The sequence below is a fragment of the Camelus ferus genome, chromosome 1 (assembly GCF_009834535.1).
Source record: "Camelus ferus isolate YT-003-E chromosome 1, BCGSAC_Cfer_1.0, whole genome shotgun sequence".
NCBI lineage: Eukaryota > Metazoa > Chordata > Mammalia > Artiodactyla > Camelidae > Camelus > Camelus ferus.
The window spans coordinates 90,286,302-90,347,144 of NC_045696.1; the positions used below are offsets into that span (position 1 = coordinate 90,286,302).

Genomic DNA, 60,843 nt, shown 5'->3' on the forward strand with positions numbered 1-60,843 from the left:
CCATATATATATATATATACATATATATATATATACACATATACATATACATATATATAAAATGTGTATATATATATGCTGCATCTTTATTATCTATTCAACTATTGATGTGCACTTAGGATGCTTCCATATCTTGGCAATTATAAATAATTCTGCTGTTAATAGCAGGGTGTATGTATCTTTTTGAGTTAATTCTTATTTTGTGGTTGGCTTTATTCCTTTGATAACTATGTAAATTTAAAAAGCTAAAGCTCTAAACATTCTTAGAAACAATGAACAGTACATATATGTAAATTAAAAAATGTATGTGCAGTAAAAAAAAATATCTATCAAGCCATGAAAGACATAGAAGAAACTTAAAAAAACATATTACTAAATGAAAGAAGCCAGTCTGAAAAGGCTACAAACTGTACGATTCCAACCAAATGACATTCTGGAAAAGGCACAGCTACAGAAACAATAAAAAGATCGTGGTTTCCAGGGGTCTAGGGAGAAGGAGGTGGGGAGGAATGAACAGATGGAGCACAAGGGATTTTTAGGGCAATGAAATTATTCCGTATGATACTATAGTGGTAGCTACATGTCATTATGCATTTGTCAAAACCCATAGAATGCACAACATCAAGAGTGAACCCTAGTGTAAACTATGGGCTTTGCTTGATAATAATGTGCCCAGGTTGGTTCATCGATTGTACCAAATATATCACACTGATGAGGGGTGTTGAGGGTAGGGGAGTATATATGTGTGGGTGGGGAGGGCTATGTGGGAACTCAGTATTTTCTGCTCAATTCTGCTGTAAACCTGAAACTGTTCTAAAAAAATTAAGTCTATTAAAAAGAAAAAAAAATTTTTTATGCCTACTTTGTGCTAGGCACTATCAACACGGTCGTTATTAACATAACAGACACAGCCCCTGCCCTCAGGGAGCTTATAAAGGAAGCAATAGATACCCCATCAAATTCTTCAGTAAAAGCTGAGGTAAGGTAAGAAGGAAAAGTGCAGGGTTGTTCAAAGACCACAGGAATTTTAGAAGAACCTGATATAGCCTGAAGGGTCTGCAAGAGTTTCCACAGGAAGAAGGGTTCCGAGCTGGGGCTAAAGTTTTCTGTTGTAAATCCTGGGAAACCAGGTTGTAGAGAATCCTGGATAAAATATTCTAAGCAGAGGGAGCAGCATGGACAAAGCCCCTCGGAAGGGAAGGAGCATGACCAATTTGAAGAAATGTAAACAGCTGGCACACAGAGGCCTGGAGCTGAGGCCCAGGGGTAGTGGAAAGAGTGAGGCAGTGGCCAGACCACGAAAGCAGCAGCAGACTTGTCCCAGCTGGGAAGGCCAATTTTCAATAGCCATGAGCCAGGACCATCACATGGCAGTCAAGGCCTAAGGAACTAACAACTGAGTAACAACACAATAAACCAAAAATCAGAAAAATGGATGTAAATAAACTTACCCTGAATAAGGAATTCACTCTCAAGCTGGTCTAGAGCTTTAAAGCATACAATCTTATGCCATGTACTTCAAACAATAAAATCAGCTAAATACATTAAACAGTAGTTGTCTAAACTACCTGCATGTCCACAGAAAGCAAAACACATAAAATATTCCTTGACTTTAATATGCAATATGACAAGACTAAGTCAACTAAAGTGTTTGTCAGAAATTTCATATCCGTATTTTATTTAATGCAAGAAACATAAATGTTACTTAAAGTCCTGCTCTGAAGAAAAAACTACTCCCATAATTCTTCAATGATTGTAACTAGGCAAATTTTCTTTATTACAACTTAGATTTTCTTATAGAGAAAACTTTCCACATAAATAAGAATTAAAATCAGTGTTTTAACATGTTTTTTGAAATCAAAAGTTAAAGGACATCCTGTATTCCTTTTGCAGCATTTTTATTTATCCTTGTAGATATGCAATTATCATAATTTACAGGACACTTTTTAGTAATTAATTGGACTATAAGAAAAACTGTACAGAAAGTTTGTACCACAAAATCATGTCCCCAAGGGGTCCAGGTCCTCAGTAACAGAGAGAAAAAGAAGGGTCACTGCTCGGCAACCTCTCCTAAGTGGAGAGGTCAGAACTCCATCTGCCATTTGTGCAACTGAGACTTCATAAAAATATCTTTCAAGTATTCCCTATTACAATAGGGAGTGATTATTAAAATGCCATTGTTTATTCTATATAAAACATTCCTTCTACCCACTCAAAAGCCTTTTTTTTTTTCCTTTAAGATAAATAAAAGGCATAGCCCTAAAGTACACTTTGTGAAAATTATCTCAATACAAGATCCAAAGATTTCCATCATTTATTGTCCTTACTCAAAATCACCTGCATGTTAACAGGTGCAATTTTCTAAACTTCATCATTGATTAGCCTATTCCAAAGCAGAATTCTTCAGCAATACAAGAGACACAGGCTAAAATAGGCCTCACAATTCTACTTTAAAATAGGTATATTCAAAATATAAATATAGTAACTCTTCAGATCATTATTCTTCCTAACATCTAAACTCTAAATTTAAAAAAAAAAAAAAATGGAGGTTTTCAAACCAATGATGTGTGCAGCCCATTCTCATGTCACAGTCATTTAAACTTCTCATCTGCAAAACACAATACAATAAATTATCCAAAAAGGGAGAGGAAAAAACACAAAACCCCACCATCACAGAATGGAAACCATAACCACTATAAAACATGCAGTGCCAAATACTAAGTAACACATTTTGCTGGATAATCTTTTCACTCCTCTTCATTATAAAAGTAATACAGGATCGATGCAGAAAACTTGGAAAACACTAAAAAGCCAAGAAAAAAAATAAACTCTTCTAACCCTGCCATTCAAATGGATTTGTTAGTATTTGGAGATTTCTCTTTCAGTATTTTTTCTATTATACACAGGTAATGGATTTAAGAAACACACATGCCTGCATACATTTTCTTGAATAAAATTAGGATATTATATTTGCATTTTTTATCTTTTGTTTACTTAACATACAGCATGTTGAATATCTCTGACTTTAATAATCCTTCTAAAACATGATTTTAACAACAAGTGATATGGACATGTCATAATATGTTTCAGCATTTCCCTAGTGGGGACATATATGTTGTTTCAGTTTTTTTGATACAATTAACAAGACACTCATAAAGATATCTAAAACTTGCAACACATCAGATTATTTTCTAAAGATGTATTTCTAGGAGAATTACTATGTTAAAGGGAATTTGAGATGGCCAAGGATCAGCCCCCTGAAAACACAGCCTTGTTCTACCTGATTTTAATCTATTCAAAATTCACAAAACTTACAGTCATATGGTATATATTAACAAATAAATTTTTTAAATCATAAAAAATTCAACGTCTAAAAAGTTAGAAATAACAAGAAATAGAATCACTACTATGTTTTAGCACACAGTCATGGAAAAATTAATTTAACTTAAACCTCACACTTACATAAATGAGTCAGATTACACAGAATAGCATGTTAGTACCAGGAGAAGATAAGATTATCTCAACCAGTTAAGAAAAAGAAAATATGAGAAAGAATGGAAGGGTGAACCCAGCACAGGAAGTCAGGACAAAGATCTCTCCTCCAATAAAATACAAATACTTCAGGTCTCTCTCTTCTCTCTGAAGACAATTTAAAGCCTAATTTGTTCTTTACCCCCTTCCTTTTAACCTTTGATATCCCTTTTAACATTTTCTAACACAAACAAGAATTTTGCTATAATAGTTCTAGAGGTAATCATTAGCTCTCAAAACTCAAGAAAAAGACTAATTTCTTCAAAGTCTAAACCCAGTCTCTTGAAATAAAATGCTAATGTTCTAAGATTTTCAAAATAAAGACAACTTTTCTCTCCTTTAATACTTACTCTGCATGAGAAAGTTTTATTTCTTCCCTTTGTTTTGCAGAATAATTTAGGTTGCCACCTAAAACACAAATAAGCACAGGATCTTTTCAATATAACTATCATGAGTAAAATTCAAGCATGCACACATACACACACGCCTTTAAGTAATGTAAAAGGCTATGGAAGGTGAGAAATAGTTTATCTCCTAGAAACTTCCCAAGGGGGAAAAACTGTTTTTTAAGAATCCTTATATGATACAAATAATCACTCCTCAATTTTAGCTTTTTAAAAGAAAATATGGACCAATGTATTGCTTGAGGTTTTGCTCATTGGGACCCTGCATCAGTATTCAATAGTAGTGAAAATTAGGAGACATTAAAGGAAATGACCTAAAATTATTTAAACAGCATCATTCTTCCAAGTGCATGACAATCCTTAGGAGGGAGCCAGTTTAGAAAAATTAATAACGGTGATATCAAAATCTTATAAAGAGCAAAAAAAAAAAAGAAAAAAGAAAGAAACACAAATGTATATACTAGATATTAGCAAATGAAAAGATCTGCAGTTTCTCATTCTATATCAAACACTTTAAACCTTAAAATGCAAATTACAGCTACGAATGTATTTACTTCTCACTTTTTTAAACTATAAGACAGTAACACAAGAAGGGCTTTAGGTTACTTTTTTAAAAAACATACTTCTTTATGCTAGTATAAAAAGAGCATCTAAAACTTTATATTACAAAGCTTAAATTGAACTGTCCAGGAAGAATATGACAACAATTTTAATAAATATGAACATAATGATGTTTCACAATGGAATGTGTTTCCATCACTATGAATGAAATGCTATTACATGAACTAAAGCACTGGCCTCGCCAGAGGCCTGGGGACAGTCCAGGGACCCCACAAGATGATCCACTGTGGTTTAAGAAAGAAAATATCTGAACTTCTACTTACCTTGGGCACGATTCACCAAGTAGAGTAAGACCACAGATAAGAGTGACACTGGAAGTGAAAAAACATACGGCCCTAAAAACATGTACTTCTTCCCAGTGATTCCTATGTCATCATAATTACAAAGAAAAGCTTAGAAAATCAAATCTTTACTAATAAGCATTTAAAAATAAAAACACTGTTCACATCATTTTCCAAAAAGTACTAAAAATAAGTTACACACCATTTCCTCCATGAGAAATATATTTTTAAAACCTGAGCCAAGGGATGGCAGGGACAGAAAAAGAGAAACTGAGACACCCGACCCTAGAAGAAGAGGCCAAGCCACCTCCTTCCTCTCTCTCTGGAACTGCTGGTCGTTCCCAGCACTTCTTCACAACTCCTGCCAGCCATTAGGCTGTTTAATTTCTACAGAGCCAAGTAGAAGTACTCCTTTGGGGGTTTTAAATCTGAAAACACCATGTTCATTTTATAAACTAATCAAACGTTAAAACGTGGTCATTAAGCTCCCAGAAACCCAGAACCAGTGAAGGTCTCAGAAAGTCAGGTACATGGCTTTTTACTGTAACAAGTGTGGCACACTGAATTTATTTTAAATTAATACATCAACAGAAATATTTTTAAATAGCATGGTGTTTGGTTTGAGAGCCAAATTTATATGGAACCACTGACTGAAATTAAACCACATGTTGCAGCATCAAAAATACTCAAAAACACTTTCATGACTTAGGATTCTGAACTCTTACATGGCCCACTACTTAAAAAGAAATAATATATTTTTAAAATCTGATGTGCTCATTTCTAAAACTGAGATAATAAAATGTATTCAGGCTATACATAAGCAATTATCTGCAAATACCACACTTGCCAGGTATAGTATTTATTCCTATACATGAAAATGAAATCTGATAAAATCATCACTGGGATTGCTACTTTAAACAGAATTTATCGAAGTGTAAAAGACATCTTGATATGTTTTGTGAAAATTTTTTTCAGATGAACACAACTGATGTGTAAGGTAAATACTATCAGTGGGAAAATGCTGACTTATTGTTGTAGATTTCAGCAGTTTCCTAATGCTTCCTATTTTTCACCAATGAATCATTACAGGTAAAAATTAAGCAACAGGACTAAGAACAAAAGGAGTTCAAAATTGCCTAATGAATAAACCACGAGCACTCACACCTAAGCCATGTCAGTGTCCACACAGTCACACCAGGGACGTACTCAGGACCCTTCAAATGGTTCCACTTTAAAGGGGAAAGTGTTTTTAAAAACCATAAATATTTTAAACAGAATATAAAGCAGATTCCATTGCTGTCTTTAAGGTTTGGAATCTCCTTGAAAAATACCTGTGAATCTTCAGAAAACTAAAAAGTCACTAGCTGGGAAACTGATGCACAGGCAAAAAAACAGGCAAATCTGAGTGATACAGCTTAGGGATTTGGTTTACAAAATGGAAAAGAGAATCGTAACAACCAAAACCTCAAAGTATAAGTGAGAACATTCCGCTACATATTAAAAGAAACTGAATGTTGCCAGGTGGCGCACTTACAAGAAACACAGGCAATGAAGAAAACTTCTAAAAACAAATATCCCCGAGTATCCAGTATCATGCCAGCAATGATGGAAATGACTGCCAACCCAAGATTCTGAATGGACTGCATGCTACAATTTAAGAAATTAAAAGAAAAAACACATGTCAATTCTAAAGTCTTCACACACTGAGGAGCAATTTACTATAAACACTCGTATCTACAAACCACATACTATTAGTGTTAAGAGATGTTTTCGATCAGGAATGATGTGATTAGATTCACTTTCTTACCACATGATTGTTATCACTCTAAACTTTATGCTCAGAGGTAAGGGAGTTAATAAGTGCAGTATGATCTCAACACCTTCCTGCTGAATGAAAGGGTTAAGTGAATACCAACCACAAACGTGGTTTCCACTTTGGCCTTTTATGCCAGACTGTAACTCAACTTCTCACTGAGAAGCCCTGAGACAGATGGACCATGGGATGGTCCTGTCAGCAATTACCTCTTATGGGTTAGTTTATCTCCAGCACTCTTGCTGGAGGCTCAGAGCATTTTTTTTTGCCACAATAATAACATAAATAGGTTAATTGACTTTTCTAGTTATTTCCAGGTTCAGAGCTGTCCCAGAAGCCTGAAGATAATTAAGTTATTACAGCAGAGAGACATTATACGATCCACGGTGCAAACACTTACAAGCCATATGCAGTTCCCAGTTGATGTTCAGGAACTACAAATGCCACCATTGGCCACAGTGCACAGGCAAGCAACGAATAGGACAGTCCCAGGAGACACTATAGAAAGCAATATGGAAAAGGGTAAAAAAGCCTTATATTAACCAAAAGCTGATTTTCCTTTGATGCAGATTAGCAAGAATGACATAATAACTAATATACGAATATTCATGTAAATTGTACTGCAAAATAATAAGACTAAAAACTCATATTCAATACAGAAAAGTCCTGGCCCTCTCTAACAGTGTCCCTCTAGTGACAAAATACACAACACTGTCTTAACCATTTTAAATTATATGTACATATAATTGGCTGGGCCTAGGGTGCAGTCAAAGACCAAGCAAGAAAATAAAGCTAATTTGCAAAAAGTTACTACCAACGTCTTAGGCAAGCTAATTTTCCAGTATTTATTAGGAATTAAAACAAATTAAGCAATCAAGGTAACATCACGCCGAAGTCCATTACCTGACCTCTGGGTCATCACCACCCAGATGGAGAGCTGGGTTCTCAGAGAACCAGCAACAACCACTGACTGCTTAACATCACTTAATGCTAACTTTTCCTTCAATTAAGGAAGATACCTTATCATTTAAGTTAAAGTAAGATCATTTACCCCTATCAGATTGGCAATGATTAACATAATGCCGATGTCCAACAATGGCAAGAATACTTTAAAACAACATACACAAATATTCATATATTATTGGTAAAGCTATAAATGAGTAGAAAGTTATTGGAGGAGAGGTTTCACAGTATCCATCAAGAAGCGAACTGTGCAAAGCCTCTGCTATAGCATTTCTACTTCTAGGAATCCGTCCCACAGAATTCTCACCAAGTGAGAATATCTACGTCCAAGTCCCTTTATTAAAAGGTAAGAAATGCAGCACTTCAGCCTGTGGTCTTAAGAATGACATTCTGAAGAACAATAACAAAAACTTGATGAACTCATTATTACTTCCTGACCTACTAAGAGTCAAAGACAAAAGAATGCAAAATCAGATATTGGGCTGATAGATTTTTTTTTTTGCCACCTATGATAGAATGACTTCTTTTAATGAAGTACAGAAAAATATAAGGAATTAACAAGCATTCTGGCTTTTATACGACTATTTTATTTCAAATTCTATAACAACATTGAGAGTAGTTAAATAAGCCAAATGAAATCAAAAATACTTTATGCATTAATGATTCATATTTATATACTCTAAGAATAGTTACTCCATAAAAACTGAAATCAAGTCACTGTTTTCCCCACTGTCACAAGCACTGCTATCAGAAGAGCTGAGCGCGGCTCCTGGCAGGTGCTATACAGAGTCCTCCCTGAAGCCCTGAGCCCCCAGGAGTCAGCAGTGACGTTACCATAGCAATCCAAGGGTTCCACAGCGTAAAGGCCAGCATCATGTGGGAAGCAAGGGTGGTCACCACTGCACACAGAACCCAGATGATGTTCTTTCCTGTTTTATCCACCAGGAGCCCAAATACTGGGGACATGGGAGCTGATATTACATACACAATACTGCCCAGAAAATATAAAAGATATTTAATAAATTATATCACAGCAACAAAAAATCCAAAAAGTCCCTAAAACCATTAGGTAAAGCAAACCCCAGCTCATTTCATTTAATATTCTTCTAAAATGGTCATCAGTAAACAGAAATATAGAGATATAAACAGTGGTCCAAAACTTATTTGGTTTTCCATTAATGCAAAGATTGCCGTTCAGAATCAAGACCCAAGACAGACTTGGTTTCACACTGAGGATGTTAGCTCACATACGTCCTTTCTGTCTTGCATAACACTGGGTTATAAATAAAAATCCACACCAAGCACACAATATGCAATTAGAGAATTAACGAAGTACCTATTAATAGCACTCGCCGCCTGGGAGGAAAATCCAAATTTCTCTGTGAAGAAAACTCTAAAATAAAAAGGCGGGGGGTGGGGAAATGAACACGTTACAGAGCGCTATTCTGTTTTTAAAAAGTAAAGTCAAAATAAAACTGAATAAAAATAACTCTAAGTTTAGTCAACTTTCCCTTTTTCATACTGTTTCCCCATCTTACTTGATAGTCATCCTCAAGCAACAGGCTAAAGCTTAGTATTTATATAAATAGTTCACTAACTAAATAAAATATACTGATGCCTACTTTTTTCCTCTTTTACATATACGGCAAAGAATAATACACAAAATTTTCAGAAAACCACATGTAGTATGACAAGGAATTAAGACGGCTTACTTTACTTAAAAGCAATACTAGATAGGTTCTTCACTAAATAACATACAGGGTTCTTGTCTCAAACTAACAAATAACAGCCTGAACTTAAAGGTTGTAATTACAAAGACACAGCCCCACAAACACACTCAAACACTGCTCTGTTTAAGTAGTTGCCAATGGAAAAGGAGAGCGAGGTAGAAGATAAAGCAAAGAAGAATTTGGTGTGGACCCTGAAGTTGAGCCTGGCAGAACAGCAGGCGTACAAACAGAAACAGGCTCTGTCACTATGAGCCAATGCACTGTTTCCATTCTCAGTAAGAGGCTTCCTAACAAAAAAAAATAAAGAGGAAATAGAAAAGAATACGAATCCAGAACTAAGTGTTAAAATGGATCAAAAACTGCTTTTAAAGTATTTCTTCAAAAAAACTAATAATAAGTATTAAACCAGTACTAAACCTTATGCTAAGAAAACCAGTGGTATCCCAGGATGTAAAACAATTCCTATGAAAATATAAACTACAACCAGGGACGCAAGATTGAAGCTTAAAAACACTACATTTACGTGATTGAATTCTCATGATCATTTAGCCAACAAAAATGGAACGCTAGAGAATACTCACTTCCCGAGTCCAATGAAAGGGAACACGGCAACATAATAGCAGACACAGATGATGAAGATGAGCCACAGGGGCAAGGAGAAGTCCTTCACATCAGTTAACTTAATAACTTCACCTTAGAGAAGAAAGGGAGGAGCCGTCAGCGTAGTTCTGTGTATCTAAGTCAAGACTAGTCTTCTTTTACCATGTGATTAACCTTCACAATTCAGTAAAAAAAAAAACAAAACAAACAAACAAAAAAAAACTTTTCTCAGTAAATCACTAAAATGCAGTTTCTGAGGTCACTTAAAAAGACCACAGAAAAAACAAAACCTAAGATTAGTATCTACCTTTTTGCTCTCTTCCAGGAACATTCATCATTTTGCAAATATACAATCAAGAACGTAAGCTCTGCCAAACCACTTAAGGGGGAAAAAGAATGAATCCAAAAATTTAGACAAGTGGAAATAGATTTGGAAATAAAAGTGTAAAAAAAAAAAGGTGTATTCAGCCTCACTGGGTTTACAACACTACATCAGGAACTTACCTCATTGTAAAACTATCTCAAAAATGCCGTATTTCCCAAAAGCGTCACTTTTGCATGTAGACTAACCTGTTTTTCCTTGTTCTTTATGAAGGATTCTTTCTGCTCTCTGATCCAAGTAAGCAAGGGCCAAGGCACAGACTAGTGAAAGAATACATGTTATACCCCCTATAATAAAAAAAGAGAGAGAGAGATTCTTAAAAGAGAACCAAACTGAAGGTTCCTAAAAGGCAGCATATTATGTTAACAGCAGAAAACCCAGCAACTGAAAGGGATGGCATCTAGACACACACGTGAAAAGCCTGCATCACTGCATCAGGACAGAAGGACAGGACGCGCACACAGGAGGCACTCAAACAGCGGTGGCTATACCGTATTATCTCCCAGCTGGAGGATGCAGACCAGGTGGAAAGACTAAAATTAAAGCCAGTCTAGCCTTGTCATCAGAATACAGACTGAAGAAAGCTGATGACCAGCTAGCAATTTAGTCCTAATTTCTTAATCCAGTTTAAGCACCAATTATTGATGGATGCCAGGGGAACAAAACTATAAAAGCAAAGTCTTGATTCTGTGATCACCTCATCTTCCTTGTTTTTTTCTTCTTTCAAACTGTTTTTTTTTTAATTGAAGTATAGTCAATTTACAATGCTGTATTAATTTCTGGTGTATTCATCTTCCCTTTGGATTCCTTCCTGAAGTCTAACCCTTGCTCCTACCCTGTGGAGGCCAAAGGGCCCAGCCTCCCACAGCACAGCTCACTCAGGTCTGCTTTCCTTCGAGTATTCAGCATTACTCACTAATGCTGACCTTATATCATTAAAGTGAATCAGGATAAGGAGTGAATAAAGTTTATACTTCTCAAGAATTTTAATAAAAAGCTTAGTAAAATAAATGAATCTTTAACTGGTGACACAATACTACATAAAAATTGTGACGTAAGACTCAGTAGACATGGGTTCTACTTCTGACACTAACAAGCTGATTGAATTGACCTTGGACAAGGAACTTAACCTCTCTGGGCTTCAATTTTCCCATCTGTAAAATTAGAGGCTTTGACCTGATGGTACAGATCTTTTCTGGCTCTAAAATTCTTTGAGATTCTCAATTCTCCATTGTGGAGAATTAGAAGGAATACAGAAGAGCACTGGAGAGCAAGAAAGAGGTTTCAGGTGGCAGAGGACATGAGAGGGAGGTAAGAAAGGAGGAGTCTCTAGATACAAGCTGCCCATCTAATAAAAGACAGCACAGAACCTCAGCCCACCACCCCACAGGCCTCTCCAGGGCTGTGCAAGCAGCTCTCCACACACCATGGGGCTCAGTTAGACAAATGCACTGCTCAGCAAAGCAGCATGGGTGCTGAATCCAGAGGGCCTCGTCCGCATCTCAGTGACCCACCCAGCAATCAGCAAAGAACTCAGGGCCAGAAGGGACCTATACCATTTTAGTCAAACACCCACAATTTTACAGAAATGAAAACTGAGACACAGAGGTTAACTTCCTTGTCCAAGGTGACAGAACTAGTCAGGGACAGGACGAGAACCCAGACTCCGGCTGCCAACTTGGTGGATTTCCCACCAAAACCCATCACCTCTGACTTCTATAAATCTAAGCTCCACAGGCACACTAACTGAATTTGATCAAAAAGAAACAATTCTCCTTCTCCTACAGACTATTAACTAGCACTTTACATGTATGAACTCCCTGTTTTCATTCTCACACACACTCTCCCAACTGCCAATCAAAACAACACTGAAGCAGACACGGTGGGACAAGATCCTCATTTTAGGAAAGTGGAAATAAAAACACAAGTGGGGTAAATGATGTCACTACATTCATTATGTCTAATTAGGTCCAAGAACTAGTGAACCGTGCAGGCAAAACTATAACCAAGTGGTCTGACTCCAATCCCAGTGTTCTTTCCTCTCTGCCTCAATAGTCCATGTGACAAGCTTTCAGGAGAGACAAAGGTGAGAAGTCAGGACTCACTAACCGATCATAAGTGTGACCCCAAGGGTTGTGTGACCAGCAGAACCCAACGAAGCTTCAACCTTAGAATACAGCCATCCCATGAGGTTCATGTTTACTGTACTTCCCTGAAAGAAAAGGGGGGTAAAAAAGCAACATAATTTTCATTTATATCTCTGTCTTGCTCAAAAAAACAGGATGGGAGATAGCTTAGAGAAATAAGTATAATAGGGTTCATATTAAACAACAGATAAATTTTTTAAAAACACTACAAGGAAAAAACTAACAAACTAAGATAAGGCCACAGGTAAGATTACTACACAAAAAGGCCAATTTATAGAAAATATTAGTATTCAAAACAGCACAGTACATCTAGAACTTCTTAATAGACAAAACAAAAATGAAACAGGAGGTATAAAATTCACAGAGTACCCAGGACAAAAATAAACCTTAGCTCAGAAAAGGCACAACTTTTCCTGGTATTGACATCTGAAAAAAAAAAAAAATCATCCTCTGTCCTTAAGACAGTAATAGTTATGGTACATAATATCCTCATTCATTTATTCATTCATTTAGCAGTTATGGAACCCTGATTCCATGCTCGTCATTAATCTAGTTACTGGGAATATAATAAGAACAAGACAGAAAAACTTGCAGCTCTCACTGAGAGCTATCACATTTCAGTGGGTAGAACAGGTTAAATATGTAGTATTCTAAATAGCAATACGAACTTTTAAAAAAGTAAGGTTAAAAAAAAAGTATGGAAGGAGAATACAAAAGGGGTGGAGACCTTGCTGGGCATGTGACTTTGGATTAAAACCTTGGAGGAAGCTGGCTCTGAGGCTAGCCGGTGGGAAGCACAACGTCGAGGCAGGAGGAACAGCCGGTGCACCGGCCCCAAGAGGGAGTGTACTCAACGCACGGAGGCCGGAGACTAGACCAGTGCAAATGAAGAAGGGAGAGATGAGATGAGGTCCCCAGAGAGGAGAGGTGAGGAGGGCTACTGGTGATAATAAGGACCTTTGGCTTTTACTCTGTGTGAGATGGGAAGCCACTGGGGTTTTGAGTAGGGAAGTGGCATAATCCCTTATGTTTTAACAGTCTTGCTCGGGGTGTTACATTTAAAACAGACCATAGGTGGGGATGAAGCAGAAGCAAGGACATAAGTTGGGGGCCACTGCAATCACGCAGAACAGAGATGACAGTTCTTAGACTGGGGGCACTGGCAGTGGGCGTGGTGAGAAGTGGTCAGAATATGGATATATTCTGATCGTAAAGCTAACAGGATTTGCTAATGGAAAATACATGGAGTGTGTATGTGTATGCTGGGGACGGGGGAGAAGCAGTTCAGGGTGACATCAAAGTTTTTGCCTGAGCAACCAGAAAAAAAGAGTTGCCTGTAACTGAGGATGAGAAAACTTCAGCATGAGCTGGTGTAGGGGTAGCAGGTAGAACACCAAGAGCTGGGTTTCGGCTGTGTTGAGTTTGATACGCCAACTAGATATCCAGATGGAAACGTCAAGGAGGAAGCTGCACATACAAGGGTGGAATTCAAGGGAAAGACCTGGGTGATATAATTTCAGGAGCAGAAACATGCTATTCATCTTCACATTTCAAAACTCGGTAAGATTACCAAGGAGGTGAGTGTCAAAAGATGAGAGGTGTCCAATGACCAAGCCTACATTTATAGGTTGAGAAGACTGAGATGGAACCAGCAAAAGAGGCAGAAGGAGCCAACAGAAAGGCAAGGAAAACTGAGACTGCAGTGACCTGGAATTCAAGAGAAGAAATCAAGGAAGGCGGAGTGTCAATTGTGCTAAATGCTACTGACAGGTCAGACCCTGAAGACTGCTGAAGGTGTCCTCAACCATATGCTCACCATATGAGCAAACCTCACATGGTTATTTCTCACTGTTAGCCAATGGCTTTATTCAAATAAGCAAGAAGGTATAAATGGAGACCTAATGGAAATATTTCTTCAATATCATTGAAAATACAAGCCCCTTCAAGACATACTGTGTTAATGATCCTTTAATTCAAAAATGCCTAACATGACCTGACGTAGCAAGTACTCAATAAGCATTTGTCAAAATAAGGAGTTTAAAAGTAACAAAGTACAAAGGAAAATCAAAAGGGTGCTGGACTTCCAACCCCCAGCTAAGAATAATAAAAAAAGTGAGAAGTCCGCTGCCAGAAGGGGTAATAGTAACAGTTTAAGCGTCTAAAATCAGACAAACTCACAGCTCAGCTAACAAAAAATTCCCGGAGAGGTAAAGCCCGAACCTCTCTAATCATTTCAATTTGCAAAGGGACAAGAGAAGCACAAAAAGACTGAAATTCCATCCATCCCGGCAGCTCTGTAATGGGAGTATTTTGGTCTCATGGGTCTCATGAGGACCCTAAATTCATCAATCAGATCAAAGCCAAGCCGCCCTGGCTGATGGAGAGGTGGCTGCCTGAGGTGTGGCTCACTCCACCTCCTCCTCAGGTCTCCCCACCACTCCCATTACCCTCACTCTGCATCCTAGAAGCCCCTGAGATTCCTTCCTAGAAAGTAGGGCACCTCAGAACACAGATGAATGGCTTATAACTAATTTGTGACCACACAGAGAAACACCTGAAGATCACTAGTAACCACAATGGCATCACTGAGAATGAGTCATCTCCTTCCTTCACAAGTCATCAGACAACAAGATCCACAAAATGCCACAGACATATCTGCTTGCACAAAATATATAACAAAGTACCCAGAATGTCCTTGTGGGTAAAATTCATAAAATTTAGAAAACCACACTAGCTATCAAAGAATTCCAAATTAAAATAATATTTAGATGTTTTCTAAAAAATTGATAAAATGACTTTTTTTAAAGTAAAAATCATCTATACTCTCAAAGCTATAATTAATAGTATCCTCTCATAGCCCACAGATGGGGATGTAAATATTTCTGAGAGGACAGGGTGGAAAAAGGTCCCAACAGTCCTAAGAAACCCTAACAAACTCTGACTCAGTAATAATTCCACTCCTAGTAACTTAGCCTCAGGAAACAATCAGAGACGCAGACGAGTTTTAAGAGTATCACATAATAGCACTATTTATGGTAGCGGAAAATTAGAACGAACCTACATGTACAAAAATATAGAAATGTTAAATATATGATATACATGTGTGCTATATATTTCATATGATGAAATAGCACATTAAAAACTTTTTGTACTGGGTTTCTTCCCTATGACTATGTTACAAGCATTCTCATGCCATTTACATAGTCTTTGAAACCTTGATTTTTCAATAGCAAGGATTTTTTTTTAAAAAACCTCTACTCATAGGAGTGCATGAGGAAAAAATCTAACAGGATTTGGGACTGCCAAAACACCTTATAGGTTGCATTAATAACAGCATAATGCTGTGCCCCTGGGTACTCTCTCTCAGACCAAACCTGAAACACCATGATCATTTCCAGGCTCCAAACGCTGAGAGGAATACTGGCCACCTGCGGTGAAGTCCAGAGAGGTGTGAGCTGAAACCTATGCCACATGGCTTAGACAACCACAGGAAACAAGCATGTCTAAGACCTTCGGAGCTGCCTTGGTAAGCAAAGTGCTGTGCACAGCAGAGGAAACATTCACTAGAGGACAGAAGTCGGAGCAGTCAGTAAAAGCTACTCACGCAGGCAGATTTCATGTCTATGTGAGGTTGAGTTTCACAAACTTAATTGTAGTAGATGAGCTGTTCCATCACTCGGTGAGCTTCTAATCACCGGAAATGTGCGAGCAGACTGGATGACCAGATGTAAAGACTTCCATAGCAGGAATGCCAAAAATGGGTACAGAAACTAGAGACAAAACCTTTATGATCCTTCCCAATACTCAGATTCTTTAACTAATGAATGCTCAATTAGGGATTTTAGACTGTTTCCTAAGTGAAATAAGGGTAGAAATGCCTTAACTAAAGTAAGTGCTATACTATGGTCTAGAAAAATATATTAAAAATCAGTATCTAAGTTATACACAAATAGACTTCATCTTGTAATCTTTAACAGGTAACTAAAAGATTCAATTTTTTGCTTCCTATTTGGCTTCATTACATTTGTCATACTTACAATTCTAGCCATGCTAAGTTGGAGTCCAAACACAAGGTTTAATTCTTTGCCTTTAAACCAACTCACAGCATATGTATTCTGGGCAACTGCTAAGGACTCCCCACCAATCCTAGAATGAGGAAAAAAATTCACAGCTTTTAAAGAAATACCACAGTTAGCAATACAGCAGGTCTAAAATTTTGACACCCTTCCTATCAAAAGGTGGGGTCTATGTCCCCTCCCCTGAATCTAGGTGAGACTGTGACTGCTTTGAACAGTAAAATATGGTGGAAGCAGCATTGTGTGATCCCAAGGCTGGGTCATACAGGATGACATCTGCCTTTTCATTCAAACATTTGCATTTAGAGCCTTGAGTCCCCTTATAAGAAGTCCAACTACCCTGAGTTCACCACACTATGAGAAAGCCAAAACACATGGAGAGGCCAGGCTTAGGCGCTCCAGCCAGCAATGCCAGCCTCAAAGCCACCCCAGCCTAGGCTCCAGACATCAGGTGCACAGACACACTGTCCATGCTGCACCCTGTCCAAATTCCCAACCCACAAAGTCCACAATGTAACGGTTGCCTTATACTGCTAAGTGTGGGTGAGTTAATATGCTACAATGATAACCATGACTGGCAATAAAAGGAGTTTGGGCTACCACATGACCATCTATGCTATATAAAACATTCATGTGGGGAGAGTGGGCCACACTTTGTGAAAACACAAAAATCAGCACTTTTCAGGCCAACATCTTCCATATTCAACATTCTCCTATTTCCTGGGTTTTAATTTCCCTTCTTTAAGTTCTACATATTGACCTTCAGTCAGGAGGCTCCTCTCCTCTGTATCCTAACACTGAGCCCTCCTCATCACACTGTCCCAGTCCAGAAATGGTTCCCCTCTCTTCTGCTAATCCAAATCCTACACTGATGTCAGGGCCCACTTCATCCATGATTTCAGACCGTCTCTGAATCCCTTTCTTATCTCATACACATTTTTTTTCCTTCTCTCTCACTTAGAGCCCTTTTAGGGGTATGTCACATATGTCTACATGTCCCGGCTACCTGTGAAAAGCTTAAATATTATGTTATCTGCCTCCCTCCAGGCAGGAAGCCCAAGGCTGAACTCAGAATGAGCTTAATGAACAGACACTGAAATTCATGAAGGGCAATCAGTCTTTTGGTAATATGCTCATCCAAGCCTCTTCAACACAGTTCAAAAAGACCTATACATTACCACTAAGAAACAGTAAAATGGCCATCAATCACCCACCTGGAAACTGATGGTCTATACTTTTCTAAATGAGGTTTAAATCATAGTCTTCAATACAGCAGAAAAGCAAAACACCTGAAAAACTATTCCTGGAGAACTAGTTTATATTCAAACCCTACACAGAGTTAACTATGACCACTCAAGATCGCTGCTTACTTTAAAGGAAAATTAAGAAAACTGTTAAACAGTCTTATACATATAGCTAGATTTCAAGGATTTAAATTCTCCAGAAGACACAATAATATATATTTTTTTAACTTTGGTAAATTGATAGATGAGCACTAAAACAGTAATATAGTAGGGATAAACAAAAATTATCCAGAACTTACCCAAACACAAATCTTCCAATTTCCATCAACCAAAAAGCATTAAATATTCCACCCAGAGCAAAAACAACCTACGATATAGGATATAATATAAAAACAATGAAAAGTAAATTCAAGAAATTCAAAAGAAATAAATAACTTAGGGTGAAACACAACTTCTACAATGGTTTCAATATTCCTTCTTAGTAAATCTGTGAAAATTAAATATTAATGTTCATCTGCCTCAAGGTTTAAAATGGACTATGCATTATGCTACATGGGGACTGCTGAACCCTGCTTAATTAGATTAGGCATTCATTAAACATATCTTTGTTAGTGGAATTGGATAAGAATTCAAGAGTCACTGTCACAATGAATCAATGAATGCTTTGGCTTCTCTTACCTGTCCAATGCAAACAAAGCAGCTAAAAATAATGGTGCCCCATCTGTTAGAGAAAGAGAGAATGAATTAAGAGTTATGTCACCAAGTCCTTCAGTAATAATTTACTTTGGGTTTCTTTGACCCTTCTGCATTCCCTCCAAAGAAAGAAAAATGAGGTGCTGGCTGGCCTCTGAATTCAGCAGCTTTCGTAGGCTGAACGCCAATCTACAGAAGTCTTGACTTCTAAGAGGATTCCAGAGGCTTCAGTGATGGCATAGGTTTTTTTAAGCCATTATCACCTCTTAAACAAAACTTATTAAATCATCTTTAAGAAGTTCCCGGGGTTCCCATTTAAAAATGGACATTCTTTATAAAATTTTTATTGAGTTTAGGATTGATTCTGAGGAATTCCAGATTAATTTTAAGTGGTTATAATTCTTGAAAACTAGAAACTATTTTAAAAGGTTATTTATCATTCATGCTGATAAAATTACAACTCGGCCTATTCTAACATTCTGTGCTTTACCTCATTAATGTTTGCCCAGAGGAATAACGTGGCAGTATTAGAAGAGTCCTTAAAGATCACAGGAGTAAACCATCCTTCTGAACTCAAATCCCTCCAAAGATCCTTGTGAAATGGTCATACCACAGTCTACTGGAAAATTTACTGTGGTCCCAAGGCAATTCATGACCCCCCCGTCACTCTGATCAAGCGAAGTCTTCAGCATACTAAGAGGAATCTGTCTCCCTGACGTTCAAGCTAATTCTACTCCTATAGACCAAGCAAAATAAATTTAAGTCCTCCTTTACACATTCTTTAAAATATTTAAAAGTTAATCCCCAAGTTTAAACACCTAGAGTTTCTTCTTTTCCACCAGACATGGCTGGAAAACCCATGATCATTTTGCTCTCTGCCTTCTGAAAATATTCCGAGTCTACATGCCTCCTAAAGTCTCCACTAACAACACACACACACAGTCAATCATTAGGACGGAAACTGACAAAGCTTATAATGTTATGCCTTCCTCAGCATCTAATAGGAGTGGCCACAAAAAGTTCGTTGCCTAAAGAAAGGTAAAAGAGAAGATCTCACTGAGGCTGGGAGCGGCAAATACAACATATGTGCCAAATACTGTGCAACCATCTCTCTCAATCCTTACAACTACCTTGCAAGGCAGAAGTTATTATCCATATTTTACCAATGAGGAGACGGAAGCTCAGGAAACTGGGAACAGCTCAGAATAGCTATGAAGTTGAGTAAGTGGCACCAATGGGATTCAGACCCTGACTGGCTGGTTCCAAGTGAGGGCATAATTTATCTTTTGATAACCAAGTTACCATATTTCATGAACAGCATTTACCGTAACTGAAATACCAAACAAGTTTCAAAAACCAATTCCAGAGATATAAAAATCACACACACAAAAAAACTAACACAGATTATCATAGTCAATACACAAATTCATTCAGTTCTTTCTAGAAATACTTCATCTAGTTGTGTTTTCTTAATAATCACATTCTGCCCATAAGTGAGATTTTTGTCCAAGCTTACCGTATTCCAAATACTCGGTCTATCAAAAAGCCACCAAAGAAACACAAAACTACATTAGGCCAAGAATACCAGGCATACAGCAGCATGAATTTCGTGGTATTCACCTGCATATCCTACATGGAAAGAAAAAAAAAGAACTTTTTTTTTCCAAACAGTTAAGTTTAATAACTAACAAACCAAAACATTCTTTCTGGTAGGTCATGCATCTTCTTAATTACCTGCAGTCACTAACTGCTTTGAGATTCTCACAACAGCCATGGCCCTTGCCCCAGAAAAATGGTCACACCTAGGAACTTCTTGAGTCTGCAGCCATTTCAGAGGCTTCATGGAGTTCAGTTCTCCCACTACAGGGACCACCTCTGACTACCTCTGCCTGTATCTTCTATATTTTTATTTCCCGTGTACTATACCTGCATTGGGGCTCCCCCTACACAGAAAAGGATTATCTTAGCCTATCTCTTCCCTCCCCCCACTAATTCCTACCTTCATTCTAGAATGTGAAGGGCCAATCTATGTATTTCTCCCTGTCCAAAGTATAAAACAAAAAAAACCAACAACAAAAAAACCTTACAAAGGAAAAAAATTATCTAAATATACAAGAAACTGTAAATATCAAACATTTTTACAAAGCTAGACTAAACATACTGACTGACATGGAAAATCCTCTAGAATCTATACCCATATTTAAAAAATGGATATTGCCATCCTACCAAATCATTTGTCACTCAGATGATTACATAATGGGACAGAGAAATGCAAACAAAAATCTGCTAATACTTTTTGGCAATACTGTGGAAATTTTGGCAATACTTTTTTCCAATACTATGGAAATAGCAATTGTTTATTGAAGGTGTGAAACAATATCAAGTCACAAGTGCTATAAATGAATTATTTGTAGCCACTCATTCCAACTCAAGGATACTCCTTGCTGCACAAGGTTTGGTGACAACAGATGTTAAAATGGATTCTCTGGATGTTTCAGACTAGGCAACAATACATCTGCTCCCCAGAGCCAATGAAAGAAACAAAGGTGGAAAATCAACTTACCCGTTTAACCTGAGTCTGAAGGGCAGCAGGATTATCATAGCAAAAATAGCTGCCTAGAAAAATGAAAAACAAATATTTTTAAGCAATAATACTTCCCATATAAAAGTTTCAAGTTGCAATTACTACTCAAATGGTGATTTTAAATGCTTATACTAGGGGCTTGAGGACAGACACTGCTAAATCTTTTTGGGGCCACGTCTTTGTCCAGCAATATTTTCTAAGTTGCAGCTAAATAACCCACAGAAAATATGCCAAGTTATTTACAAATTATTAGTGTGCACACACAGCAAATACTGGGAACCTGGATTAAGATGTTAATCAACAACTAATTCTTTCACTTTACTTTCATGTTTCATATGTCTGTTGTTTTATTAGCATCTTCATGAAGTAGCTATATTTTCCTTAAAGCTACCAAAACACACACACACTGAAAATTTCAAAAACATCCTTAGCAGTTTCCTAGTAATGTTACCTAAAGTCACCACTTATCTTGAGAGCAGAGGAATAGAGTTTAACTAGCCTGACTAAACCTGTTTTTGAAACAAGAATTCTATTTCTACAAACAGAATACCCAAGGTAAAATAACTTAGCAAATGCAGTGCCAAGAATGAAGAAAAATAAGAATTTTAAATGATTGAATTAAAACACAATAATAATGTCTTTTGGAGGGTAACAGAGAAATGGGGAGAGGGTGGACAGTCTTGCACTCAGATTTATTTTTTCAGTAATAAAATTGACAGATTTTTGATAGGCCACAAGATAATGTTGCCTCCATCTCTCCACGAACTCTGTCTACAAGTTTCAAGTTGCAATTAAATTTGAAGCCACCAGTTCAAAAGAAAGAAAATTGTCATTAGAACGGTATGAACCTGGCTTCTAAAATCCATTCAGGTAACCACAATTTACTAAAAATAATCTGCTTAAGTAGGGGCAATTTTAAGTGTTTTGTATTGTTCTTGTTTTTTGTTCCTAAACTCAGAAATTTATGATTCCTGACTTAATCTCTGTAAGGGATACCAATGTCAGGCGTTAAAGCTAATGAATGGGCACCATCTTCCCACAAAGGGAGGAGAGGGAACAGAGAGTTGCAAAGAAACTAAAGCCCAAAGCATCCTCCATGCGTTCTTCTACATCCCAGCAGAAGCATGAAGTTATCCACCATGATGTTCCTAAACCTGTTGATTACACCGATTCCAACGAAACCCATAAAAACACATTATTACTTCCATATCAAACTGATACTGACATTCTAATGTTGCTGAATAAATGAGTTGCTGGAACACAGGCAGATACTTTAAAAATTATCTCAAGAAACTGCTTTCAGGGTCACCGGATTTCACAACTTAAACCAAACACCGTCAAGTCACCACAAGTCCAAACCAGTACGATTGCTTCACATCCACACTGGCAGAGCGTAAGAGCATGAGAACATACCTACTCAGTGAAGCTATCAACGAAACACACATTCATTTTCCCAAAGAGGGTGAGAAACATACAAAAGACTGCCCATTAATGATTCAATCAAAACCTTACAGTGAGGGTTAGAGGGTGGGAGGGAGACGGAGGGCAGTTAAATCTTTCTGAGAATAAAGTGTCATGAGAGAAACCTTGACGATCTAGGGATTCCTTCCTATCTGGGGCCCCAGGAAGCAAGTTGCTAGCCTCTGGGACTTCTCGGAGAGCAAAGTGGGGCAGAACTCTCCCAGCTCAATCCCCTGACCCCCCACCTTCGGGACACCAATAGCTAGCAACGTCCACAGGCTTGGATGGGGTCGCAAAGGAAAAAAGAAGGTAAGCCCAGAAGCTGCGCTGAGGCCGCGTGGGAAAGTTGGGAATTCCGAGATGATCAGCTCCACCCCACCAGGGCGGTCGGCTCACCAAAGCCAAGGAAGCACATCAGCAACAGCACCAAAAGCCGGTGCGCCAGGCGACTGGGGTCGCAGAGGGCCGGCAGCGCCCCGGGGGCCGCGAGAGTGGCGGGGTCACCTCCGTCCCCCTCGTCAGGGCCGCCGGGCAGCAGCGCCCTCGCTTCCTCACCCTCCTCCTCCATTGGACCGGCGGGAGATCCGGAGCAGAGCCCGGGGCAAACTGCACTCACATGACCGCGGTCGCTCACGTGACGCCGCGGCGGGTCACGCAGGGACACGCTCACGTGAGCGGGCGTGGTCACGTGGGGGGCAGGGCCGGCGAGGAAGGCGGAGTGGCGGCGGCGTTCGCTTTCTTCCCGGACTGTCTTCGGCACCTGCCCCGGGCCTTCCGCCGCCGACCGCGCTGCTCTGCTGCTTCTTGCCCTGCTCCGGCTGCCGACCCGGCGCCGCTCTGCCGGGAAAGTGCGGGCCTCCCCGCCGCGGCCCGAAGCCAGGCTCCTCCTGCGGGGTCCCACCTGCGCTAGGGACCCGAAAGCGCGCGCCGCCCTTCTCGCAGCTTTGCTCTCCGCAGGCTCTTTGGCAGCTCTTAATTCCACACAGTTGATTGAGCATCTTATAATTTGTCAAGTCACCTGCCAGGTACTGGGAATACAAAATGGAGTGAGACAAACTCTCCGACCTCATAAGAGTTAACGGTTTAGTTGGAGAGAGCGACAGATACCGGTACTTTAAAGGACGCTATGGCGAATGGACGAATGTAGTGAGAACAGTGGCTGGAATAAGCACGGAATTCTATAGGGATGCGTGGGAGAAGCGTTTGAGAAAGAATAAGTTTAACCAGCTTTGGCGGAAAAGTGGCGGCGGAGGGGGTGAAGAGTGCTGAGGGTCTTTGAAGTTCATACGTAAGTTAGAATTAGTAAGAATGAGCCAGTAGTGATACCTGTATGAGGGCGTGGGTTATGGAGGAGTGAGGAGGGGGCGTTAGGAGGGATAATAAAGATGCAAGCATGAAACAAGGATGTGTGTGCGCGCGCGCTTGGTCTGAGAATGTGAGAAGGAACTCCAGAGTAGACACAACTAACCAGCTCCAGGAGGAGCCAGAGCAGAGTAGCAAGAATGCAAGACGTGTTTTTAAAAATTCCATCTGGCAACACAACCCGACCCCCCACTTTTGGAGGTGTGAGGGGGTGCCAGGCTTGCCAACAGGATTTTGAGGGTGACAAAGCTAGAGATTGGATAACGATGAGGATTATTAGCTATCAAGAAGATTAGAGGTGGCAAGGGCCTATACTGGGGAATAGGGATGGGACAAATGAAGCAGAGTGTTTAGGAGGTGAAATGGGGATGACTTTGTGAATAATAGCTTATGAGGTCTGAGAGAAAGGAAGGACTTGAGATTGTCTCCCAAATTTGTAGCGTGCGCCCCAGATACAGGTGAGAATATAGGAAAAGAAGAGAGTAAGTGAGGATGCCAGAGAAGATAGATCATTTTTGACTGTGTTGCCTTTGCGATGTCCACATAAGATGATTACACTTTCCATCTCATGCTCTCTTCAGCTCCAAAGGAGAAGCCCCAGTCTAATGGAGCTGCCTTGCCAAGATGACTAGCAACTCCCATCTTCCCAGTTACAGTGCTCGCTTCTCTGCCCTCATCTTACTCCACTTCTCAGCGTCACTTGATGCAGTTGACAGCCCCTCCCTTCATGGCCCCCTTGACACTACACTTGCCTTGTTTCTCTTCTGGTTTACTGGGCTCTTATTTGTTGTCTCACTTGTCAGCTCCTCTTCTACCTGATCAAGTGCTCCAGAGTCCAGTCCTGAACTCTATTCCACTCATCCAGTCCCATAGCTTCAAACATCATCACGGTTCTCTACTGTCCAATAGGTAGCCATCACCACATGTGACAAGTTGACACTTCATACATATCATGTGTCATGGCTTGTCCTAATTGAAATGTGCTGTAAGTGTAAAATACACACCAGATTTCAAAGACTTAGTATGAAAAAATGAATATAAGATACCTTGTTCATTTATATACTGATTATATGTTAAAATGATAATATTTACATATATTGGATCAAATAGAATATATTAAAATTAATTTCACCTGCTTTTAGCTTTTAATGTGGCTGATAGAAAATTTTGAATTATGTATGTGGCTTACATTATATTTCTATTTATTGGTGCTGATTTATATGCTGATACCTCCAAAATACCTTAATTCTGAACTCCTTTCTTGAGCAGTAAGATTGCTTTTCCTGCTGACATCTCTACGTGGATGACCAATAGGCATTTCAAACCTTGCATATCCTGCACAGAATCCTTGAGTTCTCTCAGACATTTTATACCTGTTCCTCCCTAATTGCCCACCAGCAAAGTAAATGGCACATCTCTCCACCAATTGCCAGCCACGAGCCTAGCAGTCATCCTTGACAGCGTACCTATCTCATCACCCACATCTACTCCACCTTTGGAATTTTCCTGTCAACTTCCCTTTAAAACGTATCCTGAATCCATGCATGATGTCCACCACTACTGTTCTTGTAAGACTGGTATCATTTGCACAACTGCAACAGACCTTTAGTTTTTTTTTTTTTTTTTTTTTTTTGCTTACTTTTAATGAAAAATGAATATACCTAGTATGACATTCAAACAGTACCAAAGAGAATGGAGCTCAAGGCAAATCTTTTCTTTCAATCCCCAGTTCTTTTGGGAAGTAATCACTATTACTAGATTCCTTTGTATCTTCCCAGAGATATCCCACACAGTTCTTTATTTTCTTTGAACCCAATAATATAACAGCAATTGCCTTCATTTTTTTGTAACATATGCAAAGGATTTTGTTGTATGGGTGTGTCACACTTTTCTTGGCAACTCCCCTATTGGTGGACATTTAAGTTGTTTACAAACTACTGTACACAGTCCTGCAATGAATTGCTTGGACAATGGTCATTTCACATCTACCTGTAGAATAAATTCCTAAAAGTAGAATTGCTAAGTCAAATAGCTATACTTTTAAATTTTTGTTAAATAGTGTCAAATTGTTTTCCATGAAAGTCCAGTTGACACTCCCATCAGTTGGTACCAGTTGACACTCCCATCAGCAATGCCGGAAAGAGCCTGTTTCCCACATCATCCCTAATTAAGCTTGTTATCAGATTTTTGGTCTTTAATCTAGTAAATGAAAAATGGCTATCATGGTTTTGTCTCAATTTGCACTTCTGTTAGAGTGTAGGTTGAACCTCTTTATATGATTAATAGCCACTTACATTTTGTAGTAATTCATCTCGTATCCTTTGCTTGTTTTTTCAGATGAGTCATTTGCTTTCTCTTATTAATAAATTGGCTCTTTGTCAGTGGTGTGAGTTGCAAATATTTCTCTTGACTATGCTTATGGTATATTTTTCTGTATAATTTTTTAGTGTAAATTTTTTCCCCTAACTCCAGGGATTTGCTTCCCACTCAAGATTTTTAACAGCCTTAACTGGCTTCCTACTTCCACTATTGCATTTCTAGGCCTACCCAGCGATCAGAATGATCTTTTTAGTTAGTTTATGGTTTGGTTTGTCAAAGGATAAAGAGAGAACCATCCAATAGGTGAACTAAAAAAGACAAAACTAGATTTATTGTGTACTCTTGTAAGGGAGATCTATGTGGGTAGGCACAGTCTTACCAGAGCAGAGCAAGCCGTGGATCCTGTATAGGGCTTATGGGAAGTATGGAGTTCAGGGGTAGGTGCATTTAGGAGGCAAAACAGTTGGACATCATCTGTCTAATTGCGCTAGCTAATATCTCCAGTTCAGTGTTAGATAACGGTGGAAATAGTGTGCATTCTTATCTTGGACCTGGGATAAATACTAAACAGACAAACAAAAAAATGGGAGAAAAGGAAAAGCTTTTCCTTACAGTGGACACCCAACTAATAAATGTAGAAAAAACAATGGAAGTACAGCATCACAGTCTAGCAACCATCATAGTATTGATTCAGGCAAGACTCATCAGTGGTTGCTAAAATTAGTGGGTGAAATTTTGAGGAGTGACAAGGTACATACATAGTCTCAAAGTATCTCTTCACAGACACATATTAATTGTAAAGAGAAAAACCTTAATCACACATCACCTTAGTCAAAGTTAATATGACCAGCACTGAGATAAACTGACATCATGTGCCTCTTGACAGTATGCACTGAAATGGATACAGCCCTCCGTAGTAGACCTACCAGAAGTTCATGCCTAAATCTAATCATGAGGAAACTTCAGACAGACCCAAACTGAGGGACATTCTACAAAATAACTGGCCTGTACTCCTCAAAAAAGTAAATGTCATAAAAGACTAAGGAACCATTTCTGAGTAAAGCAGACCAAAGGGATGTGACCATTAAATGCAACACGTGATCCAGAATTTCTGTAATTGTAAGGAACATTATTGAGTCAGTTGACAAAATATGAATAAGGCCTATGATTAGATAATTTATACTCTATCACTGTCAATTTCTTGATTGACGATTGCAGTATGGTTATGAAAGAGAAAATACTTCATTTTAGAAAACACACACAGATATTTAGTGCCAACTTAGCTGCAACTTATTTTCAAAAAGTTCCAAAAAACATGTATGTGTGTATGCACACACATATATATACTTATATATGTATGCAGAGGGAGAGAAAGAAATCAAATGTGGTAAAAATGTTAACATTTAAAAAAATTTAATGTTAATATTTGGGGGATCTGAGTACAGGATATATGGGAATTCTTTGTGCTAGTCTTACAACCTTTCTGTAAGTCTGAAAGTATGTCCACCAGACTTTGATCTCCTGAGAGCCTCGTGCATTTTTGTATCTCAAACACCTTGTACAGGACCCAGCTTGAAAAAATGCTGAAGTAGATGGATGAGGCCTTTAAATCAGGAGGGAGTTGCACCAACTCATGGTATAGCAAGGAAAGCATACTTCTTTGGAAAAACCCATTCCTGCCTACACAGTAAACATGCTCATTCTGCCTGCATTGACCTATTATGAGTCAACCAAGTTTCACCTACTTTGTAATTACCGAGTGATGGAAAAGTGGGACTGAGTATAGGTGTAGACTTTATCATCCGGCTGGGACATGAAGCCATTGGATTGACCAGCTGGTTTCATTGGTGTGGGGATGACTGCAGCCTCTGGAGCAAAGTTAGCCCCACTGGTAGGAGAGTAAGGATCTCTCAAAAATCTAAGTAGATTCAGCTTTCACCTGCCTTTACTTCTGCCACTTGTGCTGAGGGATGTGTGGTTCAGAACTCCCCTATCCCCATCCTATTCCGAATCCAAGCTGGGAACCACATAGTCCTCCTCAATACCTTCTTCCCCTCCCGAGTCTGCTCCACCCTCACCCCTCCCCACCTGCAGTGTGAGTTTCTAACGTGGGATAAGAGAGGGGTGTCGGGTTCTGCTTGGGAGCACAGAATCAGTGATAAGTGAACTTGATTTCAAAGAATGAAGAAGACTGAGCAGGGAAGGGGGAGGAGACTGAAGGTATTTCAGGCAAAAGCAAGATCATATGCAAAGGCTTAGAAAGAGATTCAAAATCACATCAACAGCCGTATCAGCTTCATCCAATTCTTTGTGGAAGATGTGCCAAGGAAAGATTTTTGGAAGTCTGGTAAAAATAACTAGATTGATTTAAATCCTGGGACTAGAATTTAAGTTGGACTTTTCTGTTTATCAACTCATAAAAAATATGTTATAGTCTCTGGTCAATTTTATATAATCACAGGAATGAAACTTTGTAGATTCTTACTTGAATGAGGTACCAATTTTAAAAGAAAAATATGTGCTTTTAGCAGCATAAGATGGCCCTTATATTTTAAAGTTTAACTGGCAAAACTAGTGGCCCAGATCATGCAAAGGCATCCACTAAGAGGTCTGGGAAGCCTTGGCTAATTCACCTACTAGTCAATCTTTTGTCCTTTTACTTTTTCTTTTCTTTTCTTTACCTTTTCTTTTCAGGCATTACCATTCATGACCTGAGAGTCTGTGTCTCCCCACACAGTTTGCCTGGTACCTTGCCTTTGACTGCCCCCCATGTGGAGAAAGCTCTTCCTTCACCTCTCAGCTCTGGGACTCAGGTAAGTTCTTATTCATTTATTAACATTTCTCTCAGCAATATATTTGCAAGGAAGTCCACTCTGAATATTTACATTTTTTTGCCCAGAATATAAAATTCACTTACATATAAGGAACAACAGCATGACATAAAGTTGAAATGTTGTCTTTATAAAGCATAATTTTAAGAGTTGCTTGAAATAGAAGTGCTTTTTTCAAAAAGAAGATATTCACTATGTGGGCTCATTGCAGATTTCTGCACCTTAATTTTCTCATCAGTGAAAATTATATTTGGGACTTGCATACTTTATTGGGATACCAGTGTTATAGTAGGATTTTTAAGCATGTCCATGTCCTCATATGAAAAAAAAAGTATGAGCAATAAATACTAGTCTTAATGTCTTTTGGATACAAAGTCGTGAATCTAAAATAATTAAAGCCTATATAGCTTAATAACAAAAAAAAATCAACACAATCCAAAAATGGGCAGAAGACCTAAACAAGCAATTCTCCAAAGAAATACAAATGATAATAGGCACGTGAAAAAATGCTCAATATCACTAATTATCAGAGAAATGCAAATCAAAACTACAGTGAGGTATCACCTCACACCAGTCAGAATGGCCATCACTCAAAAGTCCACAAATGACAAATGCTAGAGAGGCTGTGGAGAAAAGGGAACCCTCCTTCACTGCTAGTGGGAATGCAGTTTGGTGCAGCCACTGTGGAAAACAGTATGGAGATTCCTCAAAAGACTAGGAATAGACTTACCGTATGACCCAGGAATCCCACTCCTGGGCATATATCCAGAAGGAACCCTACTTCAAAAAGACACCTGCACCATGATGTTCATAGCAGCACTATTTACAATAGCCAAGACATGGAAACAGCCTAAATGTCCATCAACAGAAGAGCAGATAAAGAAGAGGTGATATATTTATACAGTGGAATACTATTTAGCCATAAAAACCGACAACATAGCACCATTTGCAGCAACATGGATATCCCTGGAGAATGTCATTCTAGGTGAAGTAAGCCAGAAAGAGAAAGAGAACTACCATATGAGATCGCTCATATGTGGCATCTAAAAAAAAAAAAAGAAAACATAAATACAAAACAGAAACAGACTCATTGACATAGGATACAAACTTGTGGTTGCCAATGGGGCAGGGAGTGGGAAGGAACAGACTGGGATTTCAAAATGTAGAATAGATAAACAAGATTATACTGTATAGCACAGGGAAATATGTATAAGATTTTGTGATAGCTCACAGAGAAAAAAATGTGACAATGAATATATGTATGTTCATGTATAACTGGAAAATTGTGCTCTACACTGGAATTTGACACAACATTGTAAAATGACTATAACTCAATAAAAAAAAAAGTTTAAAAAAAAACTAAAAGTAGACCTACAATATGATTCAGCAATCCCATTTGTGGGTATATATCTGGAGGGAACTCTAATTTGAAAAGAACATGCACCCCAGTGATCATAGCAGCACTATTTATAATAGTCAAGACATGGAAACAACCTAAATGTTCATCAACAGATGACTGGATAAAAAAAGTTGTGGTATATTTATATAGTCAAAGACTACTCAGCCATAAAAAAGGACAAAATAATGCCATTTGCAGCAACATGGATGGACCTAGAGATCGTAATTCTAAATGAAGTAAGCCAGAAAAAGAAATAAAAATACTGTATGATATCACTCATATGTGGAATCTAAAAAAAGGAAAAAAGACACAAATGAACTTATTTACAAAACAGAAACAGACTCACAGACATAGAAAACAAACTTATGGTTACCAGGGGAGAAGGGGGTGGAAAGCGATAAATTGGGAAGTTCAAGATTTTCAGATACTAACTGCTGTGTATAAAATAGATATACAAGTTTCTTCTGTATAGCACAGGGAACCCATTCAATATCTTGTGATGAAAAAGAATATGAAAACGAATATATGTATGTATATGTATGACTGAAACATGTTGTACATCAGAAATTGACACATTGGAAACTGACAACTTCAATATATAAATAAATAAATACATAAATACATGCATACATACATGCATACATACATACATACATAAAGCCAAAGAGCAGTCTTTATGGATCAGAACCTCTGCAGCCAAACTTTTTTTCAAAGGTCTGAAATAATGTTTGCATGCTCTATAAATAATGCTTTTTATTATATAGCAAAATACGTAAGAACCACTTAGATTTATTTTATACACTGCTAGTGGAATAATTCTGTTGTTTCCCTCATTTGTTTATAGCAAACTCGAGTCCTGAAGGTGCAGCGTAAATAATTCACTGGAGTTACAATACAAATCAGTGAGTGAACAAAGATTAAACAGTAAAGTACTGTGTAACTGACTTCAAACCATGGCTTAAAAGAAGGAAAGGGATTGCAAAAGATATTACATGGTTTATATGTATGACTATTACACTGCATGAAAAATTTCATTAAGAATGCAAAAAGTCTATGGAAATATTGGAAATATGTGAGGCAATATGACCAAACAATAATAAAAAGATACACAATACAGAATTACAAAATGACGAGGAAAAGATAAAAAAAAATGAACACCCAAACCAGCCCTTGGAAAAGCAGCATTCGAGATTAAATATGGGCATGCCCGTACAGAAGAACAGGAGATTTCCCACTGGGAAGAATGAAAAATGGGAAGGGGAGAGTTCTTACACCTCAGAGCTCAGAGCCTCTGATCCTCCAAACCCAGCTTGACCACTAGAGCTTTAAGTACATGTGTAAGAGTAAATACGTGTGTTTCCATTCATACACAGACCCCCAGACTGGCACATTCTTATTATTATCTGTTTTGAAAACTAGAGAGAAGGGACCTGACCCCAAAGATGCTAAATTGGTGAATATGTCAGGATAAAGAGGAGAAAGGCTAGCATACTGAGAACGAAGATAGGTACAATGCCTAGGATGAAATGCCGTCCATAATTGCCCCAAATTTCTAGCACCAATGATTACATTTATGCCCTACAGACTTCAATTTTTAGTAAAGATATGTCTCTCTTACTATGAATGTTAACTATGTACACATTTATCTTGCAGTCTGTTTCTGTTTTTCTCTGTCTGTATGTGTCCAGCTACGCATTCATCTATATGCCTACTGCTACCTATACATTTATCTATTTATCTACCATAGTTGTGGAAATCTGTTTCACAGCCTAATTGCAAAAATAAACTCACCATATTTTTCCTCCTTCATAACAGGTGGAGGGAGTCAGGAAAGAACAGGCAATATTATATTTTCTAATTAGAAAAATTTAAAGTAACTCTCTTGGTAAAAGAAAAAATGTACACGTATATATACATACATATGAATAGAAACAATGGAAAAATGTGCACATGTTGATGACTTACATATTGAGGAAGAGAAAGACAAAGGATGAGGAAATATTTTAAGAAAGAGTTAAGCTGTTAGAGGAACAGCCATAGGAAGTGTATATGGACAGTCTTGAGGCAGGTTATGCATTTACTGTCTCAGCTCCAGTTCATCTTTTTCACCTAGCCCAATGGTTTAAATATGCTTCCTTTGCCAACTGGCGCCATGTTATGCTTTGTCAGTAGGCGGCGCAAGAGAGACATCTCAGGCAGGAAGGTTTTGTCTCCAGCTCTCCTGTGCTCACTGCAGGGCTTCTGATGTGTGCAAAGCCTTTCCAGCTCCCAGTTCCTGCAGCACAGGTGGATTTTATTTTCAAGGAAAAATATTAAGAAACCTGTAGCTTAATAGAAGAAAGAAATACAGTACTACTATAAAAATTGTACTATAACAAGACTTCAGCAAAGGTACCTCTGAAATTCAAAGTGAAAAGAAGAAAAAGAATGAGAAAAAAATAAATTAGATTAAATTAAATTGAATTAAATTTAAATGGCCATCCTTTTGGAAGAACAAGAATAGAAAGGGAAATATGGGCATACCTTTACAGAAGCAGGGCAGATTTTACAATTTGGGAAGAAGTAATGTCTTCCCTACTCTAAGTTTGAAATTTAAATCAACACACACCCATATCAAACAGATCAGTGTAAAATCTTGGAGTAAACAAACTTACTAGACTCTGGTCCACCTGCTGCTATCTGTTCAAGCGTAATTTGTCTGTAAACACTAGAAGTGGCAGAGTCAATGTGTGATTCAGTTCACACATCTAAACCCAGACACATACTTGTATTATCTGCTTCAGATATCTGTCTGTCTCTCTAGAGGAATGACTGCCCCAAATAGATTGTCTTAGTTTGTCAGGAGGGCTGACCCACAGAGGACAAAGACAGGTATCACACCTGGCTTGAAATGCCTTCCTCATCTATCTCTACTATTCCTGATTCACCACGAATTTCTAGTATGAAAAGTTTAAATGATCTCCTGGATTAGGCCAAAAAAACAGCATTGATACATTTTGGTTTCCCTCTCTTTCTTTTCTTCTTCAAGTGGAGGTACTGGGAATCAAACCAAGTACCTCGCGCGTGCTCAGCGTGTACTCCACCAACTGAGCTATACCCCAACCCCCACAGCATTGATACAGATGTCAATCATTAGAAATAGTTTCTCTCTGCCTAATGATCTATCCTGAAAAGTGCTGCGTATCAGTTCATATAGATCTTACTCTTTCTTTTCTTATCCCTGCATAGTACTGTATTGTATGTGTGTACCACAGTTTTTTCAACCACTTTCCTATATTGGGGCATTTGTTCAGTTTTCAATACTTTGTAATTATAAATCATATTATAATAAATAACCTTGTACATATGTATTTTTATATTGTCAAAAGTTTGTCTTCAGGCTGAAGTGTGATTGCTGGGTCAAATGATAAATGCATACGTGGTTTTGTTAAGTGTTGCCAAATTTCCAAATTTCCCTTTAGAGGGTTTGTAACATTTTGTGTCGTGAAAATACCTGTTTTCTCATATTTGTAAAGCTTTTGAATTTTTGCCAACCTGGATTAGCATATGTGGCATAGATTTACAAAAATAGCATGAAGAAATGTATACAATCATGGATGTAAGTTTGTAAAGGTAGGAATCATTTGCCTTTGGATAGATGTATTCAGCTATGTGGATCATCTGTCTTCGACTGTTCTCTTTTTTTGTCAATTATCAGAGTTAAGCTCTCTCTCTCTTTCTCATAGTCACTAAAACTGGCCAGTGGATGTCACTCTAGTGCTGCTTTAAGGGATAGATTCTAGTACAGCCTGCTCAGGTTTTTTGTTTGTTTGTTTTTGGATAATGACTCTCTTTAGAAACCTACTCCCTGTGTTTATTAGATAAACTAGGCAAGAGTTTCCAAGAGACAAATCTTTTTTTGAAAAGCCCATATTAACATGCTTAAGAGGAGGGAGCTTTTTGAAAGGCTAAATTCAGCATGTTCTGATTTAAGTAGTGTGTGATAGGTTTGATCTGATAACTCAAATTACCTAACTTAAGAACAAAATTTGTAAGCAATGAGAACTAAACCATGATCATGTGGCTCTTTAATGTATGTAGATGTTAACAGCTTGGTGTTTTTGTCCTTGATGAAGTGTCCTGCACAGCCTTAGAGATCTAGAGGGCGGGTCTGCCTGCACTCCTCCAGACCCCTGTCCAGCCAAGGGCAGTGACTTTTTCACTTAAAACAGTCTTCGAACATGAAATGCAGATCTCTTAGCTTTGCTTTTAGAGTTTCTCCCCAAACACTACCCTCATCAAATTGATCTTTAAATGAATTCCTAACATATTTATACTTTTTTTAAACCTTGGCAAGGATGAATCTTAAGGACTAGGAAATCCTAGAATTGATTACCTCATGGATTAAAGGGAAAGAGAAATCTTAACAAATCTAGGATATTAAACTGTAAGTCTTTAACATTCATTATTCTTCAAAAAGCAGATAATTTTCAAATCTAAAAGAAAAAGTTAAGTTCACAGAATACACCTGTATTATTTGTCATCAATATCAGGCATATTTGTTATCAAAATTAATTAAATGACATATAGATGTTATTTTTCAATAGATATTTTATCAGGAGAGTTCCAGCAGAAAAAGGATAGTATACTCAAATTAGGATATATCAAAAAAGGTTCTAAGAGTCTTAATAAAGACCACAAAATGTTAGTTGAGAATAGCCCAACTTCCCATTCTAGAATAAGGTCAATATTCAGTAAACATAACCATGATTAATAAAACTAACAATAAATGATACACATTGAGTTCTGATGTCAACAGTTAAGTCTCTCCAGATGAGAGCCCTTAGCCATGTGTGGCTAAGAAGTCATCTCCATTCTGAATCTCTCCACACTGGGGAAGTTCTGCCATGTTGTCACTTGCTAGCTGGGTTCTATTTGGGTCTTAGAGCCTTTGTTCCACTTGCCAGGCCATCCTGAGTTCTGGCTTATGCTCTTGTTCCAAGTCACCCGCAGTGCAGTCTTCACGAGGGAGTTCTCAGGAGCACCCTCTTCCTTCCGCTGTGCTTACTAAGCGTCCATCATTCATCATGTGTGACCACAGGACTGTCTCCCTGTGCTCGTGAGCCCCTGTGGCTTTTGTGTGTCTCTCATTTGAGCATTATGAATTTTCTGTCTGTGGCTCCTCTGTGCTCCCCACAAGCAGTTATGGAGGGAAAGGTTTTCAAATCTGCTCCATAAATATTGGGCTTTTTTTTAAAGGACAGATTAAAGTGTATGGATAGCAGAGGGTGACAGTGAACTTAGAAGAGTTACCACTTTATTACCTCCCATTTCTTGAGCAAGAGTTCCACTAAGTCTGCCTAGCAGCCTCGAATTTAGGAGTTGAACATGAAAATCACTCACAGCTGTTTGACAGGAATAGCATTTCACCTAGAACTTTTGAAAATTTTGCAAAAGCTGAAATTGAAAATTGGCTAAGAGTTCCTGAAGAATCTATTGCAATTCTAGTCTGCTGATGCATTGCCGTGAGCAGGTCAGGGCAATCTAGGCATTCTATTTCTTCCAATAAATACACATCTGCCACTAATTGTACGTATGCAATGATAGTTAACACTAATAATAATAAATATGTAATAATAATAGTTGAGTGCTTGCTGTGTGCCGAGTGTTGTTTTAAGCACTTACTTATCTTACGTAGTCCTCATAGCAACTCACTGAGGTAGGTACTCTTAGTATCCTCACATTATGGATGATGAATTTCCAGCTATGTAAGTAGGAAAAGGCAGAATGAGGAAACTGTAAGTAAGCCAGAGAGTTCTGGGGAACATGGGAACTCTACCAGAGCAGGCTGGGTGGGTCAGCCCCATTGGCCCCACACAATACCCAGGCAAACAGAGTGTCCCTCCGTATGTAGCCTGATAGAGGCTCCATCTAGTGCCCCATCCGGGGGAGAGGAAGCCTCCCAGTGACCTAGCCATTAGACTGAGCTGGTAAAGAGGTAAAACCAGAAACAGTAAACCGAGGCGGGGCTTATTGTGCCCAGGACCTGAGGGCAGAGGCAGGGAGAAAGACTGTATCTCTATTTTGAATAAATAAGACAACCTCCCCCTTGTGCTCGTGGTGCCCTGGGCCATGCTGCAGCTTGTGGTGGCCTCTCTTGGGAGGCTCCCTGGATGGAAATAGGCACAAGTAATTCATCCTCTCTGTGTGTCCAGGGAAGGCAGCAGGCAGCTTGCGAAAGACTGGGCAATGGTCCTACTTCATGTTTAATTTCATGCCTCTTAGGGGGTGTGTCAGAAGTGGCCCACTGTGTCCTCCACAGGCACGTAGCATTGCTGCCCATGCCAGCCCAACTTCCAGCTGCAGCTCTTTGCTTCAGGGCAGGCTGTGGCCACCAGAGGCTACTGGGCTCATGCACAGGGTAGGCTAGAAGTTCCAGATAATTACTGCCAACTTGGGAGTTAGTGGATAATATCACATCCCCCTTGCCACGTAAGTAGATAATTCTGAAGCATGTTCTATACTTGTTCCAAATTCCCTAGAAAAATTTTGCCCCATTTGCCCACTCTGGTAATTGATTTGATAATATATCCCTTTAAGGTCATCAGCCCATCCCTTCTTACTCTCTCCTAGGATCACCTCCTGTGTTGGGTTTCTCCAAGATCACCCCCAGGTTCAATGATTCTGTAGGAGGACTCACAACTCAGCCTATAGTCAGCCTTGCGGTTATGACTGATTACAGCTGAAGGACACAAAGCAAACTCAGCAAAGGACAGGTGCATGGGGTGAAGTCCAGAGGAGCAGGAACAAGCTTCCAAGAGTCCTCTCGCAGCAAATCACACAGATGTGCTTAATTCCGCCAGCAACAAGTTGTGACAGTGTGTGTGAAATGCCGTCTGCCAGGGAAACTCATGAGAGATTCAGTGCCCAAAGTCTTTCATGAGAGGTGGAGAGATGTGCCATTTACTTTGTGAATTGTCTGTTCACATCTGTTCCCCATTTTAAAAAAATTGAGTTCTTTGTGTTCCCAATATTTAGTTGTAAGAGGTTTTTTTGTCTTTTTTAAAATTTAATTATATTTTTTAAACATTTTTTATTGAGTTATAGTCATTTTGCAATGTTGTGTCAAATTCCAGTGTAGAGCACAATTTTTCAATTATACATGAACATACGTATATTCATTTTCACATTTTTTTCACTGTAAGAGTTTTTTTAATATATATTTAGGATATAAGTCCTTCAATCAGATTATATTTTGTAAATAATGTTTCCCAGTCTGTGGCTTGCATTTTTATTTCCTTAATGAAGTCTTTTTAGACAGTATTGACATACAACTCACATACCATACAATTCAACCATTTAATGTGTACAAGTCAATGGATTTTAGTAGTCGCAGAGTTGTGCAGCCATACCACCCTCTAATTCTGGAACATTTCAACACTCCAGAAGGAAACCCTATACACATTAGCATTCATTCTCCATTTCCCCTTACTACCCCCACCAACCAGGCCCTCAGGAACTACTAACATATTTCCTGTTTGGAACATTTCATACAAACAGAATCATACAATATGTGGCATATTATGATTAGCTCCTTTCATTTCGTAAAATGTTTTCAGGTTTCATCCGGTTGTACCATGTATCAGTACTTCATTCCTTGTAATTGCCAAATAATAGTCCATTGTGTGACTACACAACATTTTCTTTATCTTTTCATCACTTGATGGACATTTGAATTGTTTCCACTTTTTGGCTATTATGAATAAGGTTGCTATGAACATTCGTATACAAGTTTCTGTGGACATACGTTTTCAGTTTTCACTAGTAATGTATAAGGGTTTCAGTTTCTCCATATCCTTGCCAGTATTTCTTATTGTCTTGTCTTTTTTCTTATAGCCACCTTAGTGGGTGTGAAGCCATATTTCTTTGCTTTGCATTTCCTGATGATTAATGGTATTGGGGAATCTTCTCATGCTGATTACACTTCGTAAATCTTCTCTGGAGAAATATGTTCTTTTCAGATCCTTTGCCCATTTTGAATTGAATTCCCTTTTTTTATTGGACAGAATGAATAGTTTTACCCATTCTTTTCTGGTTATATGGACTATCCCAAAATTTAGTGGTTTAAGCAATAACCAATTGATACTATGCAGAGGGGAAGATAATTGGGGGAAGTCTTATGAAAACATAAGGGATTATTATTAATTTTTCTCCAATTCCAGCTACTAACTTGGAAAGAAGTAAAATATTGTCTAATAATGCACTAATGGTACAATTCTGAGCAATTGTAATCCTGGCCAATGTCTAACCAGCAATGGTACACTCGAAAGTGAAATCACCTACCAGAGAAGAAACTGGGTGTAAATCCCCCTCCCCTGTGTCCAGATGAGGCAAGCCACGGCAGCCCTTTCCCCCTGTGAAAGAAGAATATGGAAAATATGACATCAGGGCAGGATGACACGGGGGAAATAGAGACAGGGAGAAAGGTAGCTCATTCATTCCTTCCCCACAAAGACCTGTGACTCCCAGGCCTCTTAGATCCTGTCAGACACACCTGCTTGGCTCAAGGATGATGCAGGTTCTAGCCTGGCCCTATTACTAACTTCTTTGTCACCTTGGACAAGTCAACTTCACCCCCCTGGGCTTCAATTTTCTTATTTTTACCCACCAGCTTAATTGCAATATGATTGACAAATAAAAATAGCATATATTTAAGGTATACAATATGATGTTTTGATATATATATATACATTGTGAAACTGTTACTACAATCAAGCTACTTATTATATTCAGTACCTCATAGTTATCATTGTGCATGTGTGATGAAAACACTTGAAATCTACTCTACTTTTTAAAAAATCAAATTTCAGCTAGTGCATTATTATTGACCGTAGTTACCATACCATACATTGGGTCTTCAGAACTGATTCGTCTGATAACTGAAAGTTTATACTGTGTGGTCAGTATCTCCCATTTTCTCCTACTCCCACCCCAGCCTCTGGTTCTCAACTATCTTTCTACTCTGCACTACTGTAAGTTCCACATATAAATGACACCATGGGATATTTGTCTTTCTCTGGCTAATTCACTTAGCATAACATCCTCCAGCCTCATCCATGTTGTTGCAAATGGCAGGATTTCCTTGTTTTCATGGCTGAATAATACTCCATTTTATACATCTCATGTTTTCTTCAACTGTCAATGAACACTTAGGTTGTTTCCATATCTTGGCTACTGTGAATAATGCTGCAATATAAAATAAGGAAATTTATCTGGGGCTAAATGTATTTTTTTCCGGTTTTAAAATGGTATGACCCAAAGGCAGTACAGTCAGCCCTCCATACTTGCAGGTTCCACACCCGCAGGTTCGAAGGGCCAACTGCAAGACTTGAGCATCCATGGATTTTTGTATTCTTGGCAGGTCCCAGAACCAATCTCCCACAGATACTGAGGGAGGACTGTAGTTACTAACCCCTATTAGTAAAACAGGTTGAATGCACCTAATATATACATATTTATTTAGATTCAAGATGTATACATGTATCAGAGTACTAGGACCTTATTATAATGAACACACACACACACAAATTTTAAAAGATGAGATTTTTTAATGAAATAATATTTTAAATATGTTGTTAGTTGGGATATTCTATATGCCATTATCAATATCTCAAGCCACAATATAGACTTTGTTGATAAGGACAGTGAATTTGAATCCATTTTTTAGATAGTATTCTTAATCTTAAAGTTTTGTGTGTTGATTTTTTTGGTTGGGTTTTTTGTAGCTGTGTTTTCTTTTTTTCTCCTGCTTGGAGAAAGAGGCATGTCGGCTAGTTTCTTTCTTCTTCATTTGTTCCTGCCATGTTATTTAGCTGAGAGTCAACAAATCACACTCACCTCCTACCCACCTGTGTTGTAAGACAGAGCAGTCAGAGATGGAGACCAGGTTGATAGATGTTACACTCAGTGGCCTTACATACAGAAAACAGTTAACGTAGCAGACCTAAGTTGATAAACTTGAAAACGCTTACTTGCTAGGTTGCCCTTGACTGGCGTCTGGGAGCTTAGATTTCAGGAGGGTTCTCACCCATTAACTGATAAATGAGGCTCACTGTGCCGAACTGTTTGTACAAATAGTGTGGTTTATGCTGAGCATCTGCTTTCCTTCTGGGAGCCTAGAATTCGGATTATGTGCTAGATAGAGTGCTGTGTGATCAGCTCCCAAGGAAAACTCTAGGCACTGTGTCCCTGATGGACTTCCCTGATTGGCAACATTCCACATGTACTGTCACAACTTGATGCTAGGCGAACTCAGTGTCCTGTGTGACTCCACTGGGAGAGGACTCTGAGAAGCTTATGCCTGGTTTCCACCAGACTTCACCTCATCTGCCTTTTCCTTTTCTTGATTTTGCTTTGTGTCTTTTCTCTATAGTAAACCATAACCATAACTATGACTTAGGCTGAGTTCTGAGTTCCCCTAGAAAATCACTGAACCTGGGGACCTCATGACATTTCCTGCTAACGCTCCCAGCAATTAACTTACCCCAGCTGTACACCTCCCTTTGTTGAGGTATTTGAAAAGAAAGAGCCTTTGTCAAACTTTCAATTTATTTATGAAAATAAATAAGCCCACATACAGTATCTTAAAAACAATAGCCAGGAACACATAAGCTAGTCGAAGGAAGGCAATATAAATCTGTGCCTTTGGTCCTTGGAAATTTTGTTTTTCACTTACTTTGGGGCTTACTGTATACACATAGGATGAACTCAATAAATGCTTACATACTAAAAATGTACATTCTGCAAATGAAAATGAAAATGGAATCTTCTCCAAATTTTTCATAATTCTTTCCAAATTTTAACTAAAACGTCTCTTAAATTAGGATTAGAGAAATTGGATGTTTTTTAGTCATGCTGCCAGCTACCTCTTAGATGAACTAAATGCATTTTTGTCCACACTTGCTCTAACACTGTCTAAAAATAAACATTTTTCTTTCATTAGCATGGACTCAATTATAAATAACATTTCCCTGTTACGCAGTTACTTTGAGTTTAGACTCTCTTACTTTGATTTGTATTGAAGTAGTTCTTAAATTGATTGAATTATGCCACCCAAGTTGTATCCATGCTGGCAAAATTAGCATGAGACTATCCACATAAAACTAAACAGACTTGAGGGAATTACGTTGAAAGAGAAAAAAAAAGATCTAATCTCAAAAGTTTACAGACTGTATGATTTCGTTTATACAGCATTCTTGAAGTAAGAAAACTACAGAGATGAAGAAAAGATAAGTGGTTGCCGGAGTTGGGAGACTGGGGGAAGGAGGTGGGTGTAAAAAAATAAAATAAACAGAATGTGATTATTAATCAGGAATGTAGAAAGATGAAATCCTATATATCATTTATTTGAAAAATATTTATCATTACACATTTGATCTTTTTCATTTCCAAATATATATAGTTTTCACCTTGGTGATGACCTTGCTGAGTGGGAAACATAATATCTTTAATACATGAGTTAAATCTAAGATGATGTTCAAATGGACTGCAGGTAACTGTTTATGTCAATAATAAATACAGTAGATTACTTTTAAAACCCATACTTTGGGTTTTTTATTACAGATGCAATTGCTGACTTATCATAAATCAATGTGCTTAAAGTGCCATATGATATCAAATGTTTAGCTTAACAGCATAAAATTGAGCAGAAACTGTAAAACATGTTTTATAGATGCTATAAAACCCTGGGGCTGGAGGTCCCGCTTTTTTACATTACTCTGATCCATCAAGTCCACTGAAAATTCCAGATAGCCAGTACACCTGGGAATTGAAAATTGGCTTTCAGGTTATACTCAGTTCAGTTATTACGACCTCCAGGGACAGCATTTCTGTTTCCTACTATGAGGAGAGAAGCACAGCCTAGTGTAGGACACACAGAGTTAAATCCTTGTATCCTTTATAATGCTCTTTGTTACTAGTCCTTCCTGCTGTATCAGGTCTCCTCTTCCTTCCCCCACCCTCTTTTGGGTCCTTTAGCATCTAACAAGAGGCTAATTGATATGGCAAGAGGGTAGTCATTGTTTGTCTTAAAATGTTTGTTTCAGTGAATGTTCATTCAGCAAATTGAGTCAATAAGAGCTGTTCTGTGGTTGAGCAATAGAAAAGACTGGGTAGAGGCAGTACGAATGAGTATGGAGAGATGTGGATGCATGTGAGGGACCTTTAAGACAAAGAGGCAGTCAGATTTGGTGATAAAAAGAGTTGAGGAAGAGGGAGAAGTCAAAGATGATGCCCATGTCCTCGGCTTGGTGGCTGGATGGAGGGTGGTGCTATTGCTGAGATCGAGTCCAGAGAAGGGAGCTAGGGCACTGAGGGAGGATACACTGGATGTGAGATACTCATGGGTAATCCGGCATAAATTTCCAATAGCGATTGGTTATTGGGTCCCCGACCAGAAAGCAAATTAAAAGGAGTTAACGGTGGTAAAAAGCACTGATGATGTTTTCCATGGTTGCAGATGTAGTCCCTTCCATTGTAAACCCATATATCTCATGGATCCCTTCAGAGAATTACCTAATTCAGCCCTGCATTTTCATTTATCCACCCAGCCTTTAATTTCTAAGATTAACCCATCTATTGCTCACCTCTTAGCACTCAGAAAGTCTGCTACTTTTCTTCTTCATCCTGTGGAACCTGGAACTGAAGGTAATGCCTTAGTATGTAGCCCAGAGATCAGCACTGAAGAAATAGAAACACTAAGTAAAAAGTCTATGACAAGTTAATGAAGGGGTAAAATGGAATGATAAAAAAAAATGTTTTAGTCATCTAAAAGAAGGAAAGGAAAAAATTTAAATGGAACATAAAGCAGGTGGGTTAATTAGAAAACAAACAGTAGGATAGTCACTGTAAACCCAACTGTACCAATAACTAATGTGAATTGACTAAATAAACCAAGTAAAAAGCTAAAATTAATACTGGATTAAAAATAGACACATTTTGAATATAAGAACACAGAAAGACTGAAATTGAGAGGATGGAAAGGGTCATCATGCAAATGCTCACAAGAAGCTTGTGTAGCTATCCTAATATCACATGGAGTAAATTGTGAGGCAAGAAGAATCCCCAGCAGAAAGAAGAGCACTTTGTAATGAGCAGAGGGTCAATCTAACAGAAAAATAGCACAATCTCAAATGCTTACACACCCAATAACTTAGTTTCAGAGTGTAGAAAGTGGAAAATTGACAGATCTAAAATTCACTGAGGGAATAACAAATAACATAGAAATACAGAATATCATACAAGAATATTATGAAAAACTATATGGAACCAAAATGGATAACCTAGAGGAGATGGACAAATTTCTGGAAGCATACAGTCCACCAAGACTGAATCAAGAAGAAACTGACCACTTGAACAAACCAATCACTAGAAATGAAATTGAATTAGCAATAAAAAACCTCTCTACAAATAAAAGTCCAGGACCGGATGGCTTCACTGGGGAATTCTACCAAACATACAAAGAACTCATACCCGTCCTTCTCAAACTCTTCCAGAAGATTGAAAAAGAGGGAATACTCCCAAACTCATTCTATGAAGCCACCATCACCCTGATACCAAAACCAGGCAAAGACACCACCAAAAAAGAGAATTACAGACCAATATCACTGATGAACATAGATGCAAAAATCCTTACCAAAATACTAGCAAATAGAATCCAACAGCACATAAAAAAGATTACACAGCATGACCAAGTGGGGTTCAGCCCAGGGTCACAAGGGTGGTTCACCATACACAAATCAATCAATGTAATACATCACATCAAGAAGAGAAAGGACAAAACCACATGATCATCTCAATAGATGTAGAAAAAGCTTTTGATAAAATTCAACACCCATTTATGATAAAAACTCTCACCAAAGTGGATATAGAGGAAACATATCTCAGCATAATAAAAGCTGTATATGACAAACCTACAGCCAGCATAGTACTCAACAGTGAAAAATTCAAAAGCTTCCCACTGAAATCTGGGAGAAGACAAGGCTGCCCACTATCACTACTCCTATTCAACATAGTCTTGGAAGTCCTAGCCACAGCAGTCAGACAAGAGAGAAAAATAAAAGGGATCCAAACTGGAAAAGAAGAGGTAAAAGTGTCACTATATGCAGATGACATGATACTATATATAGAAAACCCTAAAAGGTCCACACAAAAACTATTAGAACTAATCAAAGAATTTAGCAAAGTAGGTTATAAGATTAACATTCAAAAATCAGTTGCATTTCTTTACGCTAATGATGAATCAACAGAAAAAGAAAGTAAAGAAACAACCCCCTTTAAAATAACACCCAAAGTAATAAAATACCTAGGAGTAAATCTAACCAAGGAGGTGAAAGACTTCTACATGGAAAACTGTAAAACACTGATGAACGAAATTAAGAAGACTTAAAAAAATGGAAAGATATCCCATGCTCCTGGATTGGAAGAATCAGTATTGTTAAAATGGTCACACTGCCCAAGGCAATCTACAGATTTAATGCAATCCCTATCAAATTACCCAGGACCTATTTCACAGAACTAGAACAAATCATAATAAAATTTATATGGAACCACAAAATACCTAGAATTGCCAAAGTATTGCTGAAGAAAAAGAAAGAGGCTGGAGGAATAACTCTCCCAGACTTCAGACAGTACTACAGAGCTACATTAATCAAGTCAGCATGGTATTGGTACAAAAACAGACATATGGACCAATGGAACAGAATAGAGAGCCCAGAAGTGAACCCACAAACTTTTGGTCAACTAATCTTCGACAAAGGAGGCAAGAATATACAGTGAAATAAAGACAGTCTCTTCAGCAAATGGTGTTGGGAAGACTGGACAGCAGCATGTAAATCAGTAAAGCTAGAACACTCCCTTACACCATACACAAAAATAAACTCAAAATGGATCAAAGACCTAAACATAAGACAAGATACAGTAGATCTCCTAGAATAAAATATAGGCAAAACATTATCTGACATACATCTCAAAAATGTTCTCCTAAGGGCAGTCTACTCAAACAATAGAAATAAAAGCAAGAATAAACAAATGGGACCTACTGAACCTTACAAGCTTCTGCACAGCAAAGGAAACCATAAGTAAAACAAAATGACAACCTACGGAATGGGAGAAAATTTTTGCAAGTGAAACCAACAAAGGCTTGATCTCCAGAATATATAAGCAGCTTATACGACATAATAAGAAAAAACAAACAACCCAATCCAAAAATGGGCAGAAGACGTAAACAAGCAATTCTCCAAGGAAGAAATACAAGTGATCAATAGGCACATGAAAAAAATGCTCAATATCACTAATTATCAGAGAAATGCAAATCAAAACTATGATGAGGTATCACCTCACACCAATCAGAATGACCATCATTCAAAAGTCCACAAATGACAAATGCTGGAGAGGCTGTGGAGAAAGGGGAACCCTCCTTCACTGCTAGTGGGAATGCAGTTTGGTGCAGCCACTGTGGAAAACAGTATGGAGATTCCTCAAAAGACTAGGAATAAACTTACCATATGACCCAGGAATCCCTGGGCATATATCCAGAAGGAATCCTATTTCAAAATGACACCTGCACCCCAATGTTCATAGCAGCACTATTTACAATAGCCAAGACATGGAAACAGCCTAAATGTCCATCAACAGAAGACTGGATAAAGAAGAGGTGGTATATTTATACAGTGGAATGCTATTTAGCCATAAAAACCGACAACATAACGTCATTTGCACCAACATGGATGTCCCTGGAGAATGTCATTCTAAGTGAAGTAAGCCAGAAAGAGAAAGAGAACTACCATATGAGATCGCTCATATGTGGCATCTAAAAAAAAAAAAACCAAAACATAAATACAAAACAGAAACAGACTCATAGACATAGAATACAAACTTGTGGTTGCCAAGGGGATGGAGGGTGGGAAGGGACAGACTGGGATTTAAAAATGTAGAATAGATAAACAAGATTGTACTGTGTAGCACAGGGAACTATATACAGGATCTTGTGGTGGCTCACAGCAAAAGAGAGTGTGACAGTGAATGTATGTATGTTCATGTATAACTGAAAAATTGTGCTCTACACTGGAATTTGACACAACATTGCAAAATGACTATAACTCAATAAAAAAAAAGTTTCAAAAAAAAAAAGAACACACAAGAGTTTGTGCTTCCTGGACATTAAAAATGCACGTGACACAAACTATCAGATATAAAATAAACTACAAGGATGTGTTGTACAACAGGGGGAATATAGCCAATATTTTATAGTAACTATAAATGGAGTATAATCTTTTAAAATTGTGAATCATTGTGTTGTATACCTGTAACATATAATATTGTACAACTATAATTCAACTTAAAAATGATATTGTAAAATAAATAAAGTTTTTAAAATGCAAAAAAAAAGTTAAATAAAATAAAATTCATTGAGGGAAGTCATTGATCAAGTTCAAAACTGAACTGGAGAGTGAGTCACTTCTAATTCTGAGTTCATTATCACAAAGCACCTGATTTCCTCAGGCACTGGTTGGCTTGAAGCGGCTTCAGGGATAGTCGGGGATAGGGAAAGGTGGGGGGGTGTGCAGCTGGACAGTGAGCTGCATCCATCCCACTAGATCTCTTGCTCAGTGAGACCTCTAGAAAACATCTCAGGGCACTTCAAGTAAAACGCTATGTGTATGTTACATACTAAAGTGAGACTTGTATTCTCTCTGCATTTTTCTAAATGAATTCTAATCAATGTCAGCAGATCACCAGGGCCCAGTCCTGCCTCCTAGCAGTGTCCTCTAGCTCCTAGTCTTGTGATCAAAGCATAGATATAACCTGCAGCTGCATCTTGGTACCTGGTCCCTCAGGAGCCCTCCTCAGATACTTACAACAGTGAAGTGCTCCAGGATTATGGTCCAAAGAGTCGTAAATATGTAGAAGATTCTCCCCAGCAGGGAGCTCACCAATCGGTTCCCCATGTCATCACTAATTTCTGCCCCAAGAGCTGTTGTTTCATGAGGATCATTTAACTCTCTCCACCATGTCTTCAGTGTCACCTCGTGCCTGCCATCGTAACACACGCTGCCCACTCAGGGCGAAGTTTCAGGTCATAGGTCCTAATCTCTGCATAGAATCCCTTTCTCTAGGAACAGGAAGTTATTCTGCTACATTTAACCTTCAGAAGATGTGCATCGACCTTTTGGGGTGTCCCCTCTCCCCTCATCCTCTTGGGGTGCCTCCCTAATACAGGGCTTTGGCCCTGGAGTTCATCCACTTCCTCTCCCTCCAGTAAAAAGGACCCCCTTACTCTTTGTTATTCCTTGGAGAACTCCCCTAGGTCCCAGCCACTGGCCTCTCCCCAGAACTCCCCGTGTTTCTGCCATCTCTGCAGGATCCGCATAATCAACCTCCATGGATTCAGAAAGTAAACCCAGCCTCTCTGGCTGAGGGTAGGGTTAGGTGGGTGAATGCAACAATGGGCAGGTTGTTATTAACAAAGATGGCAAGATATTGAGATAATTAGTCTGTGGATTTTTCTTTCCCTGCTTCCTTGTACAGCGACCAAGTGACTTCATGGAAGGGTAAAGTTGACAGAGAGGGATTGAAAGAGCCAAAAATAATCATTGCTGAGCTTTGTGACTCCAAAACAGCTTTAAAGAAGCAAAAAGTGAGGCTTAGGGCACGCAGCACATGAAGGAACATGGAACAAGGAGAGAGACTGGAGGAATTGCCAGACAACCACCCCCCAGGTGCCTCCCAGGGAGATGAGAGCAGGTGTGCTGGGCTGGGCGAGGGGAGGAGCAGGTCAGCATTGGGAACATGGGGAGCACCTGCGAGGGCTCCCCATCACCACTGTTCCATCTGAACAGCTTTCAGCTGGCTGCGTATCCCTGGACATGTTTGCTAAGCCCTTTCCACACTCCCCTGATTGGACACCCTCCCCATTTCCATGTTTCAGGATGCTCAAGAGCCCTGCATATCTGTTAGGAATGCTTTCAGTTGCAAGCAATAAAAAAAAATCTGATTAGCAATAACTTAAACACTGGCGGTTTATTTTTCTCATGTAACAAGATGGCTAGAGGTTGGCAGTTGTTTCATTAAAACATAGGTTCCTCAGGACCCAGTTCCTGAGAACAGGATTCGGTTAGTTCTGGAATGATCTTCAGGGGTCTATAATTCTAGACGTTTTCCAGGTGATCTAACCATATGTGCAGCTGCTGTTCCTAAGCTCACTGAACCAACTGTGCTCTCCCCGCTTCTGAGTTTCTAGAGTCCTTTAGCTTCCAAAGGAGGCAACAGCCCTACCAATGAACACCTGATTCATTTATTCACTCAAATAGTCAACCATCAGTAATTATTCACCTTTTACATGGAAGACAGCTCAGTGAGGGTTGTGCACTGGGCCCCGAGATGTGGTGATTTAACAACTTTCTCAAACTAGGTGGAATTTCCACAGAATCTATTTTGAGTACTTCTTTTATTCCATTGGAGAAAGATGTGGTAACCATCCAAGTAAACATGGTGGATTAAACACCCTCTTTTACCTCCATTCTCTCTTGAAACCTCACTACAATATAAAGATTTTGTTAAAGGGAACAAAATCCTCAAGGACAAAGCTAAAAGAAAAGGCAATAAGAATGGAGAGAGAGAGATGTGAACAAAACTACTGGAAACTGGAAAACAGATAGCAAGTGAGGAGTGACTTAGAGACCAGGCATGAGTTGCAGAGAGGAGGTAGGAAGCTAACAGACTGGCCCCATAGAGCCTTTGAAAGGCACAGGATTGGAGGTACCAGGAACCTCTCAGGAGGTGGGATGTTGGTTAAGAGGCTGTACTAAATGCAAGGGGATCCTAGATCACTTCTTCACCCCACCAGCCAGGCATCTGCTTCATCCAACAGAAAACATACCAGAGAAGGAGATTAAGGGCAGGTTAGCATGCTGAATGAACGGTGAGAACCACCAGCAACTTTTTTTCTGTTGCATCTGAGAATCCTGGCGGCCCAGCTTAGACATCTGGGTTAGCAGGTTGGAAATTCCTCTCTAGGATTACTGAGCTCAAAAGAAAGACTTATAGACAATGATTATTAGGAATCCTAATCGAATAGAAATACAGGGGAAACCAAGCACAGAGTAAACTTTTAGGAAAAGCATAATTAATATCTTCAGAAAGGTAGTAGAAGATAATTGCACCAACGAACAAAAGACTATTCATAGAACAAAGATGAGTTCTCAGTTTTAAAACATTTTTAAAAACTGGGGAAAAGTTCGATAGAATTTAAGCATGCTTTATTGGGAAGCTACTGGAGGATGCGCTCCACCAAAATGAGGCAGTAAACCAGGAAAAGAGAAGAGACAGAATTTAGGAAGCAGGGATTCAACACAGCAGAGTTGGATGACACATCGGAGCAGGAAGCCGGTGGGCTCCGGAGAGAGTGTGTTAAAGATAAAAAAGCAACAGATTACCTGACACGTTTGGACTCATTAAGAGATTAACAGTTCTGGCAAAGAGTTGGAGGAGCTTTAGGGATAGTTATAAATCAAAACATAAGATAATTTTGAACCCCAGAGAGAGAAAAAGTTGCGTAACAAAGGAAACATCATCAGTGAACACTTAGCAGGGAGAAAATATTTACAGTAATCACCACAGTGTTAACATTGAATGTTGACTTAACCAAAAATTATGGTATGATTATATTGGAAATACGGGCAGAACAAGAGTGCCAAATCCTCGTCTTTCTTAGGAGGAAGTCAGAAGTTTAAATCTGAAAAATCAATATTGAAGCATATGATTTAGATACATGGAGGAAATATCCAGAAGAAGCAGTGGCTAGTGGAAAGTGAGACTTGTTTCTCTGATGCGGAAGGCCACGTGGGAAATGGTCATCTGTCAGACCGTAGGCAATTTTTTCTGGTCAACAAATCCCAGACTTTTGTGATTCTTTCCCCTTCCTTCACTGAGTTCAGCCAAAGTCCTCCCTTGAGGGTTGCCAAGTGTAAGCTCTAAGGAAACACACAAGCACCCACAATGAACTTCATTTGAACTTGGTTTCATCCTTTTCCAAAAGCATCATAACAAATAGGGAAGGCGCCAGAGCCACATGGGTGGGTGGGGGTGTCAGTCTGGCATCTATGTCTCTTGTCAACATGAAGACCCAACAGTGGCTTCACCCAGCATACAGGCACTCAGTGAAGGTTTGAATGAACGAATGAATGAATGAACAACGAAAGAAAACCCCACTATTTTTCATACACCATGAATGCTTCAAATGTTAGGGCCTACATTATTGGCCTCTAGCACTTCTTTCTGACTCGCTCAGAGAATTAATGGCCTCGAGTGTGTTTTGATGTATACGAAGTGGGCATCTCTAATGTGCAAGGGACACTCCTGCCTTCAAATGTATTACCATCTGTTTGGGGAGGCAAAATGTGAACAAAGGGAAATGTAAACTTAAAGGCCACTGACAGTTGAACGGCTGGTGCAGACGGCTGGTGGGTACACAAGCTGCAGAGTCCCTAGGGCTTTCTCCAAAGTATTTCGTTCACACTGAGGATGGGAAGACAGGAAGGCAAAAGTCAACAAACTGCAAATTTGGTTGGCTCCCCGCAAGCATTCTCATGTTTACCTTAGCATTTTCACTCCAAGGCAGAGAAATAACATTTCCTCTGGTGTTGAAATCTCGCCAGTCTTTTTCCTTCCTGCCAGGAGGGCAGTGGGAGGAGTGCTAGCCGGCGGCCTGCTCCGCTCATCCTTGACTGTAGATGTGAGCTGATTTCCCCCATTTGGGTATTTCCTCCCACTGGAACCGTGATCAAACCGTAACCAGAAGTAGCTAAGAGAACTCTCCCTGGTCTGGGCCCCTTCTATTGGTGTTTTCTAATTCTGGAATTCTGTGTCACCACTCCTGTGTCCTCAGGAAATCACCAGATCCAATGCCAGCCACACCAGTTCACACCAGAGCAGCCCCTTCCTCTTCTAGGAGGAATATCCCAGTGGAGGAGAATTCTTGGTCTCACGCTGCACTGTTCAGGCTTCGAAATATAGTGTCTTTATTTCTTTAGCTCCAGTTACTTTGCTTTTATTTACTCTTGTTAAAATACCCAGAAGAGCAATATTCTCAGTTTTGTAAATACTCCATCTTAGCAAAATGCAGTGCCCTTACCATTTAAACATCCCTGACTTTTGGAAATAAGATAACTGCAGTCTTAAAAGGCTCTTGAACTCTGTGGGATGGTCACTTCTAGGGATCTGGTTGTTTGTGTGTGTGTTTTGGAGCACCCTGTTCTAACTCTCTGCATCCAGAACAGAGCCTGGCATAGAGAAGTCCCTTATAAATATTTTAGATGAATGACAAATAAAAACCTTACATCTGATGGCCATAAGCTAATCCTACCACAGTATGAGAGAGTGTTGGGGAGTTCTGTTTTGTGTTCTCTTCAAATCCACTTGTCCATCCTGTGAGCTTCGTAGATTCTACCTATTTTGGCCTGGGAGCCCACGTATGCTGATTAATCTAGTGGTTCTTGTCTCAAGTGTAGAGGAAAAGGGCTCTCTCCTGACTCTTTTCAAATACTTTCCTTTGTGAGGCCCGCTCCAAGAGGACAGGGCTCCAGATGCCATATTCTATGAACCACACAAGCCTCTAGCATAGTTTATGATGTAGGAAAATCTGTGTAGGCAGAAAGCAGTTCTCACCTTAGCCGTCACAGGAAGAAGGTCACCATAAGCCCTGTCCCAGCCATGCTTCATTCTGTTGTGGGAGCTGAGCACCTGCTGTGTGTCAGTGGTAAACAAGACAGACACATCTCTGCTTTCAAGGAACTTACAGTCTCGTGGAGGAGCTGGAAGTTAGAGAGTCCTATGGAGCCACATAAAGGGACATGTGACCCAGACAGCCACAGAGAATGGCCTCCAAGAGCTGAAAACAGTGCAAGTCATGTGGGCAAGGAGAGGGTTCCCAGGAAAGGAAAAGCATGTGTTAAGGCCCATAGGTGAGAGATGCTGGGATGTATTTGGACTAAACCTGGAACATAATGCATGGGGTACAGGTAGATGCAGATGAGTGAGGGTGAGAGAAGCAGAGGGCAGACCACAGAGGCATCATGTTAGGAAGTTTGGGCTTTATCCTCAGATAAATGAGAAGTCACTGAAGTATTTTAAGTAGAGGGGGCAAGGGGGGCATAATCATAATTTGCATTTTAGAAATGCCAAGTGGTGATCTGAACCAGCACAGTGGCAGTGGAGATGAAGAAAAGCAGCAGGATTTAAGAGTCTTTTAGGAAACAGGTGGGAGGGGAAAGGATATGGTGGATAGAGAAGGGGAGAAGTCAAGATGAAGCTGTAGGCTTCTAGAAGGAGCAGGTGTGTGAATGAAGGTGCCATTCCCTGAGCTGGAGCTCACAGAGGAAGCACAGGCTTGGAGAAGGTGGGAAGATAACTGATTCAGTTTTAACCCATTGAATTTGAGTTACCTGAAGGAAATCCAAGCATAGATAAACGTGCATATTTGAATCTAGAGCTCAGCTGAGAATCTGGACTGAAGACAGGGATTTGGGTAGCATCAGCACAAAGATGGTAACAAAAACCATGGAGGTGGATGAGAGTGTGTAGAAGAGAAGACAAGGACAAAGCCTCAAGGAGCCCCAACATTTAAAGGCAAGACAAAGGAAGAGAAGTCTGTGGCATAGATTAAGAGGAAGCAGCCAGCAAGGAAGGAGAAAACCCAGGAGTGCAGAGTCAGGGAAGCAAGAGAGGAGAGAGCTGTAGGTCAGGGTGGACATCACTGTCCAGTGATGCTGAAGGATTAAGCAAGATAAGGGTGGAAAAATTGTGTTGGATTTAGCAGCAAAGCAGGTGTTTTGAGTTGAATTGTGCCTCCATTCATATGTTAATGTATTAACCTCAGTGCTTCAGAATGTGACTATATTTGGAAATTGAGATTTTAAAGAAGTAATTAAGTTAAAATGAGGACATATGGGTGGACCCTAATCCAGCATGACTAGTGTCCTTATAAAAAGATGTTAGGACACAGACCACACAGAGAGGGAAGACCATATGAAGACACAGGGAGAAGGCAGCCATCTGTGAGCCAAGAAGAGAGACCTCGGAAGAAACCATCCATCTTTGATCTCATCCATCCTTGATCTCAGACTTCCAATTGCCAGAACTGTGAGAAAATAAAATGCCACCAGTCTGTGGTACTTTGTGGTGGCAGCCCTCAAAGACTAACTCAGCAGTAGTGGTGACTTTGATGGGAGAAGCTGCTTTGAGAGCAGCCTGACAGGAAGCCAGACAGCAGAGACTGAGGAGTGAGCAGGAATGAGGAAATGTACAGCGATTATGGAAAATGATTAAAAACAAAAAAAAGACCCTGTCTGTGAAGGGAAGGAGAAGTGGTACCTGGAGGAAGCTGTGGGGTCACTAGAAGGGAGTGGACTAGTTAGTTGCTGGATTCGTCAGTTGGTTTAAAAGTGATACAGCCAGTTTTTAATAGCTCTCCAGCTGAAGATTCAGAGCACATTCCAAGAAGGTCACATTAACATTCCAAGTCTAGGGTTTAACCAAGACCTAGCTAACACACCCATTCTGGTGGAGGCTCTAGAGCAGCAATCTCTAATAAAGCAGTCCCTGGCTGCATTTACTGATTGAAATTTAAGTTAATTACTATTGAATAGAATTTAAAATTCAGTTCCTCAGTCACAATTGCCAACTTTCAGGTGCTCAATGGCCACGTATGGCTAGTGGCTACCATATTAGACAGCACAGATATTAGAGAACATTTCCATCATCACAGTGGTCAGTACTGGTCAGTGCTGCCCCAGAGTTTATACTGCTGTCAAGGAAAGGGCTGGTGCAAACCCCACCATGTCACATGGTACAGTGTAAGTGAATAGAGGAGGGTCAGCAAGAGAATGCATGTCATTCCCAAGCCACGTGCTGTTCAAGAAAGATATGCTCAGGCCAACCACAGCTGGACACAGCCCAGCTTGTGCTCTGAGAGAGAACCCCTTCTGCTGTGGACTTTGAGATGTGATACCAGGCAGTAGAACCTGACAGAGGGTGTGACTGGAGGCTTTTATGGTCAAGAGGCCTAGGAGCAGAGATGAACCTCCTGCCAGCTGAACAGGGGCCCCTCTCCTAAGGGCCAGGAGGGAAGCTGAGCCATGAAAGTCCCAGGGAGGGACCCCTGTGTCCAGCAGCTGGGGTTTTCCTTCCTAGAATTTCCAGGCTCTGTCTCTGGTACAAGAAGGAATGAAATGGTTTACTTTTCTTTAACCATTCTGCTGACGATTTTTTGTTGTTGTTGAAAATGAATATATTTGTTGCTTTTTATTTTACAAGACAAAGCTATGTTTGACTGTGTATTTTTTCTTTTTTTATTGTGTTAAAATATACACAAGATAAAAATTTACCATCTTAACCATTTTTAAGTGTACAATTCAGTGATATTAAATATATTCACCTTGTTGTGCAGCCATCACCACATCCACCCCCATAACTCTTCATCTTGTAAAACTGACATTATACTAATTAAATAATAACTTCCAATTCTCCCCTCCCCAGCCCCTGGCAACCACCATTATATTCTCCATCTTCGTGATTTTGACTCCTCCGTAAAAGTGGACTCATACAGTATTTGCCTTTGTGTGACTGACTTATTTCACGTAGCATGACCTCAAGGTTCATCAATGTTGTAGCATATTGCAGAATTTCTTTACTCTTGAAGACTGAATAACATCCCATTGTATGTATAACCACATTTTACTTATCCATTCTTCCATTGGTGGACACTTGGGTTGCTTCCGCTTTTTAACTATTGTGAATAGTGCTGCTATGAACATGGCTGTGCGAATCTCTCTTCAAGACCTAGCTTTTAATTCTTTTGGGTGTGTACCAGAAGTGGCATTGCTGGGTCATATGGTAATTTTATTTTTAATTTTTTGAGGAACCTCCGTACTGTTTTCCGTAGTTGCTGTGCCATTTTCCTCTCCTGCCAGCAGTGTGCAAGTGTTCCAGTTTCTTCACATCCTCACCAATACCTGTTGTTTTCTGTCTTCTTTGATGGTAGTCATCCTGATGGGTGTGAGGTCTTTCTACTGGCACTTTTTAAAAATACTCTGGTTTAAGTATGTCCACCTGAAATGGACCACAGAACTGACCACAGACTCCAAAATGATGGGCAGAGAGGATTTGGTCTCTTTTGATAGGATAAGAATCTCTCTCTAAGTAAGGGAAGAACACAGTACTCTTTAACTACATTTTGCCCCAAAATAAACTATTTTGATTGCTGCACCTAAGATGTAGTGATACCTGTAGTCCTAAATCTTACTCAGATTCCTTAAAACTAGCTTTAATTTCCAAAAGGTTAATACCGTATTATTTTGTTGGTACCATTTATTATTTTGCAATGAAAAATTAACACTACAAAAAAAAAGTAATAGTTCCACTAAATATTTCCACCAGAGAAAAATAACTTTACTTCCAGTAAGATCTGAAAGACAGCATATCAATTTACATGGAATTTTGAGGCAGTTACATTGCCTCAAAATTCATATTTAATCCCCAAATGAGGTAAGTAAAAGTTATGCAGGTCAGTGAGGAGGAAAACAGAAGTGAGTTTTATTAAGTATTAAGACTGCTCAAGGTGTGGCCCACAGCCATACCCCCTCACGCTCTGTAGGATCGTGACCTCAGGTGAAGAGGGGGTGGGGTTGGAGAGAACTCAACAGGACAGCACCAAAAAGGATGCGGGGTATAGCAGGACATGGTTAGGAGGCCTCAGGCCCCTTGAGTCAGTAACAACAATATTTAGTCCTCCTGGGGTGCTTTTGAAACTTTAGAAGCTACTCAAAGCCCCACCACAGGCCTGGGGCACCAAGTTGCCGAGAAAAGTCACTGCTACAAATATCTTGTAACCTGAGGTCCTGCTGGGCAGACTTGGAGGAAGGAAAAACCAACACCAAGTGTGTGTTACAGTCCCACCCTCCTCACTGAGCTTCCAGCATCCGCTTGTGCCTGTTCCCATGTGTTCACAGCAGGGCAACCAGAGTGACCCTTTCCAGACACCTCTGAGCATGTCAGGCCTCTGCTTAAACATTCAGGCCTCACGTCCATCTTAGAACAAAGACCACATCCTTATAGGGTCTTTAGGCCCACTTCCCCACCATCATCGTCCACTTCCTGCTCTCGCACACTGGCCTCCTGTAAGTTCCTCAAGCTTTCCATGAGGACACTTTGCTGCCACAGAGCTCTGGACCTGCTGTTCCCTCTGCCAGGACCTCTCCTCCTTCCCGTCCCCTCTGCCTTGTCTCACACTTAAGATCCCTTCTTAAAGGTCTTTTCTTCCTTAAACTTCCTGCCCCAGACTAGTTTACCACTCCCAGCACCAGTATCTTTCCCTCAAGAGTTTATCACCATATGCAGTTATGCAGTCACATGCATGATTATTTGATGATCATCTTCCCTCTCCACTTAAGCTGTGATCTCCGTAAGGGCAAGGTCCATGTCTGTTTAGCTCTCCATGTTGTTTCCAAATGCCTGGCACAGCTACCTCACAGGCTCTCAGTAAATGCTTGATGAATGAATAAATGGTAGAGTGCTGTCCCATCCTTCATAAATGTAATATTTGGGTTCATTCCCCACCACTCCAGCACAGGGTGTAGTCAGTATGTATATTTCTATCCCATATACAAAAAAGGCTCACTCATATCTTAATCTATATTAATTTTTCTTTTAAATGTTATTAACTTTTTACAAATTCAAAAATTCCAACTAACTATAGTCATCAATTTCTTTGTGACATTCATATGGCCAAAGGCAGGCGGAAACCTCTCTAGATCAACTCCTGTGTCCTTTCAGCATGGCTCCTGAAGTCCTGGAAATCATTCTTGCTTTGTTCTAGATATATCTTGAGATTTTCTCTGCCTCAAACATGGACTCAGCTGTCCTCTGGGAGTCCCATTTCCCTGTAGATCCCAGTCCAGGGCAGAGAGGGCACACAAGAGAGTGAGTGTGAAGGAAGGTGCCCCACTGATTTTCTCCATCATTAGCAGTGCTAGAGAGTCAAGTGTCGCCTTTAAGGGCTTTCGTTCACAATAAATGCTCTGATTTAACATATTGTTGAAACCTACTTTCCTTAAGTACAAGATTTCATTCACTATCATTTTTTTTTCTTTTCTAACTCTTTCCTCAACTGAGGCTGAGAGAGCTTCTGTAATGTGTCCAGAGTGACATCGTCAGTAAGCAGCAGATGTTATTTCAAACCTAGTCTAATCCCCAAACTCATATTCTCGCCATTACGCAACACTCCGAAACAGAAGCTATAGTTCTGGTCCTCTGTCCAGTTATTCAATGAATCAGTCCTCCCTTATAGCTTAGGACTTGTCTTCTTTCCTTCTCTATCCTCTGTTACATATTATAAGGTGATCTAAGTATGTCCTGCCCTTCTGGACACACTGCCAATGAAGAAGGGAAGAAAAGAAGTTCCCTGTGATTGCATCAAAATGAGAAAGAGTTCTTTTAAAAATTATTTTTATACCTTCAAGAACTATTCTCTCAAGGCAATCAAATTACCTTAGACTTCAAGGTCAAGGTCGGGCTAAAGAGTAGAGTATAAGCAAACAACAAAAGAAATAACCTGGACAGTGCAAGCCAGCAGAGCATCAGTTAGTGAGGATTCAAATGCTGCTGAGTTCTTAATTTCAGAGTAAACCACCTGCTCCCCTCCTTACAAAATTGGCTTGGTGATCAAATAAGAGCCCACTTAAAGCTCTTATCCTAGCACCTGACATAGAGCAAATATTCAAAAGATGTTATAGACCATTAGTAGAGTTACTTCTTTCTGAACCAGCCAGTTTATGGAGCACCTATGATATATACAGTGTTATGATTCAAGCTGGGGGTTATTATAAACAAAAAAGAATCCTGCCTGTAAAATAATTAAAATAATGGTTTCAAGGATTGGCTTTATTGATAGAAATGTTTATAGAAGGCCCAGGGTGCTGTTTTGAGTCAGAGGAGGAAGATGGGCTGGCCGAGGCCGGGGCTGAGTCAGCTCAGAAGACTGGGATACACACGCTTTCACAGCCTGAGAAAAATTAATGAGTCAAAAGTAACTGAGGTCAGAACTGTGGTGGGTTTACATAAATTAAAGGTACATCTACTAAATATTGTCAAATGATTTAATCATTTAAGATGTCTTGCCTTCATCAAGAATTCAAAGGGCAATCTTGTTTTTAGGCATAAAAAACACTTTATCTCACCCCAGGCCTACTTCCTCCAAATACATCACACTTTACTTACTTAGGTGTCCTCATTCAGTGATTATATTATCAAACTAGTGTCTACTAATGTCTTCAGTGGCTTTGCCTCTAGGGATGGCGGATCCAAATAAACTGCAGTCAGCTCGGTAGCATGTGGTAATGGCATAATAGAGAAAATTGGGAAGTCCCTGTCCCACACATTATAAAATCTATATTTTGTAAAAGCAGAAGGAAAATTCTCAAACTGCTGGTGCACAGCAAATCTGTCTTAGTCATAGCTAATCTCAGTTTCTGTAGACAGTGGCACAAACTGACAATAATTCCTTTTAGTTCCTAATTTCTTAAGTACAGAATGAGTTAGCTAAGAAAGCTGAGCAGCCTAGTTAGTAACTGAAGCCAGTTTGATAGAATTTTAAAAATATTATATATGATTCAGGTACTTCTATGAAAGTAGTACTGGAAGTGGAGCTAGGTTAAACTCTACAATGACAACCTGAGCTTATGCTGTTATATATATATTTTTTCCCTTATAACTGGCACTTCTGTATCATCCATCCAAATGTTCATTCACCTCTCGAGTTTCTAATAAATGCTGCACAAGTTTTGTAACTAAGTCTCTGTGAACCCTTCCATAACAAGATAGTTAGCAAACTATGCACATAATGTAAGTGTTTCCCCCAGGACTATGGGCATCCAGGGAGTTTGTCATCTGCCTGCTGCATGGATGAAAAAGAGTAACTCTTGATGTGAAATCAAATCCCCAGGCCTATTTCACTCACAAGAGTGGGAGTCACATTTACATGATCCCAAGAGCACAGGAATCCAGATCCAAAAAATTAAACTGAGAGTTAGTCTGGGACCCAAAAAGCCCTTTGATTTAAGAAAAAGCAGACTACCCAGTAAGGATACCAGAAAAGAATTAGAGTTTCAAAAATTTGAGATAACCCAACCATGTGACCAATGTTAGGGACATAATTTTTTTCTGTCATACTTGAAACATTTATAAAATTGAACATTTACAAAACTTGACCACTGACCAACCACAAAAGGAATCTCAGTAAATACAGAAACTCAGTACCACAGACATCAAGTTTTCTAACCCCAAGGAAATACAATTTAAAAAAATCACAATTTTTTAAAATGAATCAATGTATTTGGACAATAAGAAATAGTTTTCTAAATATTTCATGAGTGAAAGAATAAAATTACAAAATATTTAGAAATGGATGCCATTCTATGTGGGAATGCAACAATGCAGAGCTTAGAAAAAAGATATAGCAGAAAAGAAGAAAAATAAAAAATTAATGATCTAAAGCATTCAGTTGAGGAAGTTATGAAAATAATAATAAAATAGAAAGAAGAAACTAATAAGTGTAAGAACAGAAGTGAATGAAATAAAAAAGAAAGCTAACTAACTAGGTTTAATAAAATCAAAAGCTGACTCTTTACAGACCTATAAAGTGGATACAACTCTCCCAAACTGGCCAATAATAAATAAAAAGAGGTCCAGATCAACAATACTAAATATGAACATTAAATATAAATATTAATATAGGAATTTTTTTTAATTTCATGAAAGAATGCTATGAACAATAAGACAATAATCAGATACAGTAGACAGTTTCCTGGAAAACATTTTTAAAAATCACTTGAGAATTTAAAAAATGTGAAAAGATCTATAAACATTTAAAAACAAGTCTAATCAGTAATAAAAAAAAATTCAACCACTAAGAAAAGCAATGATCCTTCAAAATGATATAGCAACTCTGGAAGGCAATTGGACAGTTTCTTACAAAACTAAACATACTCTTACCTGCAATCCAGCAATCACACTTCTTGGTATTTACCCAAAGGACTTGAAAACTTATGTCCACAAAAAATCCTGCACACAGATCTTTATAGCAGCTTTGTTCATAATTGTGAAAACATGGAAGCAACCAAGATATTCTTCAGTAGATGAATGGATAAATAAACTGTGGTACATGCAGACAATGGAATATTACTCAGTACTAAAAAGAAATGAGCTATCAAGCCATGGAAAAACAGGGAAGAAACTTAAATGCATATTACTAAGTGAAAGAAGTCAATTTGAAAGGCCTATGTACTGTATGATTCCAACTACATGACATTCTAG

General features: G+C 39.1%; 1 protein-coding gene and 1 long non-coding RNA gene across 5 annotated transcripts; one reads left to right on the plus strand and one right to left on the minus strand.

The window, feature by feature from the left end:
- Positions 1-1,819: 1,819 nt before the first annotated feature.
- On the minus strand, positions 1,820-23,159 carry MFSD1 (major facilitator superfamily domain containing 1). 3 transcript variants are annotated; one of them, XM_006190225.3, is made up of 16 exons: positions 22,927-23,159; positions 21,049-21,101; positions 20,002-20,114; positions 18,471-18,513; positions 18,092-18,159; positions 16,510-16,618; positions 12,435-12,537; positions 10,514-10,612; positions 9,925-10,036; positions 8,950-9,006; positions 8,448-8,604; positions 7,051-7,148; positions 6,372-6,484; positions 4,820-4,867; positions 3,882-3,939; positions 1,820-2,608 (listed from the first exon to the last, which is right to left on the minus strand). In XM_006190225.3, exons 1-16 carry the CDS (start codon positions 23,096-23,098, stop codon positions 2,605-2,607), a joined length of 1,407 nt encoding a protein of 468 aa, XP_006190287.2. In that variant the 5' UTR covers positions 23,099-23,159; the 3' UTR covers positions 1,820-2,604. The 3 variants fall into 3 exon arrangements, with proteins under 3 accessions (XP_006190287.2, XP_014419439.1, XP_032341350.1); XM_014563953.2 differs by having other exon boundaries at positions 1,882-2,608; positions 20,106-20,114; positions 22,927-23,064; XM_032485459.1 differs by lacking the exon at positions 1,820-2,608 and having other exon boundaries at positions 3,878-3,939.
- Positions 23,160-23,254: 95 nt separating this feature from the next.
- Positions 23,255-37,462, plus strand: LOC106730326. 2 transcript variants are annotated; one of them, XR_004322257.1, is made up of 4 exons: positions 23,255-23,555; positions 28,906-29,024; positions 31,286-31,343; positions 37,054-37,462. It is a non-coding gene; the product is annotated as an uncharacterized LOC106730326 (long non-coding RNA). The 2 variants fall into 2 exon arrangements; XR_001366781.2 differs by lacking the exon at positions 37,054-37,462 and having other exon boundaries at positions 31,286-33,773.
- Positions 37,463-60,843: the final 23,381 nt, after the last annotated feature.

Coding starts and splice junctions, on each gene's coding strand:
- MFSD1 (XM_006190225.3), bottom strand. CDS start 23,098: ATGGAGGAGGAGGGTGAGGAAGCGAGGGCGCTGCTGCCCGGCGGCCCT. Junction 8,605..8,949: donor GCGGCGAGTGCTATTAATAG/GTACTTCGTTAA, acceptor TTTTCTGGGCAG/TATTGTGTATGTAATATCAG. Junction 4,868..6,371: donor CTTCATTGCCTGTGTTTCTT/GTAAGTGCGCCA, acceptor TTTCACTTCCAG/TGTCACTCTTATCTGTGGTC.